We start from the raw sequence: 63255 nt of genomic DNA, 5'->3' as shown, positions 1-63255 counted from the left end.
TGTGTGTGTGTGTGTGTGTGTGTGTGTGTGTGTGTGTGTGTGTGTGTGTAAGTAAGTAGTGGTGTTGGAGTGCCCCCTGCTGGCACTCTCTCTGGACTGCCAGCTCCTTCATAATCCTCCAAACCCTGCACACTCCCTTACACACACACACACACACACACACACGGTTGGTAACTCTCCTGCAGATAGTCTGGCCTCAATTTCCCTCCCCACCCCCACCCCCCACACATTGCCACCATTACAGTCACTGCTGGATCAGTTATGCAAATGAGTCCATCATCCGGCCAACCGCGTCTCTGTGACCGCAGCAGAGCCAGTGAGTGAGCGTGATGGGAAATCCTTGGAGAAGGAAGGACATAAATAGTGATAAAGCTGTGTGTGTGTGTGTGTGTGTGTGTGTGTGTCTCCCTCCCGTACTGTTGCTGCAGAGACACAGCAGGGACTCCCAAGGACTATTTGGATCTGTTCCCAGTGCTCTCGGATGAAGGGTCCATCCCCTCCTCTTCCCTGCCCCCTCTAATCCAAGAATAAATAAAGCCAGAGAGGCTGCGCAGGGATGACACGAGGCCTCTCCCAGGAGCCTGGGCATAATTCCGATTTCAGGCTGAGTGGTGGTAGAGGGGAGAAGAAGGCCTTGCCACAGAGTATTATCCTGTCTTTATTGATGTCTCCAGGACTATGGAGGTGACATCCCCCAACTGAGCCCCCAGGACCCCTGAGCAGGCCCCAGACAATGCCAGCATGTGCATGCTTTGACTCGTCAGCACAGCATTTTCCTTGAAGCCCCTGAAAATGTTTCCCCTGCCTGTATTCCCCGACTCTTTAGCACCACAGAGTGGAAGGGGCTGGTGCACCAGCCAGGGAGATGAGACAGTAAAAGGTCTAATGGTTAGAGCATAGGATTGGGAGCCAGAATTCCTGCGTTCTAATCCTAGTTCTATTATTAAATACAAGGTCATGTTGGGCCAGAGCCTCAGATGATGTAAACTGATGTAGCTGCACTGAAGTCAGTGTGGATTTACACCAGCTGAGGAGCTGACCCTCAGTCTATTCGTGCCTCAGTTTCCCAATCTGAGGATAAAATCCTGACCTGACAGGGGCATTGTGAGGGTTAATTAGTATCATTTGGTCTCTTTGTGATCCTTGGAATTAAGGTGCTAGAGAAATACCAAATAACGGTATTAATTATTGTTGTGAACAAAAGTGCTACTGTGGGTAAATAGAAAGCAGGGATGGAGAATCTGTCTGTGTCCTGGCTCCTCACAATGGGGATTTCTTGGCCCCAGAGGAAAGCGTGGGGCTTAGAGAGACGCAGAGATGGTTCCTGCCAGATGCTGAGCATCCTTATCTCCTCATAATTCCAATGCCAACTGAAGGTGCTAAGTATCAGCTAGGATCAGCCCCTGAAGCAGCATTATCAGCTGGCATTTGAAAAGATGCAATCAGGTCAATTCAGTCTACAGTTTAGGTTTGGCAAAACCCTAAACATCAATGGAAATGTTTTCAGGGATTTTCTTTTGTCAGTAAACAAACCCAGGTTCAATGAACACAGTTTGCTTTCAAAAGAATACTGTTTTCCTGCAGTGTCTGCAAGCCAAACAGCAGAGGATCCTGTGAGCCTAGGAGAACTGGAGAGTGACACTGACCAGGCCTCCAATCCAGCAAAGTACTTAAGATGGCTCACAAGCAGTAGTTTAGTTTACTGGAGTGGGACTACTCACCTGTTTAGAGAATTCCACGTGTTAATTGCCTTGCAGGATGGGGGCAGGCACCTAGAATCAGAAGTGAAACTGACTGCTCTGTCTTCATCCTCCCAGCTAAAAGAAATGCAAAAAATAAACAAACAGCAGCAAGGGTGGAAAGTAAATGGGATTTTTTTTTTCATTTTTAACTAGAGATGGGCCCTAACCAAAACCTCCTGTATAGACACACCTGACAATGAGAAACTGTGGAGCGATTCCCAAACTTAGCTCACCTCTTGTTTTAGTAACCTAAGGTGTTAGGACTACCAAAGGTTTGGAAATCTGTATGGTAAAAATATTGGAATGCCAGCTTTACAGAGTTCCCTTAAAAAGCAGCCTCCCCTGGGGAAAGCCCCTCACTTTCACAAGTGACTTCTGGGCTGCTGTTGAGGAAGCAGTCTGTATTGCTGAGATACTGGTGTTGAATAGCCTGGCTGTGCTGTCTTGCCAGACCCAGCCACTCACCCCTCCTCCTCCTTGGTCCTGCTGCAGCATCCTAATGCTGACTACCCTGCGGCGCCAGGGGGCTGAGGAGGGACTTGTCATCTGCATCACAACACGGACAGGTCCATCTTTAAAGAAAGCAGAATATCAGGCCCCGAAACCATTCCAGGAGGAAGGGAAAGCCAGAGAAGAGCACCCCCTTCTGGATTTGTTAGGAAAAGGGACATGTAGTCTGGATCCCATGCTGATCTCAGCACTCATGCGCTACAGTCTGCTGAACATCAGGGAGAGGGTGACTGATGGAGGATGGGAGTTGTAGGGACTTTTGTAAATACCCCTGGTATGCTGACAAATGTCCAGAAACACAGGCAAAGTGATTTGTTAGCCCCGATTACAATTTTCTCCAGGAGTCCACATAAAGCCTCAGACCCAATTCTTCCCCTACAGGATACCAATAGCTACCACTGAAGTCAATAAAAGTGTAGACCAGGCCTAAGAGTTACAGGTATGAGTGATCTGGACCCACTCTGGGGTGTATCTGGATTTGTATAGCCTTGGAGGGAATGCCTGAACTGGATTCCTGAACAGCCTGGAATGGACTAAGAGAGGAGGCACTGGATAAGAATCTGAACTGGATCCCTGTGTCCCTCTGGGTGCAGAACCCTGGTGAGAGGAGACTCAGAAGGGGATTTCTGTGGCTCCTTGGCTGGAATGGACTTTGGGTACAAGTCCCTTGGGTGCTTTTTCACCCCTTCTGCTCCTGTAAGTGTCTGTGCAGTTTCCTACCCCATTCCCATGCTACTTGTGTGCAGGCACGTACTATAATGCTGTCCAGTGAGGATTAGAGCTGTTGTTAGAACCCTAGACCAGTGGTTCTCAAACTTTTTTTTTCACGGCCCACTTGAAAATTGCTGAGGGTCTCGGCAGACCACTTAATGATCTTTCCAAATGTTGTTTGTACTGTTAGCTAACTACCGTAAAGCGCTTTGGATAAAAGCACTATATAAAAAAAATAACATTTTTCATTCTACAAATAAAAGTACACAACTCGTATTTAAAAATATATATATATCAGTAGTCAATTCTTTCTAATGTGATGGATGAGCCCTCTCTCCCCCGCCACGGCAGCTCCCGAGCTGGGGCTGGGAAGGAGGGGGGTGGGTCTCTCCCCGGCAGCCCCCGAGCTGGGGCTGGGGAAAGTCGTCTCTTTCTCGGGCCGCTGCAGCCCTGCACGTCCCAAATTCCCCCCACCCCCTCTTCTCACCCCACTGCCCCCTCCCACCTACCCCCTATTCCCCCCAAGGCCACCACCTCACCTTACATGTGCATCTTCTCCAGGGTCCAGGCACCTAATTAATGGAGCCACACCTGCGGGGCTCCATTAATTAGGTGGGTGGCCCTTCATTCTTGTGTGCGGCTGCCCAGGTGCGCACCTTAGAGGGAACTATCAGCGGACTACCTGAATGGAGCTCGCAGACCACTAGTGGTTCACGGACCACAGTTTGAGAACCACTGCCCTAGATGAATGCAGTTGATCTAATCTAATCTGCCTATCTATGGATTTTCTATAGTGCCTACCACCAAAGTCTCTAGGTCCCTGTGTCTACTCCCTCCTTGATTCCTTCTTTGTGCTGCTATTGACCTGTATCATCCACGAGGTGTGACACTAGACTGACTGGGATGCAAGGGCTTGGCCTGCAAAATGGTTAATGCTTCTGCTAAGTATTCCAGGCTTCATCTGCTGTAGGAGGGCCATGCCAGATCGGCCACCACTGGGTGTTTGTGCCTGATGATCTCTGTGTGCAGGACTCCAGAGCAAAGAGGCAGCTCTTTGATAAATTCATAGCTCCTTGGAAATGAGCAGCTCAGAAAGGAGGGTGGGGAAAGGAGGAAAGAGGGAGGGGGAACAGATAAGAAGGAGATAAATATGGAAAAAGGAAAGAAGAGAGGCACTGCAAGAGTTAAAGAGAGAAGAGAAAACTGTATATGTGGAGAGATGGTGATAGGAAAATAGACAGGAATCAAAAATGAGGGGAGAAGGGAAGAGATGCAGAGAAAGAGAAGATAGGGGTGAGGGAAAGAAAAACGCAGAGGCTGACAGAGAGAATGAGATAGTGAAAGACACAGGGAGCGAGAAAGAGAGGGCATTGGAGGGATTGTCTGATGTCAAATCTGATAGAAAAGAGGATTTGTCTGCAAAAAATAACCCAAATCTAAGCCGCAGCTTCAGAGCAGCTGCATATTTAGCGCCATCGACTCTGCATATTGGTTCATAAAGAGGAGCCAAAGGGCTGCAAAATGAAAATCGTTGCTGTTTAGGAAACAAAACAAGCAGGGATGACTATGATGGTCCCTTCTGACCTTAAAGTCTATGAGCCCCAGTTAGGCTAAATGAACCTCCAGAATGATCTAATAATGACACAGGCTGGGAGGGGATTGGCCAGGTGAGCCGGACTTGGCTGTGCTGTCCATGGTGCTGAATGGAGTTGGCTCCTCAGTCTGGACTGGCCAAGAATGTAACTGACCACCCTCCCCCTGTACACCCCTCCACTCACACCCCCACACTCTTCGCGCAGAGTAAGAGGCACCAGTTAGAGGGTGCAATGCACTGAGAAGAGGCTCACACATCTGTGACGTTGCACTCCATACTGTTTATGGAAATATGCTTATGAGTGTGAATATACTGTAACTGGAATATGCTTCATGCAAAAGGTCTCTTGGAAGGTATCATTATAAAGCTTATGATCTACTGAGTGTGTTCATCCTATTTGTTTGCATGTATTATTTCTATGTCTGAAGTTAGGAAAATAAGATATAAACTTGTATTACTGATGTTAACCCATTAAATGGAAACCATTAAGGGTGCTTCAGAATCAATGATCTGTAAATGGCTCTGTTTACTTGCAAACCTTGCTGGGTATGTGTGGGTCAGCCCTGGAAGAACGGAGGCTGGGGTCTCACAGGACATGTGAACATGTCACTGGATACTGGAATCCATCTAAATCATTTATTGGGAGGGGTGGGGACCCAGAGAGACAAAAGATTCATGCCTTGTGCCAAAGCTATAAAAGGGGGCTGCCAGTCATGAGAACACCCCTGCTTTCCACCTAAGATGTCTGCTGGAACTAACAAGGACTGTACCAGGGGAAAGGATTGGGCCCAGACTAGGAAGGAGTCTAGTCTGTGAAAGAAGCTTATTGGAACATCTCTGAGGGTGAGATTTTACCTGTAAACAGTTTCTTAATGTATTAGACTTAGACTTGCGTGTTTTTGCTTTATTTTGCGTGGTGACTTACTTTGCTCTGTCTGTTATTACTTGAAACCACTTAAATCCTACTTTTTATAATTAATAAAATCACTTTTGTTTATTAATGAACTGAGAGTACGTGATTAATACCTGGGGGAACAAACAGCTGTGCATCTCTCTCTACCAGTATTACAGAGGGCGGACAATTTATGAGTTTACCCTGTATAAGCTTTATACAGAGTAAAACGGATTTATTTGGGGTTTGGAGCCCATTGGGAGCTGGGTGACTGGTTGCTGGAGAGGTAACCTGCTGAGCTGTTTTTGGTTAAAGTCTACAGCTTTGGGGGCGTGGACCAGACCTGGGTCTGGGTTGCAGCAGGCTAGCATGTCTGGATCAACAAGGCCGGGTTCTGGAGTCCCAAGCTGGCAGGGAAAATGGGCTCAGAGGCGACTTCAGCACGTCAGGTGACAGTCCCAAGGGGGTCTCTGTGACCAAACCCATCACACACATCATCTTGGATAGAGGCAAAGATTGCCCAGGAAGCAGGAGTGAGACCTGTGATGCTTCTAACAGCTTCTGTGTGAGGATCCATGGGTCTGGAACCCAGGTCTGCTGGCTCCTGGGTGGCTGCCATGTCCACACCACCCCCAACAGCTCTGGTGAAGTGGGGAACAGCAATCTAAGAGCCCTGTGGGTTCAAGCACCACTGGATGTCCTGCCCACAGAGGTCCTGACTGGCAGAGCCTACCACGGTCTCTGACTGCGCAGAGAAACAACATAGGATTCAAGGAGTAGGGGAGAAGACACCCAGGAATGAAAGGACATGAAGAATTAATTCCCTTCCCTTTTTAACACTGGAGCAGGATCTATCTAGAGGCACAGTTGGCGGTTCCAATTGGTGAACAGTGTGTCTACAACCTCCCATTGGAGAGGTGTGTATGTGTGTGCTCACACATACATGTGGGGAAGAGGCTTTCATGATGGAATGAATTTGAACACATGGCCCAGATCCTCAAACGTATTTAGGTTCCTAACTTCCATTGAAATCAATGGGCGTTAGATGCTTTAATACGCTAGAGATTCTTGGCCTTAGCTCCCCTCTTGCACTGGGTAATCAGTGTCGCACTAGGGAGATGTGTGTTTGTGCATTGTGCAGGCACACAGTGGGGCTAGGGCTCTCCAGATGGGAGGAGCATAGAATCACAGCAATAGATCTAGAAAAGACCTTTTAAGTGACCTTTTCTCTCACATTCGCACCTCACCAGCCAGTGCATGATTGTTCCTTAGAGTACCAGCTGGGGTTCTCATGAGAGGCTGCATCCTGCCAGGTGATGACAAATTGCCAGAGCTGTTGAACACTGAAGTCATTAGGAGATGAGGGCCCTCAGCACCTCCAAGAGTAGCTCCAAACCTTGCAGGATTGGGCCTCAAAGACAGCAGTGTCCATCTGCATCTGGGCACATATGGTATTGTTGCCCCTTCTTTCAATCCCAGTAACCCCATCGTTCCTCTGCTGAGCAGTTACAGATATCGGGGTCTTGCAGATCAGCTTCCCCATGTGGCATTTGATATACTCAAAGTGTAACTTGGTATATTTACACACATACACCAGTCCTGGAATAGAGGCAGAACAATCCCTTCTTTCAAGGATCTATCCGACACCAATGTCTGGTTCCCAGGGAGTAACTCAGCCTCAGGAATGAACTCTAATCAAAGAGCAGGGCAGAGCTCTGACTCACCTGCCAATCTCACAGCTCCCTCTACCCAGAACCTTGTGTAACCCCAACAACAACACAACACACCTGCATTTCTGCCAAGACTAAAAACTTGCTCACACACTAAGAGGAACAACAGCTTGGAAGATTGTGTGTAATTGTGCCACCTGGCAACTCTCACCATAACAGTATGTTTTCTAGCCATGATAAGGGAGGGCTGGTGATGCTCTGGCAGCCACAGGTTCTGTGCTCACCATATCACTATGAAAGCCTGAAAAGTGCCTTGCAACAAGAAAGGGAGGGTGGGGTGGGGAGCAGGGAAGAGACCCATAAAGACCTGATGGAGGTCATGACTGATAGAGCCCGTACGGGTGCCTCTGCCATTGGGTAGGTATCTGAGGCACACACGTAGTGAGGATTGGCTCAGTCTTTCCCTGTCATTGAATTTACACCCAGATGCTAACTGCCCCAGGGTTTAGTGGGGTTTGGGGCCTGGGTGTTTGGAGCAGCCCATTGCAGATCCGGGGCCAGGCTTGACCTCCGCTCTGACTCAGAACCAGCTCAACATTCAGAGAGGTTTGGATGCAGGGCTCTGGCTTGGCCCCATCTCCACAATGGATGGAATGGAGCCCAGCAGGGGAATGCAGGCTGGGTAGCAGGCAGTGCCTACAGCGTGCTCTCCATAGGGATGTGGTGGCCGTCCCATTGCGTGGGACAATTAAAACTAGTCCTGGGAAAGCCCCGGAGAACACACTGTCCAGAACAACCCTGTACTAGCAGGGCAGGGCAGACTAACTGCCCCACTAGGTCTTTCCCATCACTGCTCCCTCTGGTGCTATCTGCCCGGCTCCATCACAGTCGCTGCTGTTCCCCTCCAGCGGGCACGTGGCTGCGCTGGAACGTTATATTCCAATTGGATTAAGGGTCAGAGAATACCGGCTGTTATTTACCTTTGATTAAAACCAGCCCTCCTCCCTCCCGGGCTGGAGAGACCAATGTTGCTGCTATTTACTCTGCTGCCAAGCCTGGCGTTCCAGCTCTGCCCTGCGGCACTCACTACAAGCCAAGGCAGGGCGGGAGCTGTCCCGTTTGTTTCTTTTGCAAGCAGGATTTCATGCCAGCTTGGGTGCCGGGGCCAGAAATGCCGGAGCTGCCCGGCTCAGTGGGGCACGCTGGGTGAGCGAGCGAGAGAGACCTGGCAGGGCTGGGGGCTGGCCGGCAGAAGGGACAGAAACTCGCGGCCCTGGCTGCCCGAGTGTGGGGCATCGGGGGCTGTTCCTGGACCAGACTCTGCATGTTCCCACTTCGCTCCTCTCTCAATTCCCCACACCCCCTTCCAGCCTTCCCGCCTCTGCTCTTCCCAGCTTCCTTCAGCTGACTCTCATTCGCTCCTCTGCTCTCCCCTCAGACTCTTTCTTTCCTCTCCTCCTCTCTAGCTCACGTTCTCACTCTCCCTCTTTCTCTCTCTCTTATCCCATTTTTCTTCTCCCCCCCCCCCCCGGTTTACTTTCATTATCTCCTCCATTTTTCTCATTCCCTCCATTCCCGTGGCTTGGGCTCCCTCTCCCCCAGCCCCAGCTGCTATTCCAGGACAATAGAGCAGATGGCAGGCTGTTTGTTTTATAGGTCCCTTCGGAAACTCAGCTCGGCTCGCGAATCTGCCACTGTTTCTAAAAACAGACCCCGTATAATGCTGAACCGAGCACCGCGGGGATTGGGAGGGGAGCTCAACTCTCCCCCTACCAGCTGCACAGGGGCATCCTCCCTCTGGCTCCTCTGTCCCACACCAAGCCCCTGGGGAAATAAGTCTATTGCCGTTTCCCAAGCAGCTGCAGCAGAGCACAGTCACAAGTGAAATGAGTCTGGCCAGCCTCTGCTGCAGGGATTCCAGTGATAGGAGACTGACTTTAAGGCCCTCTCCCCGGACATCAGTGTTCCTGGGGAGTGTGCGCGCTCCTTCCAAAGGCGCCAAGAAACTGAGCTGCGTTTCACACAGCGACGGGTGGGCAGGACCCCGGCGTTCGATCCCGGGCTCTGCTGTGTGACCTTGGCACGGCGTTTCAGCTCTCCGTGCCGTTGTTCCCCACACCTTCCCATCTAGTCTATTTACCTGTAAGCTCTTGGGGGTAGGGACAGTCTCTGGCTTGGGCCAAGGCTATACTGCATACTGTTGCTGGCTTAGCTATGCTGGTCAGGAGTAATCCCTGACCAATGCAGTTGTGACAGCACAAGCCCCTAGTGTAGACACCGTTTCACCAGAAAAGCTCCATTTTTGCAGACCTAGCTTATTTTGCTGCTGGGAGAGGGGGCCTGAAATAAGGAGGCCTGGCCAGGGCCCTGAGGGGGCACTGAATGTTTTCTCTCTCTCAGGTGCTTGGCTGGCTGCTTCTTGCTCACGTGCTCAGGCTCTAGCCACACGTGTGGTCGAGGACTCCTCCCCGGCCCCAGGTCCCTTGCAGGTCTTTCACCTTCCTCTACAGTGGGTGGGTGTAGGTGTCTTATCTGGGTATCTCTCACCCATTTCACTGCCACTGCAGGGGCCTCGGGCATTGGTGCACCTCAGTTCCTCTGCTGCTCTGCCTGCAGCACATAGCAAGTCTCCTGTGGGCTGTAACACTTTGGTTGAAGTTCGGCTGTTCGGTTTCGTGTGTGGGTGCTGGGTGGTGCTGGGGGCCTGCGATACGCAGGAGGTCAGACTGGATAATCAGGTAATGTCTTCTAGCTTTAAACTCGATGACGCTAATAAGCTATATCACCAAAAGTGCAGTTTTGCCCACCCTGGGAGCCCTTTGCTGCTGTAGCCGACCAGCAAAGCACTCCTTGTGCAGGTCTGGCCCGTGGAGGTTTTTTGCCTTCCTCCGCAGCACAGGGCAGGGGTCGCAAGCTGGAGGATTCTCTGCGACTTGAAGTCTTTAAATCACGATCTGGAGACTTCAACAGCTGAGATAAGGGAAATTGGGTGGGTCAGCTTTTGTGGCCTGCATCATGCGGGAGGTCAGACTAGATGACCATAATGGTCCCTTCTGACCTTAAAGTCTATGAGTCTATGTGTGCTTGCAAAGTACTAGCACAATGGGGACTGTAGGCACAACTGCAGTACAAACAGTAAACGCACATCAACCCTGGCGTACAACCCAATTGCAAACGGAACAGCCAGCCCGCCTAGCGCTGGGAGCACGTCGGCTCTTCTGACTAATCACGGTTGAGCCAGGTCACTGCTTGACCGCCAAGGACCAGGCAGGTACGGCACAAACGCGGTGCGGGTGGCTATGAGGATGCTCTCCTGGGTGAGCCCTGTACAGTCCAGCATGGAATTATGACCCCCTGGGATGGGGAAAGTCCTGGCTTTTGGCTGAGATATAAGATCCTAACCCCTCTGTTGGCCATTAAAGAGCCCAGGCACTTTTTGTAAGAGTGTTCACCTCGTTCTCCCCATCAAATTCCAACTCAGCTAATTACATCGGCCCGGATCCTCAAAGGGATTTAGACACCTAACCACCATTACAATCAATTGGTGTTAGGTGCCTAAATACCTTTGTAGATCTGGGTCTCAGGGAATTGGGAACTATGGGCCAGGGAGCCTTTCAACGCTTGACACCAGCTCTAATAACCAGCAGTATGTCTCCCACTGGAGAAGCAGATCTCCAATAGCAAAAGTCTCCCCCCACCCTCCCACCAGTGGCAAGGGGAAGGAGAGGCAGTTCCTGGGTTTCAGCGTTACCCTTCTAGCTGCAGCAGGGCTGGGCTGGCATCGGAGCTGTGGTGATCTATCCCGGAGCGAGGTTGTTGTGACTCTCCAGCCTGCGCCGCCGGGTGCCAACAAAGCGAGAGGCATGTGTGCTTTGCAGAGCACAGCCGTCCCACCCCAGCTGCACAGCCGCTGCAGAGAACGAGTGTAAATAATGACAGCGCCGGCACAAGGAACGGCTCCCCAGAGCAAGAGAAGCACCTCATCACTCAAGCACCGCCCGACCTGAGTGAGTGATGGAGACTGTTCTTAACTGCAGGATTGGCCTGACTGTCGGGGGGAAACCAGCCTCTCACCCTTTTCCTTCACAGGCTGCATCTCCCTCCCCACACTCAGTCACGTGTCCTCGCTCCTTCCCAATGGGACAGATCCTCAGCTGGCATCAATCAGCAGCTACTAAAGTCAATGAGGCGACACTGATTTTCACAAGCAGAGGATCTGGCCTTATCTCGGTCCCTCATTCTGGTTGTCTCCTCTTCCCCTTCCTTACACTCCTACGCCAGCAGCCCCTTGCCCCTGTTTCTTTATCACCCCATCTTACCGGCCTGCCCCACAAATGAAGCTGACGTTGGGCAGGGGAAGGAGAAGGTTGCTCCTGCTGCTCTTCCCAGCACTATCCAATTTCCCCACTCTGGCTTTCACTCCCAGACCCTTTCTCAATCTCACCCTTACCTCTTTGCATAACCCCAAAGGACACTCTGCCCCAGGGGCCTTCAGCAGCAGATCCTCTTCTCCCTGCCAGCTCTGGTTGTGATTACATGGGGGTCACAGCAGTCTCTCCCTGCCCCACAGGCCCCTGATCAGTCCCGTTTGCAGCAGGTTGCTAACATTTCCAGCAGGAGACAGGGCAGATTCAGAGAATCCAAGCACAAAGCGTCCCATTTAATTTTCCTCAAAGCTCGCTGATAACAAATTCTGGCTCCAGGAACAGAAAGCAATGGATGCTGTAATGAGGTGCATTCAGACGAGATGTCTGAATAACTAACTTGGGCTCAGTAAATCCTGGGAAGCAATTTAAACATCAGACATAGGCAAATCACCCCATCTTGGGGTCCATAATTAATCACACACATTTTAAACAGTGGAAGAAATGAGTTTTTAGCTTTCTTGGAATTCAGGCTAGATCAAATTGCCCCAGGCAGAAAATTCAACTTGTCAAGGGACAGCAGTCAAGGGGCCCCATCAGCTTAGTCACCACAGGCCTCTCTGAGTTTATTTTACCTGCTATTGTCACAAGTGACACCCCGGGTGATAGTACCTGAAAAAATAAAGGGGGAACAAATAGTTGTCACAAGTTTTTCCATCTTGTTTCCTTTGTGTATTCGATGGTGCTCTGTGCATAGTTAGTTTCACCATTTCCCCTCTTGGAGTGAAATCTTGGTGCCTGTGAAATCAGAGGCAAAACTCCCATTGCTGTCAGTAGAACCAGGATTTCACCCTTTGTGGATAGTCAGTTAGGCCCTGATCATGTGAATTGTGCCACAAGGAGCCCCCACTCCAGTCAATGGGGTTCTGCTCAGTCAGTTGCAGGCCTGGGGCCTTAGTCAGTTTCACCTCTTTGGGTGAGTTTCTCACAGCAGCAGGGGAGAGACAAACATCTAATAGAGCTGGTCAAAACAGCTCAAGCCTCAAAATGTTGCCACAGAGAACAGTGAAAAAATTCCACAAAAACTTTCACATTAGATTGTTCCCAATAAAACGGGATTGTAAAACCCCGACTCAGGGATGGGATAGTTCTTTAACACTGATCAGATTTCAAGTTGCCAGTGTCCCCTTAAGCTGGCTTTTTTGTGCTTAAAAAAAATGCTCTTGGATCCCTTTGTCTGCTTTGAGGAGCCCTTTTCTTTCTAGTACAGCACTGGAGCAGTTACCACAGGCCCTTTTGAAGTTCACTTTAACACAACCCTGCTTTCCTCCACATCCTCCTCTTCTCATTAGTTTGCAGGCTCTTCATGAGAGCAGATGTTCTCCACAGGAGCGGAGCTTGCTGGTATGGCAAGAAAATGTTCCACTGGTTTAAGAAAGTTTGGACTCTCACACCTGCTGAAGGACTTGACCCTTTCAGGGCCCGATTCTCAGCTGGGGTAAATGGAGCTGGGCCAGTTTACACCAGATGAGGCCCTGACCCAGCATTTGCCTCCTATTTCTGCAGCTTGTCTTCCCACAAGACTCAGAGTTTGTTGTTTAGTCGCCCCCTCCTTCACCCCCCACGGTGTTGTGCTCTGACTGCCTCTGCACCTGCTGTCACTTCTTCAGATATGATTGGCTTTTTTAATCTAAGCACTGAATGCATATGAGGTGAGATCTCAAATGGGTGTGGGGGAGGGAATCCAGGCACTGTAGACTCCTCTCTTGGGCGCTAGGCTGGCTTAGGCCAGCCAGAAGCTTTTTCCTGTTCTGGTTAACTTGAAGCCCCAAAACATTCTCTTATCCCGGGAACTTCAAACTCATCCTTAATCTCAACAGATTGCCACACACGTACTCCTGCAGTGTGGGTGACTTCACTTTCAATGGCTTTGATTCCTATGGTCACTGGGCTCCCGTCACTGTGCAAGGAAACCATTATACACCCAGGGAGAGGTAATTGTTATCAGCAAGTCCTTGTTCCTGGTCATCAGAGAGGACTTTCCAGATGAAAGGGTGCATTTCTTGTGACAGAAAGCAGGACTTGAGAGCCGTCTGCTTCTTCAGAAGTTGATCACTGACTGGAAGAAATGGTTGGATTGGAAAGTGACAAGAGGCCACTGTATTCTTCTAAAAAAATCAAAGCATAATTTCAATTCTTGAACCCTCTCTGCCCAGGTGGAAACGCCTTTGAAACATGTGATTTTTAACCCTTCAATATCCTACACAAGGGTCTGCAGTGCAAGCCAGGACAATTGTAGTTCCTTTGCAGGGGGTTGGGCTGACCGGTTTGCAAAATGGTAAAGACACAGTGGTGCTCTCCGTAGGCCTCTACCACACTGACTGCAATAGATGCAGTTGTATTATCCCATGTTAAAGATTTCTCTTCCAACCTGTATGACTGTGTAGAGAGATCACAGCCGCACTTTCATCTGCATTCTCACAGAACGCCAGAGGTCCCCCTTGTACACCACTGGCTTTTGAAAAACATCTTCCCTTGAAAAGGCACCCACTTTACATTTCTTTTATTCAGAGCATCCGTTGCCATTGAAAGTGGTTTCTTTGCTTGTTAGCTTTCCCCCAGTCTGCTCTCTGTACATAAGCAAAGACAAAACTTAACTGCTATTCATTTCCCATCAATTAGGAGAGACCTTTGGGCAACACAACAAGCCCAGTCCAGGGCAAGAGACATTCCCCCCCCCCAGGATCTGGAAACACTCTGAACAGTCGGCAACCTTGCATGTCCCACATAAGGTGACCAGATGTCCCAATTTTATAGGGACAGTCCCAATTTTGGGGTCTTTTTCTTATATAGTCTCCTATTACCACCCACCCCCTGTCTCGATTTTTCACACTTGCTGTCTGGTCACCCTAGTCCCACCTCTCCCTCTCACTCCTTCTTCCCCTCTCTGCTGCACTGAGCAAGGAGTGAGGAGACGATGAAGCTGCCCCCTAGTGTCTGGAGGGCTGAAGAGCAGGGGTAATAAGCTATTTGCCCTTCCGCTTTCACTCCATAGTGAATTCGGGGGGTTTTGGCATGGCTCTTAAATCTACCATCTCCAATCTGCTCCTGTGTGCTCCTTCACTATCTCCTCCTCCCTCTTCTACCTCATTCTCCCTTTCTCCCACTTCAAATCCTTCTTTAAGTCTATCCTCTCACATCCCCTCCCGCCAGGTAGAGATTGGAGTCTAATCTCAGAGGACAGGCTGGTCATTAGAAAGAGGGATTATCCCGATCCCCAGTGGAGCAGAGAAAAGGGAGAGTGCTCAGGGAGAGACAGAGAGATATCCCCACCTGAATAATGCACAAACCCACACAAGCCTCCACCCCCCCATCACATGGGAGACTCCTGGAAGAACCCAGCACTCGGGCTCCTGGCCCCCGTCCCCTTCCCAGGACAGTCCCAGTGCGGCGCTTCTCTTGGGCTGATCTAGCACGAAGACGTGATCACACTGTCATTTTATTGAAACAAATTACCAAAGACTTGAGTTTCTGGTGTGAGAATGTAGCCAAACTATCTAAGCAGAGGCTTAGCAAGGGGGTTGGGGCCGGCGGAGCCCTGGCCAGCAGAGGCTCAACAAATGGGAGGACAGAAAAGGCTCTTGTCCAGCATAGGCTCAGTGAGGAAGGGTTTGGGGGCATAAAGGGAGGAGAGGCTCTGCCCAGCAGAGACTGAAGTGAAGGCCAGCCGTACACTCCATTCACATTCGGCCCCACACAGTCAGGGTGGCTCAGGATGCACACAGAGATATGCTCCATCCACCCAGCAGGGGGCACCAGGTCTCCATGTATTCCTGCACAGCCAGAAGTTGTGGCCAAAGTCTGGCTGTTAATAGAGGCATAAGGTTACCTCCCCCACCTTGTCTCTCTAATATCCTGGGACCGACAGGGCTACAACTACACTGCCTACATTACCAGAGGCACGTCGACTTCCCCTCCCGCCCATCCTCACCCCCCACGAGTGTCCCAGAGCCCATGGGAAATTGGGTTGCATTTGAAATGCCCCACCAACAGCGTCATTCCACATTTTCACCTGGGCGCCTTGCTGTGGATCCTACCGTCTCACCTGTGCCGTGCTCAGCAAGCACTGACCCACAAAGCTAACGCTAGCTGCAGCATGCGGCCCCAGGGCGGTCACTGCGAAGGAGAGAGGGAGCGCCCAGGGCTCCTTGAGTGCCCCCACACACAACACGAACTGAGGGTCGCTGGCCTGAGTGGGACCCTTTGGGTGTGGGAGCTCAGACAGGCCGCGGGCACCATGAAGTGTCCGGGTAGAGAAGGCAGTGAAGGGATTGGAACCTGCAGGAGAGAGGAGGAAGGTTAGGCGTGTGCTGTCAGAGCCGAATGAAGAGGCGTGGGAGGAGCGCGTCTCCCTGGTGCCCCATCCCACACCAGATGCTCTCGCTCTGCACTGCAGCTAGTGCTCTACATGTACGCCTCTAGACTCCTAAACTTCACAAGGACGTGAGGACGGTTAGAGGTGAGCCCTGGATCCAGAACCAACCAGCGGCAATGTGGGCCCAGCTCCCGCCAGGGCCAAAGCAAATGCCACAAACAACAACAGGGAAGGCAGGATTCCAGCTCCAGCTACACAGCTCTGCCAACGCACTTCACTCCTGAGCAGCAACCTGCACCTGCCCATGCCCTATTCCAACCCTGTTTTCATAGGAGACTCTGGGAGCAGGCCAAACGAGCCAGAGACTCAGGGACCCACCTGGAGGGGTCATCGTGCTGTGAGAAGGGGCCAGCCAGCTCAACAGTGTTGAGTTTCTTCTCAAAGACACCATAGCTGAGGGTGACCTGCAGGGAAAGACCATGAGAAAGGAAAGGGGGAAGTTAGGGAACAAGGGGGCAGCTTTGGCGGCTCTCAGCTTTTATGTGCCTGGGCTATAGACGCTCCCATCACCCCCCAGCCGGGAGCCACTCTACAAGCTTTGCGTCCCACACCCAACTCCCCACTGCTTCTCCCCTCTGCCCAGGCTGATTTACAGGGCCAGGCTGCAGGCTTTCACCCCCTCCTCACCTCCATTTCCTCCAGGTCTCCAGCCCCCATCTCACCTAAGCCTCTCCCCCTTCCTCCATGACATGCAGGGCTATATCGCATGGGCCCCATGGGTGGGCAATAGGCACTTCCTCTGGCTGTGCTGCAGCTCCAGAGGGGAGGGCCCTCCCCCTGCTCTTTGACTGGCAGCAGTTTTACTGGCTAGTTAATTGCCTTTTCATCCTTTGCCCATCATTGCAGAGAAGCGTCTAGGGATGCATTTGTCAGGAAAACTTCATTGAAATAATGTGCGGTTGATTCAATCAGGGTCACAATTACCGCCGGAGTGACGTGAGTCATCGCCTGCCTGCTCCGCTCCTCTCTCCTCGCCCCCTCCAAATCTCTTCTCCAACCTCTCCTTCTCCCTCCCCTTCCCCACTCACCTGCTGCAGGAGCTGAGGCCTGGGGATCAGCTGCAGGTTCTCCAGGTGAGAGTGGAAGAGCGTGTTGGGGAGCAGACGCCCGCCCAGTTTGCACTCCACGATGTAGCCCACGGTGCAGTCGTCCGGGAGGCGGATGAGCTCTGAGGTGCTCAGGAAGTTACTGCCACTGGAAAAGAATGGGCTGCATTGATCAGTGGGGAAATACAGACATCTAATGGGATCCCCATCTTGGAGCAGGATGAGAGATCAGGAGCCAGAATCATCCCTGGGTAAAGCCACTGACCTCAGAGATTCGCGTTGCCCTGGCTGTGAAGAGGCAGGTGGCTGCCCAATTCTGTCTGTTTGCACTGCAAGAACTTATAAACAGATACCCACTTACATGCCAACTCAGCTCAACGTGCATGCAGTGCCCAGCACAGGTGGGGCCTCTAAGAGCTACCACAACACAAATACATGCCCTTACCTACCTGTTCTTGCACACTCACAGCTGGGTAGGCCTGCACTGTGCCCTTTCTCGCACACTCTCTGTGTGCTCACATACATTCACACACACCCCAACTCGTGCATGATCTTCCATGACATTCCCCTGGGTTTCTGATGCTCACATATCTACTGGCTTCATGGCTCACCTGGCCCAAGGTGCCATCTTGACAGCTAGCCTGCGGCTGATGCAGAATCCCGCCCCTCCAGTAGCGAACCAAAAGCGCACGGACCTCTGGGGAGGGAAGAGCAGAGAAAGGGAAGGGGCTGAACAATGGGTGTCACAGCTCCTGTACCTGCAGGTCTCAACACCAAAGCACTGGCCATTAGATACACACACAGACCCAGCTATAACCCACCTTCTGCACCACAACATGGGGTGGCACAGAGGGGAGCCTGGCTTCACGGCATCAGCTGGTCGAAAATGCAGGACAACTGTGCTACTACCATAGGACCAGAATTCTTCCCTCAGCCCAGTAGCAAAGATATGGGAGACATGAGGAGTCCAGAGATGAGGGCCATAGAGGTGGAATTCTCCCCTCACTCAGAGAAGGGGTGGTCCCGCTGAAGCAAAGGCATCCTATTGGTAGAGCAGTATGGGATGAATCTCTTAGCAGATGGGGTTCCCATTGAGGAGCAGCATAGGTGTGACTGCCTCTCTCTCGCTCTCTGGGCTGTGCATTGCTCAGACTGAGCCTGCACATGCTGTTGTGGTTGTGTGACACAGGACCAGAAAGGGTTAAGCAACTTGCAGGCTAATTAACCCAGATTTAACCATATTAGTAGATAATGTTTCTGGCTTTGTGTGTTTACATAGATATTGCTAGAGGTGAACAATGTAACCAAACAGTTCCTGCTTATCACTGTATTCTGTTAATTCAGAGATCAAAAGGAGATATTAACAGTTAAAGGAGCTGTGACTGGAGTGATATCACTGTCTTGATTTCTCTTTGGAGAATATAGCAAATCACCTGCAAATGGTGAAAGATAGGCAATTGCCTTATGTTAATCCATGTAGCTAATTACCAGAGATGTTTAGGAAATAGGAGGTTACTTCAAAGACACTATTGTTCACCCAAGAACTGCATGCAGTCAAGAGGCTGCCCAGAAACTGTATAAAGGGCTCTTGGGATCTGATCCTTTTTATCTCAAATCTGCTTATGCTGCATCAGGGGAAGTTTGAGCCAAAAGATTGAGATCTCCAGTTCCATTCCGGGTCACCCTGATATTGAACATTGGATTGAACCTATGGACTAATTCTGAAAGAACTCTGCAATTCTAGAGCTCACCGTCTCTACTATGAACCTGACCTAGGGACTCTATTCATGTCTGTATGTATAATGATCTTTTAACCAATATTCTCTCTTTTCTTTTTTTAATACATTTTAGTTTAGTTAATAAGAATTGTCTGTAGTCGTGTATTTGGGTAAAATCTAAACTATTCATTAACTTGGTGGGCAATGTGTCCAATCCTTTGGGATTGGTAGAACTTTTTCATATGATGAACAAGATTTTCAATAATCCTCATCATATTTGACTTAGCTGTCTGGGTGGGAGCCCAAAGGCTGGGTTGCTTTAAGGGAACTGTGTTCTTGGCTTCTGGGTAACCAATAAGATATTATAGAAGCTGTTTTGTTGTGAGCTAAGTATTGGAATAACCACCAGTTTTGGGGATTGTCTGCTCCATTCTTTATAGTTTGCCCTAATTGAGCAATCTCAGCATGGCCTCCCTGGGACTCTGGTCACAGGTTGCATGGGACCAGATTGGGTCCAGTAGAGGCCAGGCCCAGAGCCCTCCTCTTTTGGGGGTTTGACAAGACATGTGGTCAAGAATCATCAGCTCCCTTCAGAATCCCCAATGAGCCAATCAGCTGCTTGTCCCCGTTGCTGTGGGGCAGGATTTACCGTCTGATTGTTGGGCATTGTTTCGGAGGCGTGGATGGGCCGGTTCAGGCTGGGCTTCCCAATGTAAACGTCCTGGGCTGGAGAGTAGGAAGACAAGAGCTTCAAGAGGGCCTGTGGGTTTAGGTAGTTATCATCATCCAAGTGGCAAAACCAGCTGACAACAGACAGGGAGACAGACCAGAGGAGGTTAGGTCAGGAGGCTGCTTCTGACTCAGCTTCATGTCACAGGCCTTATTGATAGCGGTCATGTGCAGCTACACGCTGATGGCCTTGAATCAGCACCTCTGCAAACTAGACCCTTCTTCATCCTTTCCCACTGGAACTCCACTCACAGCCCCCTCTGAGTCACACCAGCAGCCACCGGTTGGCAGTGACAGCTTCCCATCCCTACCAGCCTGTGGTGGGAAGTTCCCTCCCACGCCCCTGCGCGCAGGTGTGAAGGCCACCCCTGTGTGCTCACCTCAGGCCGCTGGCCAAGAACGCATCGAACTCGGCTGCCATCTTGCAGGAGAGGGCTGGGTGGCTATGCTCTGCGGAGCAGTTTGTGAATACCACATGGTCACCTGCGGGGAAAAGAGACAAAGCTCCTGGTCACTGCACTCTGACCCCACCCCACTAGCCTGGCCTGGAACAGGAAAACCCTCCGGCCAGAGAGAGCAGGAATCAATCACCGTATTAATTCAGTCCTGGCCTTCTCACATTCACACCCTGCTCGCCAATGGGGTCCCCACATCTCTCCGGCCTGTTCCCACCCCACCCTTCCCTCTGGGTTCTATCTTCCTATTCATGCAGTTCTTTGCTTCACAACCCACATGCTGCTCCCCTAATGGAACACCAGCCTTGCCTTGGAGGGGACCCCGTCCCTTCTGCTGGGCTGAAAGGGAAAATGCTTGTCTCTGTGGGTTTTCGATCCCAGATTTCTCCCCACACAAGCAAGACACCAGCAGGAATGAGCTCACTCATCACTGATGGTGCCACTTAGTCTGCGCCACGCAAATGATCTGTTGAGATGCTTGTGGGCACCTCACAAGCATTAATGACCTTCTCAGGAAATCAGGCTAGAGATGTGGCGTTCCCTTCTGGCTGTAGACTCTCTGACAACAGCACTGTGATACAAGGAAGTACCATCCTCCCCATCCTGCAGATGGGAAACTGGAGCAGCCAAAGGGGAAGTGGCTTGACACAGGAAGCCTGTTGCAGAGGCAGGAACTGAACTGAGCTCTTCCAAGTCCCAGCCCAAGGACCTTAACAACAGGACCCTCCTACCCACCGGTGTCTGGGATGGAAGACAGCGGTGCCCCACCCCCGTGTTACCACCCAGCTGTTCTTCAGGACAGCTGGAATGCCCGCAGCTTCTCCCGGCACATGCTGTGCCAGTTTCCTGTCTCCCTCCTTTCAAAAGGCAAGCCCATCCCCCCGACTTTTCAGAAGGGAACTAAGCTTAGCTGAGCCTCGTCCCCAGAGTGAATCAGCGTCACTCCTGCTGGGGGCTCTGCGGGGTTCATCCTATCATACAGATCCAGCAGGGCACCCAGTCGTGCGTGGGAGGAGGAGAACCAGCCCTCACTCAGGGCCTGATCCAAAGCTCACTGGAGAGTTGGGGCAGGGGAGCTGCGTGATAGGAAAGGCTGGGTTACCCATTCTCTTCTGCAGGGCTTCGTCTTCTTCGTCAGTAAAGACGTAGGTCTGAGAAAACAGGAGAGAGAGGAGAGAGCGAGGTTACTCCGAGGCCCGGTGCTGGCTCCATTTCTGGCCTCCCAAGCTGTCACGAAGCCTCCCGCCTCCCCATTCCAGCCTGTGTCTTTGACATCCTGCGGCTGCCTCCCGCTAGGCCGAGGGTGGTGGGAGACGCTGCCCCAGCTCCCTGCTCACCCACCTCTCCTGCTTCTCTTGCAGGGGTGGTGCCGTGGTGGGTGGATAAATAATCCTCTTAGAGCCCTGTGCCTTGCTCGCAAAAGGCAGGCACAGATCCTACAGCCCCCTCCTCCTCCAGCTGACACCAGCTGCAGGCCAGAGAGAGATTTCCCCTTGGTTCAGGGGACTGAAGGCTAGGGGCTCAAATCCTGGGCCCTCCTTTGCAAGAGGCAAGGGGAGCTGGGAAATCTAGAGGTTAGCTTCCCCCAGAGCTGGGACCCCCTCCTGTGTTCACACTGGGAAGGTTTCCTGACAGCCAGGGAACCCAGGAGTCCTGGGGTCAGAGTCCCAGCAGTTCTGAAGTCAATGGGGCTATGCTGACTGACACCAGCCGAGGACCTGGGCCCTGGAGTCTTGTTTTCTTTAGAAAGACCCCCAGTAGCTGGCCAGTGCAGAAGAGAAGCCTATTCTGAGGGCTTCATTACAATATGCACCTTTGTTACCTGCAGAGTCTGGGGACCTGTTCTTGAGCAAACTCCCCCCACCCCCCCATGGCCCTGCCACCTGGTGAACGGAGAACTCAGGCAGCAAGCCGGGGGAGGGGAGGCCCAGCTTTGGGGTTTGAACGATGTCAAGCGGCAGACGAAAGCAGCAGCTTTGTGGTCAAAGGAAACATGGGTTAAGAGGGGAACATCTGTTTGTGTGTATAGCAGTTATAGCCCCCTGCTGCTTCCCAGCCCCCACCCCTCGGGTCCATCCACCCCCCAGCCTCCAGCCGCCATTCTGTGACATATCCCCCCGCCCCACGGGCAGGGGGGATCACGGCCAGCTGAGAAAAGCTCCCCTCAAGCGGAAAATGTGCTTTCAAGGAACTAAAGGGCCTGAAAGAAAGAGACACAAGCCTTAAACAATCTCCCCACCAGCTGCCCGCAGGCTGGTTAAACACAGCGCCCGGGCTGGGGACTGGCGGGAGGAGGGGGAGAGTACAAGGGCATTCAGACGGGCACCAGTGCAAACGGCTCTGGCACTGGGCCATGGGAGCCCACACCACACGCCCTAGCTACCAGCCCGGGTGCCGCATCCCAGCTATTGGGCAAGGCGCAGGAGGACGAAGGGGCCAGAACGCCAAAGGGGGGAAGCCAGGTTATGAACATTGGAATGGCAAGCCTGGGGGAAGGGATGTGATGAGGTTGTGCTGACGGGCAGCTGGCACCAGCCGATCCACCGGAGCGACAGGCTCCGAAGCAAGAGGGTGCGGCGGGCGGTGCCGAAAGTACCGGAGGGGAGAGACGCCGGGGCAGGGGAGGGGGATCCCCCCATGGGCAGTGAGGAAAGCTGCCTCCAGCTCAGCACAGGTGAGGGGGTACTGTTTAACGAGGCAGTGGTAGATGGGGGCCACATATCTGTGGGGTGAGGGTAAGGGCGAGACCACTCTCCATCCCCACCCCCAACTCTGCTGTGCCTTTCCAGCAGGACCTGGAGAAGCCACTCCAGATTTGTCAGAGTTCTTCCTGCACTACCCCACCCACCCCCCTCACGCCCATTCATGCAGGTCTCTAGTTAGCAGGGACCCGTCTCCCTCAGCAGGGCTGCCCAGGAGGGCTGGGGCAGGACAGAGCGGGGAGGGCCCCCCGTTAGAAACCTGGCAGAGGGCATTTGCTCCAGCCCGAAGGTCCGTCTCTCCAGGAGATGCCAGCCTCCGTTATCCACATTGAAGGTGTCTGGAGGGGGTTTGCTGGAGCCTCAAACCACATCTCCCTCACCCCCCCCCCCTGCAGGGAACACCCTGCCACTTCCAGACTGGGCCAACTTGGTGCCACTTTTACCAGCTCAGCCAGAGGGAGGGATAAGGTTCCCTTTGGGTTCTCTGGCTAACTGCTGTGTCTGTCTAGGTTCGTACATCCTGCCCGTCACCACGGTATCCCAGCACCTACAGCCTGCCCAAGGGGCTTGGGGCCTGGTTTGGCAGACATCAGGGTAAGGTGCAACAGAACTGGAGTTCAAACACGCAGGGCAGCCCCCCACTCTCAGAGCCACTGTCTAACGCATGGAGCTTGCAGTGGCCTTTGCCACTCTTGCTACAGTGGAGTGGGCTCAGGAAGGCAGAGGGGCCTAGATGCGAGTCTGTCCTTCAGTTCTGAGGAGGAGCGGACGGGCGTGGGGGAGGGGAAACTCCAACTGGAACCCAAGTGCAAAGGAAAGGCTGGAGCCCTTGCTGCCAGACCACTGGCAAGCTCCCCCTGGAGCCAGGGCCGGCTCTAGGCACCAGCAAACCAAGCACGTGCTTGGGGCAGCACATTTTCAGGGGCGGCATTCCGGCTTTTTTTTTGTGTGTGTGCTTCCGGCGGCAAAAGCCTAGAGCCGGCCCTGGCAGCAGCAGCGCCTCATGCGCGGGGGTGCCCTGGGGCCACTGCAGTTTGCGCCGCAGGGGAGCAGCACCCGCACCTTGTGGCTGGGCCGAGCAGGCTCCGAGCGGGGGACACTCAGGCTGAGGACCGCCCCACGGGGCACACGGAGCCGCCTGCAGGTGCCGCAGGGCATAGGGTGACCAGACAGCAAGTGTGAAAAATCGGGATGGGGGTGGGGGGTAATAGGAGCCTATATAAGAAAAAGACCCAAAAATCAGGACTGTCCCTATAAAATCGGGACATCTGGTCACCCTAGCAGGGCAGCCGCCCCCCAGCGCCGCAGCCAGGGCTGGGCGAAGCGGCCCAAGCCACCCAGGGACTGTGGCAGGGCGGCCAGAAGCAGCAGCAGCAGTGGAGCCATAGAGGGCGGGGCGCTGCAGTGCGGGGCCCACGTCCGCTCTCCGGGGCTCCACTTCCTCTGGGACTACCCTGCCCCGGCTCCTCAGCCCCCTGCCGGGCAGTCCCCTGGCTCTGCCCTCCTGGGTCCCGGCCGGTCCTGGAGGCGGGAGCCCTGGCTGGAGGGACCTTGGGCTGAGGCGCGGCCCGGGAGCCCCGCTGCTTACCCCGACCCTGCCAGCGCCGGACCGGCTGGAGGCGAGGGGGGAGCGGGCGGAGTCAGCACTGGTGCAGGGGAGCCCAGGGCTGGGGCGGCACCGGGTGCGGGTGGGGTGGGGTGGGGGGAGAGCCCAGCGCTGGGGTGGCAGTGGGTGTGGGTGTGGGTGTGGGAGGGCACTGGTGGGGGGGGGTGAGAGCCCAGGACTGGGGTGGGGGGCAGCCAAAAATTTTTTTGCGTGGGGCGGCAAAAAACCTAGAACTGGCCCTGCCTGGACCATATATGCCCACGGCTGAAGAATAAGGACCAGGCTTTGGGCCTGCACAGCCCATGCTGCCAGTGTGTTCATTAGCAGCATTGCAGTAGTGTGTCAGGACTCCCACCTGGGCCCCATCATGCTGGGCACTGTACAGACAGACACAAGGACAGTCCCACCCGAGAGAGCTCGCGCTCCAGGGTTTAGACACCATGCAGCAGGTGAATAACCTGACAGACAGGAGTGAGGGAACAGGCCGGGATCCGGGGGAACTGGAAATGTCAGGGCCAGCATCAGTATCCACCCTCATGAGATTAAATGTAGTCCTTCTCCTGACAGAGCCAGCCCTGAAAATGCAAACCCAGCACCAGGGGTGAAAGCTTGTCACATATTAGCCCTCAAGACAGGCAGCAAAGTCCAGTGCACAGGGGTACCGGCCTGGGACTCAGGATACCTGGGCTCTATTCCCAGCTCTGCCACTGACCTCCTGAATGAGCTTGGGGAAAATCACTTCCCTGCTCCGTGCCTCAGTTTCCCCTCCCATCCTTTGTCTGGGTTGTCTATTTAGGCTATCAGCTCTTTGGGATAAGAAATGTGTGTGTGCAGCACCTAGCGCAATGCGGCCTGATCTTGGCTGGGGTCTCTAGGCTCTGCAGTTACTAATAATAAAGATCACAGGTTATCCCGACTCCTGCAAAGCCACCCAGATCTGGCCTTTGGGGCCCCATGGAACAAGGTTGGTCCATTTGGGAGGACCCCAAGCAGATTCTCAGCTCAACGCCAGTGCCACCTAACGTGGCACTGATAACACGGACAGCTGCTGCAAGCACCCGCCTGTACAGGAGGAGGCTCTGCGGCTTAGCAGCCAGCATGTCCCCAGGCCACAAGACGGGGAAGCTCAGTTAGCACGAGCAGCAGCTTGGTTTAGTGGAGTAACTGCAAGACTGAGAGCAAGTGATCCCTGCAGGTTAGTCCTAGTTCTGATACCAACTCCCTCTGTGCTGGTAGCCACGTCCCGGCCCTTTCTGCCTTCGTTTCCCCACCCACCGGGCTAACGATACTTGCCTCCCTCATCAGCGTGGGTGTCACGGCGATGAATGAAGGCTGCGGAGTGCTAGCTGGGGGCTCCAATTCCCCACAGTGCACACAAAAGCCTTTATAGGATGGGGCCTGGTGCACTAGGACACCTGGCCCTTGCAAATCGGACAGGCTAGTATTTATTGTGCAAAACTTTCCTGGGGGTAGAAAATTTCAAAAGCAAAGCAGGTTTGGTTTTGCAACATTTCTGTTTTGTTTCCAATGAAAACTGAAAGCTTTTCTGTTACAGTTTTTCCTTTCGCTTCCCTCTCCCCTCCACCACCACCTTTTTCACTGGCATGGTAAAAGGGGGGCGGGGGGGCAAAGGGAGGGGGAAAAGAGGAAAAACTAAAGGTTTTCAGTACAAAAAATCCAACAAACGGCTCTTTTTTAAAACATTTTTTGAAAATTCCTCCCCTTCACCCTGGCCCCTTTTTTTCCAGCCAACTCTACTCGCGAAGCTTTCCTACATGTTGGCAACCGTACCAGACCTCAGCACCAACAGTGGCGCTCCCCTTCTGCAGCAGGACCCACGGGGTTGGGCACATATTTCATAGAATCACAGAGTCACAGAAATGTAGGGCTGGAAGTGACCTCAAGAGGTCATCGAGTCCAGCCCCCTGCGCCGAGGCAGGACCAAGTAAACCTAAAGCGTCGCTAACAGGTGTTTGTCCAGTCTGTTCTTAACAACCTCCAGTGATGGGGATTCCACAACCTCCCTTGGAAGCCTGTTCCAGAGCTTAACTACCCTTATAGTCAGCAAGTTTTTCCTAATATCTAACCTAAATCTCCTTTGCTGCAGATTAAACCCATTAATTCTTGTCCTTCCTTCAGTGGACCTGGAGAACAATTTATCACCATCCACTTTATAACAGCCCTTAATATATGGGAAGACTATTATCTGGTCCCCCCTCAGTTTTCTTTTCTCTAAAGTTTTTTTAACTTTCCTCATAGGTCAGGTTTTCAAAACCTTTTAACATTTTTGTTGCTCTCCTCTGGACTCTCTCCAGTTTGTCCACATCTTTCCTAAAGTGTGACACCCAGAGGCCTCACCAGTGCTGAGCAGAAAAGGACAATTACCTCCTAAGTCTGACATACTGCATCTCTGTTAATACACCCCAGAATGACATTAGCCTTTTTTGCAACTGCATCATATTGTTGACTTATATTCAGTTGTGATCCACTGTAACCCCCAGATCCTTTTCTGCAGTACTACCGCCTAGCAAGTTATTACCCATTTTGTAGTTGTGCATTTGATTTTTCCTTCCTAAGTGAGGTACTTTATAGTTGTCTTTATTGAATTTCATCTTGTTGAATTCAGACCAATTCTTCAATTTGTCCAGATCCTTTTGAATTTGAATCCTGCCCTCCAAAGTGCTTGCAGCCCCTCCCACTTTGGTGGCATCTGCAAATTTTATAGATTTCTCAAGCACACACACACACACACACAGAGGTTCAGGTAATTTGGAGTGCTCCAGAGAATCTTCTCACTCCCCTTAATTCTTGGCGTGGCCAGAATGGACAGGCATCGGTTATGTTTGGGGTAGGAAAAATTGTTTTGCAAGCCCACTCAGAAACACCAAGGCCGGCTATAATCATGGTGCCCATGTGCCAGCGCTCAGCCCACATCATAGCACGTATATGCCAAGAAGTATGGTATCTGCTAAGAGCCATTAGAGGGTAGGAGATAGAGCACTCAGGGCTTGGAGAAGCACGTCTAGAAGGGGAAGTATGATATTTCAGATGCTAACGAACATAGAGGAAGTGGGTTCAAAATAGGACATGGCTTCCTCTGACAAACCGCCACTGACTAGGTAGTGGAAAGCACCAGACAGTTACAGCTCAGCGTGTGGAAGGGAAAACCGCCCTTACCCAGAATGCCCTGTTCTGTCTCAGGTGCTCTTTTCCTCTGTACCCCCACAACCTAGCCTCCTCATTTAGGCCCCAATTCTGCAATTGGCTGTGCATGGGCAGACCTGTGAGCCCCCACTGACTTCTGTGGGGTTCTGTGCAAAGCCACTTGCAGGATAGGCGCCTGCACTTGCAGCACCACAGGGGAAAACGGGACCCCAAAGCAGGAAAGCAGCAGTCAGAGAGCCCTCCCAGCACCCCTTCAATGATTGTGAGATTAGCAATGGGGCAGCCACTAGACACTGATTTAGCAGTGGAGTTGGTACCATGGCCTCTACCGACTGACCTGTTTAAACATAGCCCAATGCCTGGAGTCTACAATGAGCCCCGTGGGGGCTTTCCCCAGGCTTTCCCCATTACGGAGGGAGATCCCAGGTAGCAAATGGTGTTTCCCCCCAGCCATTATTAAGTCCGTTCTGGGTCACCAGTGTGCACTGACCTAATGCACCCCAAACCAACTCTCCCACCTGGATGTGAAACTCTCAAGACTCTGCTGGGTGAAGGGGGAAGAACAGTCCAGGCACCAGTACCAGCACACAGAAACAAGGGCTACACACACAGAGGGGGGCTGAGGAATTGTCACCAGAGCGTGTGTGAATGGATTTGGTGCTCCAGCAAGCAAGAGACTAACTGCACTGAGGCAGACATGGGGCGTGCAGGCACCGTGCATGCACCCACATGCAGCTCCACTGCACCCCTCCTGCTATTCCAGCCCTGGGCCCCACACTCTCAAACTCGGCTACATGGCACCTCTGTGTCCTTTACTGGGCTAACCCTCGGTTCTCCCCACCCCTCAGCCAGGGCACTGCATCTTGTTCTCAAGCACCCGTGGCCACTCCAGACCCAGGCAGTCCTTCCTGGGCAGACACCACCTAAACCTGATGTGGTTTTGTGAGGTGTACAAACAGTGTGAGACGGGAGGAGGCAGCTAGTCTGAAACCACACAAACTCATTCCACTTGTGAGCAAAGATCAGCAGTTTGAATCAGGCCTCTGAGGGTGAAAGAGCAGTGCACTCAACCCCGCCATGCCCCACACATGTTTTAACCCCAGCAGCTGTCATCTATGTGCAGCATTGCATCCCTAGTGTAGCTGGATTTAAAGGAGGGTGAACTGCCCTGCTGAGGCTATGCTTAGGTGAGGCTGACGGTTCCTGTCAAATATCACTCCTCTGCCCAACCCTGTGCGAACAGCCAGGATAAACCCCTGTCTCTCTCCAGGGCTTTCCCGAGCCTGAAGCTGGTTCAGTCCCAGTTAATAGAGCCCTCCGCCCAACCAGAGTGAGGTGTCCCTGTCTCTCTGCACAGTGGAATAGACATGATGTCGGAGACGCACTGAATGGGACAGTTGTTCTTAACCCCCTGCAGCATGACCTTTCTTCAGTATAATGAGTCCCTGGGTCCTTATTCCTCCCCACAGGCATTAGATTCCTCCTGTCCCCTACACGCCCACCAAGGAGGCCTGTTACTGTAATGAACCCCTCCATCCCCACCTCCATACACACCTGCTCTTTTGCCTTGGATATCCAAGTGTCCAGCAGCAGCTCCAGCCTGGCCTGGTGGAACATCTTGGTTGTCTTCACAGCAATGAAAACCTCTCCAAGCTCCAGGCCTCTCCGCACACTAGAGCCCACCTTGGAAGGGCCTGGTGGCTCTTTCAGCTCCTGTCTCCTGCTGCTGTCTCCCAGCACATCCGCTGGGGACATTTTAGCCTGGTGCTCCAGGATATCCGATGTCCCATCACCAACCCCTTGGTAGCGGACCAACTCCTGAGTGCCACGGTGCCTCATGGAGAGGAAAGCCATGGTGACAAGGAGCAGAGCAGCTCCAGAGAGACAGCGGAGGAGATGCCGATGCATCACTGCCAACTTCCAACGCCACGGCAAGAAGCCCAGCAGGCAGAGGGAGCTTCTTCCTCCACACCCCAGGGTCTGTGAGCCCCATGCTGGCCTCATGCCTCCCAAAGAGGAGGATAGACAAGCTGAGGCCCAACTAGGACATGGCCATGAAAAGTGATGGGAGGGGAGCAGAAAGTGGCCGTGAAATTCTTAGCCAAACACCAAGGCTGAGAGGGACAATTGTCCCTGGGAATGGGGGCAGCCTCCAGGAAAGAGACACAGGGACGAGGAAGACCTGATTTTCCAGCTGGCAGGACAGGTGACAGGCAGACACCTGAAGGCCAGCAAATTACACAGCCGGAGCTGAACTAACCCAGACCCCAGGCTCTTAGCTGCGAGGCTGAGGGTCCTGGGCGGGGGCCTGGTCAGGGTGAAAGGTCAAGGGTCCAGGAGGAGAGTCCATTCCACGCAAGGGGTTGAGGGTCCCAGGTTTCCAGGAGGTGTGATGGGGGAATATCCAGGGGAGTGACTCTGGTTTCCGGTTTGCTGGAGGCAAAGAGGCTGACCCAGCATCAAAGGATGCATCAGGACAGGTCCCAGGCTAGAGGCTGATGCAGGCAAGAGGCTGTGGATAGCCAGGTCCGGGGAACGAGCAAGCAAGCTGCCGTCCACCTGCTCTGTCTGTTCAGCTCTCACTGACTCCCTCTAGCTACAGGCACCAGGCTCCGCCCACCCCTTTCTTGGGCACAGGGTAGGCGGGGCCCTTCAGCCTGTGGGGAATCCTGGCTAGCTGTTGCCTCTGCTCACAGCTGCTGCCCTGTGGGCTGCTCCTTGTGTCAGGCCAGGGGAAAGAGCTCATCCTCATGCTAGCTGGGGGCTCACATTCCCCAGAGTGCACACAAAAGCCTTCATAGGATGGGGCCTGAAGGAGGAAGTATCCAGGGACCCGACTCTCATGTCATCAACCTGAGGGGAACATGCTTCTGCCCCCACCCCCAACTCTCAGGGAGCCTCTCAAAACTGAGCCAGGCTGTTGGGGGGAGGGGGAGATTCACCCCACACTGCGGCCGCTTCGCAGTGGCATTGGGGGCCCCAGCAGGCACAGAGCCAGCATAACACCCCTGCAAAAGGCGACGTGCTGGCAGGGCTGGGGGACGGCTGAGAAGGGGAGGCAGCATGGCCAGGAGTTCTAATGCCCTTGGAACTTAGACTGGCTCTTAGAATGACCCAGAGGAGCCATTGCAGATGGCGTGCCACTGGAGAATCAGGGGGCACATTGCCTCCCCGGTCAGTCTCTGTGCCAGGCTCAGCACCAATGCAGAGAGGAATTCCCCACTAAGGGGCTTTCCCAACCCCCCTTCCCAGCTGCCAGGGCAGCTCCAGGTCCAGTCTCAGGTTCTGTAGGGCCTTATGCAAAGTGACACAAAGTAGCTAGAACGCCAGCTTAACTGGCTCACTGCCACTCCTTGCCCTGTTGCAAGAGGGATGGATAAGGCATCCCTACACTCCAGTGATCCCCAGCTGTTGGACCTGCCCCTTGGGCCCATGGATAGTTGGGCATAATTTAGAGCAGCCCCAAGGATTACAGCCATTTGCGCTCTCCCGTTTCAAATATCTCAGCTGCAGCTGGGGATCTAGCCCTTAGCTTAGATATGTTGCTCACCATGCCATCTAACCCTGCTCAGAGCAGATCGCCTCCACACAGTGCTTAGGCCGATGGTCAGCCATGTACATTACAGCTGCTAATGTTAACTCCCGTGGCGCTGAGCCAGCGTGAGCAATGGCAGGGAAGTTTTGCAAACCGCCCCTAGGGAAGGCAATAGCTAGTGAAGGACTTGGAAATCCACCCCCAACCCGACTGCACGCGCACTCAGATGCACACTCCAGCAGATCCCCTCCCCTGAGGGCAGGTAGAACGGTTTTTCTAAATGACTCTTTACATTGGGATTGTACAAGGCTTTTACAGCTGGTAATTGGTGCCCACGGCTGCTAATGGGATGCCACCTGTTCCTTAACCCATGACTCATTCCTCTACAGCAGGCAGCATTACCTCCCGGGGCAGGGAATTCGGGCACCCCCCAGGAAGGAGTGATACAGTGCAGGGTGGAACTGAAGCCAGGGAACATTACTGGGTTAATGTTTACCTTGGATTCCTCTCTTCCCCTCCATCACATCTGAAACCAGCTGGAGCTGGGCTTGTGGAATGGATCAGCATAGGCCAATGTGACCTCTGAAACAAACCAGGAGGGAATGGAATGACTCCTGGAAGAAGCCTGGGAGAGAGGGGCAGTGCTGTCTAGTGGTTAGAGCAGTGTGGTGTGTGTGTGTGGGGGGGGGTGTCAGGATCTCCAGTGTGCTATTCCGAGCTCTGCCAGACTTGCTTTGTGACCTTATAGAAGTCATCCTTGCCTCCGTTTCCCTGTCTTTAAAATGGGGATAACGCCTACATCTATGGGGTCCTTTCTCATTCACAGCTGCTGCCATATGTCCAGGTGAGAGCAGTGGCCCCAATGACAGTTTATGTTCTGCACCTAACAAGAACATCTCCAAAGATCTAGTGTTTCCCTAGCTCTCGTAGAAGGCTCCCTGATGGCTGTATTTGTAGAACCCTTTGAACAGCAGCACATTCTGTCACGGATTGGTGGGGGCACAGCCATGGCATTCAGAGGTGCACCGTTCTAGTTAGCCAGCCTGGGGATTACTGCAGTGCACGCTCCATGGTGCCTTGCCTTGAGACTCCTCAGGAGCCTCAGCAGGGGCAGAAGATCCTGAATCAGTGTCAGGGATTTCCCTACATCCCGTACCCCCCACACTCCCCTATCTGCCCCCCAATGGTCAACTAGTTATAGGCAGTGTTGCCAATTTAGTCATTTTCCACCCCATCCCCCTGTAAATTCGAACACCTCCTCTAATTTCAATTCCTGGGGAAAACAGTGTGTGGCTCGCAGACAGCCCCATGGCGCCAATGCTCCAGGCAGGGCCGGCTCCAGGCACCAGCCCAGCAAGCAGGTGCTTGGGGCAGCCAACGGAGAGGGGCGGCACGTCCGGCTCTTCGGCAGCAATTCGGCAGTGGGTCCCTCACTCCCTCTTAGAGCGAAGGACCAGCCGCCGAATTGCCGCCAAAGCCTGAAGCGGCGGCGGTAGAGCTGCCACAGATTGCGATCGCGGCTTTTTCTTTTTTTCCTTTTTGCTGCTTGGGGCGGCAAAAATCCTAGAGCCGGCCTTGGCTCCAGGAGCTGCACTGGCTGCCTGTTAGCACCTGGGTGCAGTGGAAGGTGTCGGTTTTGACCACTAAAGCCCTCAGCGGGCTGGGTCCTGTGGTGCTGTCACAACTGCACTCAATGGCGGCACTGGAGCGACCGTCTCCCTTGCTTCAGTGGGAGGGGGTTGCTAGCAGGGCAGTCTCCAGGAGGAGTCACCCTTGGGCTGGTCCAACAGAGATCACTTTGCAAGAGGCACGCTGGTGGCAGCAGTGGCGTCCCTGGGATGGGTGGGGTGAGGGTTCTGAGGGGAGTAGAGGGGGCACGTGTCTGGACGAGGGTGAAGTCTCCGGCTAATGCTTGGGCTACATCCTGTACTGCTGTAGGGCCGCTCCGGGAGGTTGCTCTAGGTTTTTGTGGCTGTAGGTAAAGACGCAGGCACTGATGTAAGAACAAATTACCTCATCCCAGGGGAGCTGTGAAGATCAGCGGGTTCATCTTTGCCCAGAACTGGAAAACCACAAAGCACTAGCTCAGGGCTAAGCATCGTTATGGGGACACAAAGGGGACTTTGGCATTGTCTAGCCCATCCTCTGCCTGGGCCCATTTCCCACATCCTGCGAAAGCAACAAGCATTCAGCCTCTACCAATCTCTGCCCCTCCCAGCCCACACTGTCCCAGTCCTGGGGACATGTAGACCTGCATCCAGGGCTGTCCTCCCTTCATGCTGCTCCCCATCACCCCTAGCATGGGGCTGTGCAGGGGGGCCCCAAGACTGCCTGGCCCACACTTTTCTCCAGCCTTGTGTCTGCCTGCACATACCAGCTCCAGTGCTGTCCACCCTCCCTTTCAACCTCTGCAGGTCCCCTGGCACTCCCCAAGCATCCAGCTTCTCCCAAGTGCTGAAGGACTCCGCAGCTCGGCCAGCAATTGCTCTGCAAAGCAGCCTTGGCACCGATGGGGGGAGGGCTCTCCAAGCTAACCGCACGCCTGAGAGTGCTATCGCTCCCAGAGGGGTGCTTCTAACGCCAGGCACGCTCCCAGGAGTGTGCTGCACAGACACTGCCTCCTGACCCCCTCCACTCCACTCCTCTCCTTCCTTCCCTTCATGTCTGTCTCTTCCCCACTCTGCTTCTCTGTTCTCCCTTTTCCCTCAGCATGTGAGAGGAGGGGGCAGGATGCGGGGGAGGGGCTGGATTTCGGGCACAGCCGGTGCCAGCTCCAGAGTCAGAGCGGTGGGGTGAGCACAGCCTCTGTTCGAAGGGTGAGGCAAGCCCCAGCCTTCCAGCAGCCCCACTGGCTCTCCCCTCTCCTATTGTTCCCCTGGAGAAGGACCCAGATGGCGGAGGCCCCAGACTCCCGGAGGTAACCGGAGCTACAGGGACGAAGGCTCTGGGAGAATCGGGCAAGCGCCCTCAATGTTCCCCTGACTTTCCCAGAGAGGGACCAGCTGCCTGAGTCTGTGCAGGAGAGAGAGCAGGTTAGGAGACATATGAGGTAGGGATAGGAGAGAAATCCCCCAGCACTCCAGGCCAGCTGTTAATGCAAGCAGCAGCCCCTCCTCCGTTCCCATTATAAATGGTATTTAATTCTCTTTTATATACAGGTTTCCAATTAAAAGGGTCCATTAACAATTTATACACCATAAAGATTACAATTACCACCCACTGAGGATGCCTGACAAACCCCACGTAGTGTCACTCTGCCTGTGGCTGGGCATGTGTACCACCTCCGCTTCCATCGGGACATCAGCTGAGGTAGACAGGATGCCAGAGAGAGCCATGATGGGGAAGGGGAATGGAGCAATCAGAAGGCAGAGAGTCACACACACACACACACACACACACACACACACACACACACACCCCTCTGTTCCCCTCTTGTCTGATTCTCCAAATGACTGGGCCATACAGAGGGTCTGGGTGCCAAGAGCACTCCTGGAGGAGCAGCGGCTGCAAGCTGTGAGGGGATTCTTGGTGGGAAGGGGAAGGAAATCCCTCCACTAAACCTGGACATGAGGGGAAAGGAGTCCGAGTCTGCATGTTACCCTGGCCAGTCTCCAAGCAGCCTGAAGTGGGCCCAACTCCCTGACACATGAGGGGCCACCTTGTCCTTCCAGACCTCCACTGATGGCAAGACATCCCACTGCAGCCGATCAGGGAGAAGTGGCACGCTGTTTCGGAAACAGTTTGGGGATGAAGGAAAGAAGCCAAGTGTGCTCCAGGCACCACCCTTGGGAAAGGAAGCTAGCGCCCCACTCCCCCACATGGAGCCTCCCGACATGAAGACACGGCCCCAGCTCTGCCGGGTGTGGGATCACAGCTCGCCATCCTCAACCCACACAACCTTGTTCTGCTCCTGGAAGATGCAGCGCCGCACCACTTTCACCAGCTCTTCAGCATGGCACCAGGACTGGGCATCCACACAGGCCCACGAGCAGGGCAGGGCGTGGAGAGACTGCTCAGCGCTCTGGCAAAGCTTCACCACATCAGAGTCACGCTGGCCTGGCTTCCGCAGTAAGCTCCTGACAGAGAAAGGGAAACAGCCATAAACATCACCCACCCAGAGAGCTATGGTACCCCAGTGTATCACAGCCAGGGCTCCCGCCCCTTCCCTCCAGTGACTCGCCCCCACCCAGGCAGCACTCCCACCAGTGGCGGAATACTCTGGCCCCGCCCCCTGCTCCTCCTCTCTCTGCCCCTCCTCTCCCCTTGGGGCCCCCATCACTTGCTCCTCCTCTGCCCACTTCACCTCTTCCCCCAAGGCCCCCCAACCACCCGCCACTCACCCCTCTCCACCCCCGCGTCCGGGGCGCCCCCGCCCACCATTGGAGGAGCAAGCAGCAGGCAAGGGATGCCTTGAGGGAGGGGGCAGAGAGGCGTGAACGGCGGACAGAGGGATGTCAGGGGAGGAGGCTGACTGACCGAGAAGGAGTGGGGCCTGAGATGGAGTGGGAGTGGAGCATGGGCAGGGCCTCAGGGGGAGAAGGTCCAGTTGGCAGCGGGAGCTTCAGGGCAGAGCCACGGTCTGGGCACTGGGGGCCTAGGGTTGCCAATTCTCCCAGTTTTGCCGGGAGTCTCCCAGAATCAGGCTCTATCTCCCGGAGACTACTGGAAGATTTTAGGCTGCTAAAAGTCCGGTGGCGCAGCGGGGCTAAGGCAGGCTCCCTACCTGCCCTGACCCCACTCCACTCCCAGAAGCAGCCGTCATGTCCCTGCGGCCCCTGGGCGGGGGGCAAGAGGTCTCTGTGCACTGCCCCCACCCCCAACACTGACTCCACAGCTCCCATTGGCTGGGAACTGCAGCCAATGGGAGCTGCGGGGCAGTGCATGGAGACCCCCAAAGGCGCTGACTTCCCCTCTGCCCTGTGGGTGCCCCGCCCCCTGCTTCTCCTCTTCCCCCTGAGGCCTGCCCCCTGGCCAGAAGCCAAATCCCAGTGAGCATATTGCCCCAGCGGGCTGAGTCACTGGCCTGAGCCCCTCTCCTCCCCTCCCCATGCACAGAGCTGGCCCGAGCCCTGCCACTCCCCCTCCCCCTCCCCCTGAGCCCCTTTTTGGCAAAATTGGGCATTTGTCCCATTTGCAGTTGACAAGAGCAAACGGGACAAATGCCCAGTTTTGCCAAAAAGTCAGGATGTTTGGGGCAGGGCTTAAAAAGAGGACTGTCCTGGCCAAAATGGGATGTATGGTTACCCAAGGCTGTAGTAAGAGCCACCCAGGGAGCCAGGCAGCTGTGTGGAGCCCCAGACCCCCCACCCACCCTGGGCGGGATGCCCGAGAGCAGCCCCCAGCCCGTGTCCCTGCCCTCCTGGGCATGCTGCCCAGGGCAGGTGGAGGATCCAGGGCTCCCCAAAATGGCTCAGCTTCTGGCCAGGCAAGGGGGTGGGACTTGGAGAAAGGGGAGGAGCAGGGGGCGGGGCCCCATGGCGGGCGGGGCGGGGGGGAAAGGTTCTTTGTGCCCAGGGCCCCAATAAATCTTAATCTGCCTCTGGCTCCTGCCCCCCTCCCCTCCAGAGACTCCCCCGCCCCCCAGGCAGCACGCCCACCCCCTTCCCTTTGCTCTCTCTTTGAGCATGGGCCAGAGTCACTCTTTTTCCATGGTATGACCTCTGCTAGTCCTCTGAAGGACTTTCCGTACCTGAGTCCCCTGACGTTCTTCTCGGTGACCTCCACGTGGATAATGATGGGGTATATTTCACTTTTAATTAGATCCCTCACCCTCTGGAGGCCCAGCTCCAGTAGGCAGTGTTTATTCTGCAAGGAAATTGCATAGATTTACTGATTTAAATGGAAAAGAAATAACCCAAAGTCCCTGACAGTTACATTAAATCAAGCCCCACACTGTGAGATATCATTGCTTTTCCAGTAGTAATTCCATTATATGTGGATTTACAGTTAGACCCAAGAGGGAATCAGAGAATTAAAGAGCAGGGTCATTTGATACATAAGAGGCTGTGTGTCCAGCCTGGCCAGGGGCCCTCCTAGCCCCTCCCTCCCCTCACGGATGTGCAGCGTGCATCTCCGGGCCTTCCAGGGCTTCCTCCACAGAGCCCAGGTCTTCCTCATTCTGCCCCCTCTTGGAGAAGGTGAGGAAGGTGCTGGGATGGAGCAAACCCCACTGATTAATTAGTGCTTAGCATAATTAGCATTAACACCTGTTGCTCCCCCTTTGAACGGGGCTTGATGTGGACTCCATAAAGGGACCAGACCCGACGCTTGATGGAGCCCCGGAGTCTGATGGAGGAAGCTAGTGGCTGGAGAACTCCTTTGAAGGTTCCCAGCATCCAAGTCATTGACTCCTTTCCTTCCTCCTACTCTCCTCCCCATTCAGTGGTCTCTTCCCTTCCTCCTTCTCCCCCATTCAATAATCCCATCCTCTTCCTAGTGTCCAGTAGGACCTCCCGTCCCTGCCCCATCCCCACTACCACCCAGCAGGCAGTGTCCAGAACCTGCTGCTCTCCGCTCAGCACCTTGCCGATGCACTCCCGGATGGTGCGGATCCTCCTGCTCTCCCTCTGGTCCTGGAGGGAACCTGGAGCCACGCAGTTCTCCCGGGAAGGGGTAGCAGCTGGCTCGTCATTAGCCAGGGTCTCTGCAGAGGGAGGCAGAGCGGGTTGGCTGTGACAGATTTGGCAATTTTGTGCAGTATCCTAGACAAGCCTTACTGAAATACGGTAAACCTCATTGAATTAGGTTTCAGTATCCTAGGAGTTCATTGTGTTAAAAATGCAGCTGTTTACCAGTTATTGTGGGGTTGTATTTAATGCCTTTAGGACACATGACTCATGTAAGCCCTGGGAAGTGTTATGAGCATCACAAGACTCCTTGAAACAATATGCCAGACAAACCAAGTGGGATCCCTGGAAAATACTTGGGAGGAGGGGAGGGCAACTTCTCACCTCCAAATCCAGCCTTTTAAAGCTGGGTCCTGAGAAGAAAGCCACTGTGGGCTGATCACCTGTTACGCGAGGACAAGATCAGAGGCCCAAACTGGGTATGAGAGTGACTCACAGATCCATGGTGGGGAGGGGGAAATGCTTGTTCTGAACTAACAGCTGTTATGAACTTGTGAACACAGGGGAAAAACCCTTTGTGGGATCTGAAAGGCTGCTCACCAGCCAGAGCCCTTGTCAGCTTATTAGCAGGCATGTCGGTTCTTTTCTTGTTTTTAATGTTTTCTCTGTAATGCTCTTACTTTAAGAATAAGTGTGCTTGCTTAGACAGAGCGGTGTGGCAACTTAACTGTGGGTAATCACACTGTGTATAGCCTCGGAGGAAGGAAGGCAAAGCTGGCTTGCTGAGGCACTCTGCCTTGCTGGGGATATCACAGTGTAGGCAGGGAGCTGTGCAGCCTGGAAAAACCCTGGTCAGAAGGGAGAGAGCTGCGGGTCTCTGCCCAAGAGAGGTGACAGCAGAGGAGGCAGGAGCCTGGGAGTGGGTGGACCACAAGGGGGAATACAGGCGCAGTTGCCTGAATTGTGGCATTGGCTATGTGGAGGGACGATGCCCATTAGACCCACCTTCACCCTGGGCAGGGCTTTCATAGGCGCCCCAACGCCACAGTGTGGTGTGAGAGTGGGGTCAAAGGGGTGCAGGACAGGGCACTCGCAGGATGGCACACAAGCTGCACAAGTCACACGGCTCGTGAGTGGAGCTTGGCAGAACGTTTTCTTTCAAAAGGTTCCTTTGCGATGGAAAATGGAGATTTTAACCCTCCCCCCCCCCAATTTTTTTTTTTTTTTAATTTTCCAGTTTGGACATTTCTGAAGGGAAACACCAACAAAAAGGGGTGGCGGTGATGGGGGATTAGTTCCCATAGAAATTTCTTGCGGGAAAAGAAATCGCTTCCCAACCAGCCGTCTAATCAGTAAAACAACAAAAACAAGAGGGAGAGACGTCCTTACGGGAACAAGAGTGAGCGCGCGGCGCTGCGGCTGGTTACAATGGTCACCTGGAGGCAAGCGAGGAAGAGACAGAGCTAGCAGAGCTCACAGAGCTACAGTCCTTCAGGCCAAAGGCAGGGGGCTCCCTGGGAAGAAGGCTATGGACAATCTGCAGGAACCTGCTAGAGCGACCACCATCCAACCAAAGGAAGATGCTCCAGCCAGACCAAGAGACTGGCTGGGTCCCTGGTGGCACGGAAAAGCTCGGGGGGGAAGCTGGCCCTCCAGCAGGATGAAGGCAATTGCAGACAAGATTATGACGGGAGGCATCAGGTGTTTCAGAGAGGCCCAAGCAAAATGGGACACTAGCTGGTTAGAAATGGCTGAAAGATGGGGCAGATGGAGCAGCTGCCGGGTGGGAAGAGCCAGAGACCATTGCATTGGCTGATGAGGAGGATATTGAGGCATCTTTCCCCATCCCTGAAAGACCTGTAAGTGCACATCTCAGATCTCCTGGGTTCTTAGACAGCTCCCACACCTGACTGGAGAGGGCCTCCCATGGGCATGGATATCACCAACTCTAGAGATAGGAACGACCTATCATAGGTGCTGGAACTAGGGGTGAGGGGTGCTGCCGCATCCCCAGGCTTGAAATGGTTTCCATCATATCCAGGGTTTACAGTTTGGTTCAATGGCTCTCAGCATCCCCACTATACAAACGACCTATCTTCAACATCATCAAGACCCTCTCCCTGGTAAGTGGCTGCAGATTAGCAGGAGGAAAAAGGCAATCTTCCCCCAAAGAAGGGTGATGTGATTAGCGCAGGGACCGGAACTCAGCAGAGCTGGGGTCTGTTCCAGGGGGAGGGGTGACTCCACCACACACTCCCTGTGGGATTCTGGGTAAGTCACCTGACTGCTCCTGCTCACCAGCTGGGCACAGGTGAAAGTCCAGGCGCGAGGTAGGCAGGTCAAGCAGGTTCCTGATGAGCCTGGGTGCTATGCAGTCAGGGGAGAGCACCACCGGGCGAGGGGCCTGCACCACCAGGGGACGCACGAGGCTGTAGGGCTTTGGGCTCCTGTCTGGGTCTGGAAGACATGTAGGTGAGTGAACAAGAGCTAAGAGCTGTCAGCAGCACAGAGATTGTTCCTTTCTCCCCAGGTCATGCCCATTCCTGCCACATGCACCCCCGCCCCAGTACATACAGCCACCCAACCCCCTACTACACCCACTGTCAGACCCACCTGTCACCCAAAAGCCACCACCCTGCCACTGCCCCCGACCCACCACACCCACCTATCACCCCCACCGCTGCACCCACTGCCAGACCCACACCCATCCGCCTGTCACCCCAACCCCACTGCTTCCCCCAAACCCCTCCCAATCTCAGCCTGGTAGGCCACAAAGCTGCCCAGCCCCACTTCCTGATCACTGTGCAGGGTCAGGGCAGTGAGACACACAGGGCACTCCTCTCCCTCGGGGGGATGCATCAACCCACTGCCCCCTGCAGCCCTCCGAGTCCCACAAGGAACCTGCTGGCCAGGCTGTCTGCCCTCGACCTATGATAGTGAAGATGGAGCTGTGGGGAGTGTTTCCAGCTCTCCCAAGCAGGGCCGCCCAGAGGGGGGGCAAGTGGGGCAATTTGCCTCAGGCACCGGGCCCCACAGGGGCCCCGCGAGCCCTGGCCCAGCGGCGGTCTGGGTCTTCGGCGGCATTTCGGCGGCGGGTCCTTCAGAGCTGCCGAAGACACGGAGCAACTGAAGGGCCCCCCGCCGCCGAAATGCCGCCGAAGACCCGGACCGCCGCCGGGTGAGTACAAACGCCGCAGCTCCCCCGCTTTGCCCCAGACCCCCTGAATCCTCTGGGCGGCCCTGCTCCCAGGCAAACAGCCACAGAGGGGTCACATCAGGGACCCCCCAGGTATTATTCACAGGGATTGACTTTGTCCCCAAGGGAGCCCCTTCCCCTAGGGGGCTATACCAAAGAAGGGCACAGACAGAGCAGCAGCTCACCTGGGCAGGGGTCCAGCAGCAGCTGCCGAGGAGGCTCCCCGGGCGGTTTGGATTTCACCAGCCGCAGCTGGCCCAGGGTCCGTTTCTTCAGCTGAGGAGAATGGAGGAGAGACCAGGGACACAACTCTTCGCTCCGCTGCTCTCCACCGGCACAGGAAGGGCTCGCATTGGAAGGGAGACAGGCGGGGGAGGCACGGAGGCCCAGACCGCAGGAGGTTCAGGGGCTCCGTTTAGAGGAGTATGCAAAGCTCAGAGCAGCATTTCAGGCCTCTCCGTCCCAACCACCTTTCCATGCCCACTCCCTGACATGAGGCACTCCCCTCACCCCCACACAGCAGAGCGCTGCCTGCAGAGCATTCCCCCAGGCAGGCCGAGACCTGGCCTGGCACACGCAGCCCCACAGAGCACCCAGACCCCAGGGAAGCGAGAGACTGAGACTCCAGCTCTTCCAGACCCAGCACTGCAGACCTGCTCTTCACGCCCAGCCTGGGGAGCTAACACTGGTATTTCCATGCTCCAGTAGACGGCATGGTCCTGACTGCTCCTCCCATTCCCACAGCAAGTAGGGGGCTCGGACAGCCTCCAGCAAGGTGTTCTCCTCTCCCCTTCATTCACCCCACAGCATGTTTCAGTGGAGGTGAGAATCCAGGCACAGGGCATACTTGGTCAAATAAGCATGTAATGCCATGCTGGGATTGACCCTAGGCCCTCTGGAGCTCAAAGCATCAGCCACTACTACTAGAGCCAACAGCCCCAGCTCTGCCAGCCAAGCCTGCAGCAGGCTCATCCACCCCTATATGTCCCCATCTAGCGGTGGACAGGACACAGAGTGCCACACTGAGTGAGTGCAGATTACAGGCACTGCAATCCCCCCCACCCACACACACACTTTCTCCTCCAGCTTACGTTACTCCTGCAGCCCCTCTGCCGGCCTGGCACTTGGCCTTTCTCCTGTACCTTCAAAAGCTGGTGAGCCCTGGGAGGAGAGAGATTACCATCAGGTAGCTACAGAATCTGAACGGGGCATACCCCACTGAACCCACAAAGCTCTGTTAGAACATCAATGGGAAGGGATATACTCTATCACCCCTTCTCTTGGGGGTGCCTACATGCCATGGTGAGGGGCCCTGTGATATGACCTTGAGAAGCTAGACAGCCTGTACTCCTACAGAGCTGCTGGGAACCCAAAGGCAAAAGGGGGGAAGACAAACTCTCCTTCCCCACACTCAAGACCCCAAAGAGAGGGCTTTCCCCGCCAAGGACTGCAGCTCCCTATGCCCGCATTACCTGCTGTAATTAGGCACTGTTCCCTTGTCCAGGTCCCGCAGTGTCAGGGGGTCAACGCGGGCACAGTACCACTCCAGCCGCCCCTTGTGCATGGTGTCAGTGACGTGCAGGATCTCCCGACACTTGACGCACAGGGAGTAGGGGTCAGACTGCTCCAGGAGGGTCAGATTGGTACGCATATAGAAGGAGTCTCCAGTCACTTTCTTCCCTTCTTCTAAGGCCTCCTTGAGAGGCTGGTACCCTGGCACAAGAGAGACAGAATGAGATTCACCACAGCCCAGGCCCTTCTCCAAGGGACACAGGTAGGAGCGATGTTGGCAGCCATCGCTGGAACTTCTGGGCCTCTCGTACAGCTGTGCTACATGAACTGGTATTCACAGCCACATGGGCCTTGGTGTGAAGACAAAGCCTGGAACTGAACGAACATGGCGATTCTCCTCTGAGGCAGGGTGGGGGGGGTCTTATGGTAGGGAGGGACAGAGCCCAGGACTTGGGTTGCTCTGGGCTGAATGGACAAGGAGGTTGAATTCCCCATCTCACCCTGGAAGGGCAGGGGAGCTTTTACCCCATTGACGACCATCATTACGCCCAAGACAAGCGGCAGCCACAGGAATTTACCGTGCACATCAGGCAAAAAGATGAGACCAGCTGGGTCATCCCAGTGCAGCAGGCTCAGGTAAGCTACCTCCCGTGTGCAGTTTTCCAGGGACAGCACCTGCCCATTCGGCAAAGTCCCCCTCAGCTGCCAAGGAAAGAAGGATAGGAGGGAGAGGTGGTGACTACAACAGGACACACAGACCAGCTTGCGCCATTAGATGATAGGCCTTCCTTCTCCACTTCCCAGCTCCCTCCGCCCAGCGCCCCAGTAGGGCTAAAGAACAATTGAGAGCTTTGGAAGGGACTGAAATCATCATGATGCAGGGCTTAGCCCAGCCTCTAGCCAGGGGGAAACCATCCCTGACAGCAGGATACCCTACAGCTGCCTACTACAGAATTTCTTGCACCTTCCTCTAAAGCCTCTGCTGCTGGCCTAGATGGCTCACACCGTTCCCCAATGCTCTTCATACTGTGGCTCCCCTCTGACTGTCAAACCTTATAACCCCATGCAGCCCATGGTGCTTTGGGCTCTGATGTTCATACAGCCATAGAGTTTAAGGCCAGAAGGGACCACCAGAGCATCCTGTCTGACCTCCTGTGTATCACAGGCCACCAGCACCACCCACCCTGTTCTCCAACTAAGCAGCATCAGGTGCTGTTAATACTCAGATGGGAGACCACTCAGGTACTGGACATTCAAGAGGAGATGTTCTTCCCTCCTAGTCAGTATCCCAGCATGGAGCCATGTTGCTGGAGGTGCATGTCAAAGGTTGTAAAAGAGAGTGTTTTTTCGAAGAGCAGGGCTGTTCATTCAAGTGGCCTGGCCAAACTGCAAGTCAGGTAATTATATTCTGCCAACATAAATACCCCAAGGCACTTCCACTGGAGCAGTTCTTCTCCACATAACTTCCTACAAAACATGGGAGTTGTCACTGAGGCAGAATGGCTGCAGTGGGGAGTGAGCCAGCCTTGGAAGTGCTTTGGGACCTGCAGGATGGCAGGCACTAAGGAAATATATGGTGGTATTATGGTCCCAGTATTGCCACTGCCCCGACTGGAAGATACCCTACAGCCACTCATTCCAGAAAGATTCAGTATCTAAACAGACCTGTATTGATATGCTCACTACCATTATATTATTCAACCACTTGTTTCTGTGTGCCACATAGGCAGAGATTGGCTCCCGGTGAACAAGGGAGACAAAGCAGGGACTCAAGCGGTGCAGAGACCCGGTTGTTTATGTTGTAGTTGTAGCCGACTTGTTTAATAAATGTCTGCTGTTTAAGATGGACTGTGGTTCAATATAGCGTGACAATCTCCAGACTCACCTCTAGGAGCCGGCAGCCCTCGCGCAGTCCTGTACTCTCAGCTTCTGAACCTGGCTTCACCCACTGGACATAAATCCCTGTTCTGTTCCCCCCCAGGATGGAGATGTCCCCTCCAAGCCCCCTGTGCTGGGGCACTGGGTTGGTCAGGTGATCCATGCTAGACAGCTGCACCACCAGGGATCTGGTGAGGGAGAAAACAACAATGGGAAATTCAAGCCTATTGTCTTTGCAAGGAACCGTGTCCCTCCTCTCATCCCATCAGAAAACGGCCCTTCCAGATAGGGCCATGGTCCCATCTGGGAAAGCCCAGAAATGACAGAATGGGGAGACCACCCCAAGACAGGGAGTGGGATCCTCCATTGCCTCAGTGTTCAGGAGATGAAATCCTTCACCTTCCCCAGCACCAAGCCTAACCCAAGGATGAGTCAATGAAAGGAAAGCAACACCTGATGAGCTCCTTCTGGTCAGAGATGGCGGACAAGCAGATCTCCGACTTCACCCTGGTGCATGCACTGCTGGAAAGGGAGGAGAGACCGGCCGATGAAACAGTAGTGGTCACACTCCCTAGAAAAGAGAGAGGGAGAGTAGAGAGCAAGTCACCACTGACGACTGCATAGACACAGAATCCTGCAGGAGCCCAGCTCAGGGTCTGTCCTACCTACAGGGTGTTTGGAGTGAGACAGGTAAATTGTGGATGGAAGGAGGGCTAGAACCTGCACTGGGCTCCTGGGCCAGGACTCTGAGTACAGGCAACTCCCCCACACAAGCCAGGGGTTGACAGCAGAACCCAGGTAGCCTGTAACCACCCAGCTGGAGAGCCAGAACACTAGACCGTGCCACAAATCCAGCCAGGCCCGAGATATACAGTGGGACATGCTCTTGAGAGTTACAGCCCGTCACCAAGAACCGATAACAACTCGAAGCTGAAGCATTTATCTCTTCCCATTCCTACCCCTCTGACTCTGAATCGAATCTCCATCAATAAAACCCTCTATAAATTACATATACCAGACCAGAATATCCTAAAAGCTCCGCAGGAGACAGGCGGGCCCTCCAGAGACTGCTACTGTGGCTGACGGGGGAAGCATGGGGCAATGGTGCCCCCCAGTGGGTGCACAGCCTTGCAGCTTGCTTCATTGATGGAAGGCACTGGCGCCGGCTCCCTGTCCCCTCTCTCCCTTGTCTCTCCCCTCACGTAGTTCCCAGGAAAGTCCTTCTGGAAAAGTCATGATTGCGGATACCTGTGATGTCCTCCATGCTGCCAAAAGACCCGCAGGACAGGCTGGAATGGACAGAGAAACACAAACGGGAATCACCAGGCAACAGTGTTTCTAATACCAGTGTCATGATATGCACCTGCTATGCCTGCATGGCTCCCCACAGCAGCTCCCCTACAGCCTGTGCTCTGCACCATTTCCCCAGCAGCTCCCGCCCAGAGCCAGCACTCCCTCACCCTTCCAAACGGGCACCCTCCCACGCTGCAGCCAGGGCTGCAACCCCATTTCTCCCAGCAGCTTGGGCTTCCTTAGTGGTACCTTCCCACCCCAGTCAGCGCGGCCCGCTCTCCCTGTAGCCAGCATGGCTTGCCCCTCCACTCCCTACCCCCACGCAGCCAGCATGGTCCGCCCCTCCGCTCTCCCCCCCGCCCCACACAGCCAGCACAGCCCGCCCCTCTGCTCTCCCCCCACCCCACACAGCCAGCACAGCCCGCCCCTCTGCTCTCCCCCCACCCCACACAGCCAGCGCGGCCCGCCCGTCCACCCTCTACCCCCACGTGGCCAGCATGGCCCGCCCCACACAGCCAGCGCTGCGCAACCCTCTGCTCTCCCCCGACCTCACACAGCCAGCGTGGCCCGCCCGTCCACCCTTTACCCCCACGTGGCCAGCATGGCCCACCCCACACAGCTAGCGCTGCGCAACCCTCTGCTCTCCCCCAACCCCACACAGCCAGCGCTGCACAACCCTCCACCCCACACAGCCAGCGCAGCCCGCCCCTCTGCTCTCCCCCGACCCCACACAGCCAGAGTGGCCCACCCCTCCGCTCTTCCCCTGCCCCACACAGCCAGCGCTGCACAACCCTCCACCCCACACAGCCAACCCAGCCCACCCCTCTGCTCTCTCCCGACCCCACACAGCCATTGCCTGCCCCTCTGCCCTCTACCCCCACGTAGCCAGTATGGCCCACCCCCCACCCCCGCCCCACACAGCCAGCGCTGCACGGCCCTCCGCCCCACACAGCCAGTACAGCCTCTTCACTCCGCTCTTCCCCACACACATCCCACGCTGCCAACACCCTTCCTCTCAGAGACACCCTCTCCATGAGCAGTCACTGCTCTAGCACCCTTGAATGTTGGTGCTCCTCTCCCCAGTAGCTGCGCTCCTGCATCCTTCCCTCCCTCCCAGCCAGCACTCCTGCACCCTGCAATGATTCTCAAATTTTCGGCAGCCAAGGGCATGTTTTCCTAGTCTGTGAAGTGTGTGCTCCGGCACATACTTTCCCAGTTCATAGTTTACAGGACAGCAGTACCTTGGCGCTCCCCTCAGCCATCACTTCTGCCCCTGCCTGTACAGCATCCCTTGCTGCCAGAAGCTGGGGCTGAAGTAGCTGCTATGTCCCCTCAACCGGGGCCCCTGCCTGTGGTGGCGCCTGCTGGGGACGCTGGAACCGAAGCGACCTGTAAGGGATTTCAGTGAGGTACGGAAGGGCCAGGACTCCATGTGTTACCTTTTGAAGGGCACGGATCCATCTTCCCGCTGCCGTCGGATGATGGAGCCAGCACAGGGCGGGAAGGGGAAGGTGGAAAGGCGGTTAATGTCCTTCTCGCTCTCTGGAGTCACCTCCTGAACAGAGCAAGAGACACCATCTTGCACCACACCCACCATTCAGAGTCGCCCTCAGCCCAGTGCCAGGGGCACCCCCATCCCGCTCCTCTTCGGGTGGGTCGCCTTCAGATCCCAGCCAGAGCTGCTGGCACCACATTCCTGTTTAGGGTAACCAGATGTCCCAATTTTATAGGGACATTCCCAATTTGGGGGTCTTTTTCTTATATAGGCTCCCACTACCCCCCACCCCCTGTCCCAATTTTTCACATTTGCTGTCTGGTCACCCTATCCCTGTTCAGTGCCCATTTGTTCTCCACCCCTGCTCTGTTCCTGGGGGCTCTGCCAGGGCTTGCCACCCCAGGAGATGGGGGAAGGGTCTCTGCAGACATGAGACAAGATGCTGCACCTCACTAAGTCCCCATCCCTTTGCAATCTGTCCGACAAGTGGTGTGGTCTCAGCCGAGGCCATGGGTAGGTCTGATGGAGGGGCGGGGGGATGTAAAAGAAATACCCATCAGGTCCTCATATTCATCCTCCACTGTAACACAGAAGGGATGAGCTGTAAAGGCAACGGGCACAAGCAGAGCAAGGACTCTGTGTAATTAACCCATGGAACTTGTCACTGCAGGATATTGCCAAGGAGTAGGCGTTTCTAAGGATCGGGGTGAAATCCTAGCCCCATTAAAGTCAATGGGAGTTTTACCATTGCGTTCAATGGAGCCTGGATTGCTCCCGTAGCTTTTTGTGTGTGACTGAAAATCACATCCACAGTGATACTAACTAGGGAACCAGGTACAAGAGCTACTGATCGCTGTGCCCAAGAGTAGTGAGCACTTAGGGGCACGGGTGGGTTTTGGGGAGCTGGTCTGCTCCCCAGGAATGAGCCCCCTCTGAACACTACACTGGGAGCTCCTGGGCTCTGCTCCTAGCTTTGATACTGACCCACTGGGTGACCTCGGGCAAGCCCCCGCCCCTCTGTGCCTTGTGAAACGGGGTCACGCCAACACGGACCCGCTCTGCAGAGGGGCTGCAGGGTTTAGGCTAAGGCCCCCTGCTCTTACCATGCTGTGGTGTGTGGAGTCCCCTGGAAAGGTGATGGCGGGGACACCCAGCGTGTCCATGACTCCATTCCCTAGGGGGGAGGGGTTATCGCTCAGGCTCCAGGTGCTACTTAAGTTGGAGCAGAGGGAGTAGGAGGAGGTGCCCACCTGAGAGAGAAGGAAGGGACCCAGTGAGAAGGTCATTGGTCCCCTCTATGCCCAGGCCCTTTAGAGACCCCTCAGCTCCTCCCTTCTTCTCTTCCCATTCCCTTTCCACTCAGGGTCTCCTCCCCAGCCTCCCCTCCCTCAGGGTCTTTTCCTTCTACGTCCCCACCCGCTCCTTGTCACTCACCGTCATGCCCACATCCCGGTTGCCTTGGCATTGCTGCAGCTGTGCCTCCAGAGTGCTCTCCACACCCTCCGCCTGGCTGAATTTGCTCCGAAGCTCATCTCGCTCCTCCTCCAGGGCCCGAACCCGTTTGCGGTACTGGTCCTTCTCGACCAGGCTCTGGGAGTACTGCAGCTGCACCCTATCTCGGCTCTGGATAGCCTGCAGGGAGAGAGTCAGATCCCCAGGCCAGAAAGGATCATTGTGATGCTCTAGTCTGCCCTCCTGCATAACACAGACCACAGAACCTTCCCCGGAATAATTCCCGGAGCAGATCTTTTAGAAAAGCAGCCAATCCTGATTGAAAACTTGCCAGCAATGGAGAGAGCACTAAGGGTGAGAGGGGAAGAGGTGACTATAGGCCTCAGGCACGCAGAGTTAGCCTCCTCCCGGTGGAGGCTAGAGAGGACTCTGGGGAATCAGGAGTGGAGATTCGGCCCCTCTCCTACTGGGGAAGGGGACTCTGGATGGGAGGACAATTCACCTGATCCCTCTCCTTCTCGATCTCTTCCAGCTGAGACAGCACCGTGTTCATCCGGTGTTTGTACAGATCACAATCTTTCTGCAGAGTCCGGTGCTTCAGCTGCAGGTTCTCCACCTCCTGCAGGTACTGGGGACAGGAATCAGAGTGTCACTCCTACCCGGGGGCAAATATCCCTGCTCCAGAAGGCCCCGCTCTTCAGCTGTACCGGGGGAGGGGGGATACCTTATCCCTTAGTTCCTCAGCCCACTGCAGCTCGTTCTGCACGGAGTGGAGCTTCTGGCACAGCTCCTGCCGTTCATCCTGTGCTTCCTTCCAGTCATGCTCCAGAATGTCCAGGAGGATCCGCTGGGAGCCCGGCGCCTGGGCCTCACTCGCTGCCTAGGAGACGAGAGAGCGGAGTAGCCTAAACACAGGCACCAAGGGATGCTCCCAGCTAGGGGCAGCCTCAGGCTCATCTGCTAAAGGGGCTGACAATTGAGTGTTGTTATGGTCACCTTTATTACGGCAGCACCCAGCTGAGATCAGGGCCCTCTTGTGCTAAGCGCCGCCCTGAAGAGTTCACGCTCCAAACAGACAAGGGAAGGGTTATTGTGGAAAACTGAGGCACAGAGAGATCAGGTGACTTGCCCACAGTCACACACAGAATCTGTGGCAAAGCCAGGAAATGAACCCAGGTCTCCTGAGTCCCAGTCCAGTGCCTTAACAAGCCTGTCCCCTGAGTACTTAGTGAAGGAGCAGAAGAAGGTCCCTAAAAGTGTGGGGGGGCCACCGGCATCTGAACTGTGGCCCCGCCCCTTCCCCCTGAGACCTCACCTCAGGTGTAAATCTGCAAACCTGGACTGCTAAGGATCCTCCGAGCACCAAACCAGAGACAGGGACCAAGAGAGTCTGAGGGTTCGATCTTAGACAGGGACCTTGTTGCTGTTCAGAATTCAGCATGGGTTTAGTTTGCTATTCCAGTATGCCCTTGGGTGTTGGTCCTTCTATCCCATTGTCCTGGGGGCTGTTATGCTGTCATGCTTGGTGCCAGGTTCCCTTTCTAGTCTGGTGTCTCTGGCTATAGCCTCTGCTTATTGTTAGACTCTGTAAATAAATCTGAGCTTTGTATCGGTTTTCCCCACCGTGGAAACAGCTGTATTGAAAACACTGCCAAATGGAGGAGAGCAGAGTCTAGGCTGACTGCCTTCAGCACTGCTCAGTCCCAGAGAGGGACACAAGGAGACAGCTTCAGTGGGCCGAACACCAAAACGAAGGGCAAAACTGGTGACGGGCAGAACCTAATGCCCACCTCCATACTGCAGAGATCCACCCTGCTGCATGGTGGGGCCGGCTGGTCAGAGGACGCCACAGGGAGCACCCACGCCGAGATCAGCCTTGGAATGGGAGCTGAGTGACTCTGAGGAAGGATTTCAAGGAGGGGATGGGAGCTATCATGGAGGAGAGAGGCTGCTCCAGGCATACGGGGTGGTAATGGTGAAGCAGCAGAGGAGGGAAGGGAGATGTAGAGACACGGAGCAGAGCTGGCAGATCTGCAAGAGGGATCAAACTATCTCTCACTCCACACTCCTTCCATCCAGTCTCTACCCAGTAACCCTATTCATCCCTCACCATCTTCCCTCCTTCCACTCCACTCCCTCAGCCCCTCTCCACATGCATCACCCGGAGCTCCTCCAGCTCCTCCTTAACAACATGACCCACCAGGGAGCTCAGCACTACCCCTAGTTTCTTCCATCCCTACCTGATACATGGGGGTGGGCCTCAGCCCCAGCCCTCTCTCACTCCAGAGCCCTTCCCTATTAGGGTGAGACCGTGTCCATGCAGGACATAGCTCTCAGCCCCCCTGGCAGTCCAGCCATGGAGGAGTCAGGGTCACCCAGCCTTCTCTCAATGGCGGATTAGGGGGTTGTGGGGCCCTGGGCCAGAGCAAGTGGCAGCCCCTCCCTACCCCTTCTGCCTGCAGTCCCCCCGTCCATCTTCTCTCCCTCCTGCCCCCCGGTGCCCCCACTCCCTGGCAGGAGCGCAGGGCGGAGTGTGGCGGGGCACAGGGGCACCCATTTTTCCAGGGGCCCCGTTGGCCCAGTGGCTAATCCACCAATGCTTCTCTCCCTTTGCCCACGCTGGTACCTGCAGCATGCTCTGCAGCTCCTGGAGTGAGGCCGTCAGCCTCTGGTTCTCGGCCTGCAGCTCAGGCACTGTGTCAGGTGGACCCCGTTCCTCTGCCTCTCGCTGGGGCCCAGCGGACGCGTGTTTCCTCAGCAGCCTGCACTCTTCCTCCAGGCTGCTAACTTTACATTTCAGCTGGTCCACCTGGGGCAGGGAGAACAAAGACAGCCTCACGCCCACCGCCTCTGCCTTAGGTGTCATGGGGCGAAGCGGGGAGGCTGGCACACAGGGAGAGGGCTTGGGAGTAATGAGAGTAAGGGCTGAGACAGCACGGTGGGGAAAGCCTTGTACAACTACAGGGTCTGGGGGGATCTCTTCTGACTTAGCTCTCAAGTGAAAGGGGTTTGGTGGGCGAGACAGAGTAGGCTAGGTCTGTACCAAACTGTGAGCCCCAGTTTAAGTGACTGCCACTTTTGTATTGTAACAGTCATATTGTATTGCAACCTCTATTCTGCATTAGAGCATCCATTTGGTAGTAGGTGCTTGGCACCTAGTGGAATGACTCTGTGAAGCTAAAACAGAGCAATCTAGCCCCATCAGCTTTCATTGTCTCTCAATGACCGGCCAGCCCCTGGAGCAATGACCTCTCCGCACAGCGGTCGGACTGGCGAGGAGGAGCTGGAATTTCCCAGCTAGAGCACATGGCTGGGAGAGCTGCAGTTTCTCCTGCTGGCCACCTGACCAAAGAGAATAGAGGCTATATTTCAGAAAGGGGGTTCTCTGAGCAAGGCCCCATCCATCATCAGAAGACCAGGTTAAGGAGGCAGGAAGGGCTGACTAGTTGAAGGATGCTGACCAAACCCAGGACTCACAGACAGGGTGAGATCAGAGTTGCATGGCTGAGTTCTGAACTATTTGTTATTTTCCAAAAATCTGTGACTCTTGAGCGTGCTTTGTTAAGAGTAAAGTCTCTGTGGCTAAGAAATTCCCATGCTAAACCTGTGTTCCTTGTTTTCCTGCCTTTCTTTTGTCGTCTCTGAAGGGGTTAATCAAGAAACCAGCTTTCATAGTCTGGTGGGCTCTGGGGAAATGTATCTAAGCAAGTGGGGGGGGGGGATTCAGGAGGGTGGAGCACTGGTTCTGGGGTCTAGGCAGGATCCTACTGCCCAGGAAAGGTGTCAGACATGGGGTCTGCACCTAGGAGCATGACCGAGGGTATGTCTACACTACAGTAGACGACCCCTGCCTGGCCCAAGTCAGCTGACTCAGGCTTGCTGGATTGGGGCTGTGGAGCTATAAAACTGCACTGTTCACATTTTGGGCTTGGGCTGGAACCTGGGCTTGGAGATCTCACGAGGTGGGGAGGATCCCAGAGCCCAGGCTTCAGCCTAAACCTGAATATCTACTGCAATTTTAGAGCCTTGCAGCCCAGCCTGGCCAGCCATGGTTGTTTTATTGCAGTGTAGACATACCCTGAGAGACCCAGAGACTGTGACCAGTCACTACCCAGGCCCAGGGAGGTTAGCAGCACATGGGATCCAGCGGTTGGGTCCACTCATCACATCCTGGTGTCCATCCAGAGAGGGGGACTGGGCCAGACTGTGACCGTGGGTCTCACCCTACTCTCTGATGGGTATTTGTCCATATTACCAAACCCACAAACAATCCAGCTGCCTGTGCTCAGAAGAGGCCTAGGATTGCTATAGCAGAGGGATGCTAGTCAAGAGTGAGGGACATGGGCAAGAGCTGTGTGGGGATCCCAGGGCTGAAAGAGCAGAGTATGAGCAGGGCTGGAGTGAGGTGAGGGACATGGGCAGGGCTGTGTATGGGGGCCCAGCCCTAGAATAGCAGGGGGGCGGGCAGCACCACAGGGAGGAGCATTGGCAGGGCTGTGTGGGAGCCTGGCACTAGAACAACCCAAGGAACAGGTGTTACCAAGGACAGGGTTGTAAATAGGTGAACTCAAGGTGCAGCCGTCCTATCTGAGACAGAGGAAGTGGGTGTGTAATTGCTGGAGGTGAAAGCATGGTAACCAGGGCACGTGTCATGAATTCCTTCCCCCTGGCGTCATCTGAGGGGAGAGGAGGTGTAGGGTGGGCTCTGTGCCCGGCACCTCAGTAACCACACCCAATGCCAGGCAGTCCAGAGCACCTCGCACAGATACACCCAGAGCCTAGTGCACACACACAGCTAGACACCCACGCTCCCTCCTACAGAGAAATGGATATGGACATTATGTAAGTGGAGAGAATAAATATAACACCAACCCACACAGAGCAACACCCAGAGAACACCCAGTACACACACAGCAACATGCAGTACACCACAACAAGCATACACAGCACAGATTACACGTACAGACACGCTGACAGAGCAATGTCTGATACACATACATACTAAAACTCACCATCACATACTAATATGCAACTGAACACACACATTTTCAATGAAACACTAATATCCACAACACATTAAATACACAACCTCAGCCACTAGCACACATACACTCATTCATTCCCCCCCCCCCCCGACACTCATCCTGCCTGCAGTACCAACACAGAACATACACACTCACCCTTCCACACACCCCCGAAGGGCAGGGCCGGCTCCAGGCACCAGCCCAGCAAGCAGGTGCTTGGGGCGGCCAAGGGGAAGGGGCGGCACGTCGGGCTATTCCGCGGCAATTCGGCAGCGGGTCCCTCTAGGAGGGAAGCACCTGCTGCCGAATTCCCGCCGAAGAAGAAAGCGGCACGGTGGAGCTGCCGCTGGAGTGCCGCCGATCGCGATTGCGACTTTTTTTATTTATTTTTTTCAGCCGCTTGGGGCGGCAAAAACCCTGGAGCCGGTCCTGCCGAGGGGAACACCCATCACACCCTAGTCTGCAGCCTAACCCATGCCCATGCCCAGTAATAAGCACTCCTCTCACCCACTAACCGCCAAGCGCCCGCTCTCCCACCCTGCCATACCACCAGCTGCAGGTCCCGGCTCCGCAGCACGGCCAGGTTCTTCTCCTCACACAGCTGTGCATAGCGCATGGCCAGCATGTAGTTCTCATCCTTCAGCCGCAGCAGCTCCATGCTGTTGGAGTCCCACTCCTCCCGCAGCCTCTGGCATCGCTCCTGCACTTTCAGCAGCTCCTGCAGCCGCTGCCCCAGCCGGGTCTGCTCCTCCTCCAGGGCCTGGTTCTTCACCTTTAACTGGTGCTCTCTCACCAGGTGCTCTTTCCTTTGCGCCCTCACCTTCTTCACCTCCAACATGAGGAACTGGGTCAGACCCTCGGGGCCCTCCTCATCTGGAAGAGAGAAAGGCAAAAAGTTCCTGGGTGCTGAGAAAGGGACAACTACCACCCTGTCTTAGATCTGGGACACAGACTTCTCAGTCACTCTGTACCCCCAAACCAGGGTTCAGGGTGCCGCAGTTCCTGGTACACACAGGACTCTTCCCAAGCCAGGGTACAGCATTCCTGGTTCCTCACATACCCTGGGCTCTCTCCGACCCGGGATTCAGGGTCCTGGGATCCTCACACACACAGGGTTCTCCCTGACCGGGGGCTCAGGGTGCCCGGGATTCTCACACACACAGGGTTCTCCCTGACCGGGGGCTCAGTGTGCCTGGGATCCTCACACACGCAGGACTCTCCCTGACCCGGGGTTCAGGGTGCCTGGGTTCCTCACACAGGTTTCTCTAAGCCACTGCACAGCTGGGGAGGGAGAAGGGGGCTGCGTCTCTACCTAGGATCATAGAGCAGCGCTGCGCTGGCTCCCTTCCTGTCAGCCGGGTAAAGTGCTCTGGGTAATAAAACTCCAGGGATTCTAGGAAGGCTTCGTAGCCTCGCTTTCCTCGACATCGAAGGATATCCATCAAGTGTCCTAAAAGAGACAGAGCAACACAGGAGCAAGGCACTGCTAAACCCATGAGCAACCAGGTGTAATGACATCACTGTACCAAGGAGTAAATTCACCAGTTTCCCCCATTTTTAAGATCAGGGCAGTAGGGAAGAGGGTGGGACCACTGGCTATGGGGGGGTGTCACTGGAGGGAGCGAGGCAGGACCGCTGGTTGTGAGGGGGTCGCTTTAGGGAAAGAGGCGGGAGCGCTGACTGGGGCGGGGGGTCGCTGGAGATAATGGGGTGGGAATGCTGGCTATGTGAGCGGGGTGGTCGCTGGAGGGAATGGGGCAGGAGTGCTGGCTGTGAGGGGGAGAGTCACTATAGGGAACCGGGTGGGAGAGCTGGTTGTGGGGGGAGTCGCTGTAGGCATCGGAACAAGAGTGCTGGCTGTGGGGGGGTCGCTGTAGGAAACAGGGTGGGAGCACTTGCTGTGGGGGGGAGTCACTGGAGGGAACGGGACGGGAGCACTGGCTGTGGGGAGAGGTCGCTCGAGGGAACAGGGCGGGAGTGCTGGCTGTGGGGTGGGATAGTCACTGTAGGGAATAAGGATGAGGGAGCAGTGATGGTAGGTCTCTCCACTGAGTGGCAGAGGTGTCTTGGGCAAAGAAGGGCTCCACACACCCACTGTGACAGATTGCTTTCTCCTACCTGTGCGATTGCTCTTGTATGGGAACCTGCATGAGCTCAGCACCTCCTCCTCGTCCTGCTCGTCTATCACACGGCACTGGCGCAGGTAGGGCGTCAGCTTTGCTGGGTTCAAGGACCGGGTCAGCTGATGCCGCACACTCTCAATCTTCTCCCACAACACCTCCTCCTCCTCCTCCTCCTCTGCGGGGCTGTCAGCCTGTCCTGGTGCATCCTCAGGGCCTGGAAAGGGGAAGGAGAACTTGTGTTGTGACAGTGGGGAGTCATGGACATGGAGCGGCGCTAGGGGTCAGCTCTCCAGGCCCAAATGGCAGGTCAATCATCTTAAATATCAGAACTGTCCAGAAGGATCAAAAGGTGATCACCCACCTGGGGCATCAGAAATGGAGGGTGAAAGAGAGGCCACCCAAGACAATCTGCCACCTTAGGCAAAGCTCACCACCTCCTCTGCAGCTCCCAAGGTGAGAATGGAATCGCCCTTTGCTAAACTGGGGGCTAAACGATACCAAACAGCACAGCAAGGGTGTCAATTTGAGAATTCAGTAGGAGTTAATCCAGCAAGAACAAGGCTCATTATCTCTAGCCTGTTGCACTTGGGGTAATTAGAACACGAAGCGCCTGCAGTCTTCCTATCAGCTAGAAGGCCCTGGGGGAAAACGTTGTTGCAACTAATGTTCTATTCTGCATCTGTGATTAATTTATTTATTTGGAGACAGAATTGTGCAGAAGAGGAATTTAACAGCAGCCCCTGAAGTGTGTGCCAGCTCCTAAACTGGTCTGCGGAGCTGGAGCTGGGCATAAGTAGACTAAGCAATTGTTTATGGCCCGAGCAGCTCAAGGGGGCCTCCTATTCCCTTTTTATTATGAGAACTTGCCTGCTTTTGTATTGGGGGGGGGGACTCGAAAATATTCCTGCTTAGGGCCCCCAATGGGCAAGCATTGGCACTGCTGGTTTGGCTGCTGGGTTGAACTCTGCTTCCTGGAAATTGATTTGAGAGTTTGAATTACCCACTCATTAAGGAAATCCAAGCGGGGGCCCTGCGACTGTTCAATACGCAACCAGTTTCCTGACAGGCAGTCACAGCAGTAAGACTAAGGCCTGGTCTACACTACGACTTTAATTCGGATTTAGCTGCGTTAATCCGAATTAACCCTTCACCCGTCCACACTACAGAGCCAGTTAATTCGAATTAAAGGGCACTTAAAATCGATTTCTGTACTCCACCTCGACGAGCGGAGTAGCGCCTAAATCGATTTTGTTAATTCGAATTAGGGTTAGTGTGGCCGCACACCACCGAATTACTGTGTTTAAATTAATGGGGTAGTGTGGCCACACACTACCGAATTAATGTGGTTAAAAACCGAATTAAGGTGCTTAGTGTGGCTGCGCACAATCGAATTTATACAACCTGTTTCCCAAATTCGAATTATCTAAATTCGGATTAATCCCGTAGTGTAGACATACCCTAAGGCTAGTTCTGGAGGCTGAATTCCCTTTCCCCGCCTCCCCCATGACCTCCTCCAGGTAGGGCTGAGCTGAACTGCTCCAGGTGCCAGGGGAGGGCAGCGTGGTGTCTATAAAAGCATTGTCTAGTCTGAGTGAACAGGGAGACTGAATTTCCTTCTCCCGTCCCCCATCTCCTCCCCTCCACACACACACAGCAGACCTGGGGGAGGAGGGTCTTCCCCACTGCACAAATAGCAAAGTGCAGCTCCATAGGCGGGGGCGAGGTGCCTCCAGGGCAGGGCTGTGATGATGCCCTAAGTAAACTCCGTGAATCACAGAAAGCAGCCAGCCAACAGAGCCATTAAATCATCTAGCACCCCCACACACACACCCCTGCCAATGCATGTTTGTCCTGGCACAGGTCCATTTGCTAGTGGTTTGTACAGTCTGCCTTTAAAAGTCCTAAATGATGAAGATTTCACACACACCCTCCCCCTCCCTCTGCACACACACGCGCACACACAATTGTACTAGTACAAGAACACCACACACTAACATCTCCCTTCGCCTGACACTTGCCCACGGCTGTCAGGGCTCTTTTACCTATCATGCCAAAAGGACACTGCCAGAGCCAACCACTGGATCAAACTTCTGTTCCCGCAAATTCCCCTCTGCCTTTCCAATCTGAGCAGCAGGAGTCCCTGTGTCTCAGTAGTCTCCTTTCCAAGTGCCTAATCTTGCCTGGGAATGGAGTATGGGTGGGAGCTGGGACTCATACTCCTGCTCTGGTTGGCTGACCCTAATTTCTGTCACACAGCAAGAATCTAGTCTGGATTGTATTCCCCCGGGGCAGGTTTCTGATTGTATCACAATCCCAGCAGGTGTGTCCCAGGCCCTTCCCTGCCCTGTCTCTTTCGCAGTCTCTTATTCCCCTGATCGCATAGTGTGCAGAGCAACAAACTCTAAGCTTGTGAACAGTGTCTAGTCACAGCCTATCCCCCCGCCCAACTTTACAAACTGATACAATGTTAATATAAGACAAACTCACCCCTCATCCCGGTAAAAGGGACCTCGGCCCCCTACCAGACAGCTGCTTGTGCCCAGCCCTGGTAGGAAGACAGCGTGCCCTGGAGGTCGACAACCGTGGGCCTGTGAGGGGAGTTGCAGAGTCCAGAGCCCCAGCACTAAAAACTGAAGGCCCCTTCCTGTTTGAGCCAGGGGGGGCTGTTAGCGCCAGTCCCTCAGCTGATGGCCGATGCCACAGTGCCAGCTAAGGAGAGCAATCGCTCAGGTAGCAGGGTCCCAAACCACTGGAGCCAGCTGCTTCTCACCTCTCTCTCTGCTTCCTGCCTTTCTCTCTCTCTCACCACTCCCAATACACACCTGGCATGACCAGGCAACAGTGGCGAGGCAGATTTCTTTTTCAGGAATGCAAGAAGGCCTGAGCAAAAACAAGTGCTGACACCCCTGCTTCCTGCCCAGGAATGCGAGCTGTGAATTCCCTTCTGAGAGACGAATCCGGCCAGGTGGGTGGGGAGGGGGGTGTAAACCTGACCTCTGGGCTGGAGAGAGAGCGCTTCCAGCTCAGGGCTCCCTTTCCTCCAGAGCCAGGCAGCTGCACGGTCGCTGACCTGCCCTCCCTCCACAAAGCCTCTCCGTGCTCTTTACCTGGCCAGCCGCCCCAGCGACTCTCTGGCAGGATGTGGGTTGCTTTGTTGCATGCCCATATCTCCTGTCCCGGCACTTATGTCACTTGACATTCCTGTCGAGTCTGGGTGCTCAAGCTTTACGGTGGCAAAGGCCGTGCTGGCAGCTTCCCAGGAGCCTGTGGGCTGCACCTGATCTGCACATCCAGTAGCATTCCCTTGGCAGAGAGAGATTGAGGCAGCGTTCGGTGTCAGGGTGCAGCAGCAGCAGCTATCAGCTCTGTCCAGACCCTGGGGTCACTAGGAGATGGAGAGGGGCTGTATTTTAGAACTCAGTAGGTTGCATGCTGCGCATCCAAGGCGTGGAGCTAGAAAGCCCCCTGCCACTGCCAGAGCTGAAGGGGCCTCAGAAGCCTGGCCTACCAAGGGAGTGGTTGAATCCAGGCATCTCTCTCATGCTTCCTAAGGTCAATGAGTTACAGGCACTCGGTGGGTGGTGAGCAAACTGCGTTCTCAGAATCTTTAACCACATCCGGGCAAACACCCATGGTCTCTAAGAGGTGCTGGCCAAAGGGTGCCTGGGGCCAGTCACTGAAGATGTTGCTGTCATATCTGAACAAAAGCAGCCTTTTTCTTGTCCTGGGGAATCTCTAAAAAACGAGGAGTACTTGTGGCACCTCAGAGACTAACAAATTTATTTGGGCATAAGCTTTTGTGGGCTAAAACCCACTTCATCGGATGCATGCAGTGGAAAATACAGTAGGAAGATATATATACACAGAGAACATAAAAAAATGGGTATTGCCATACTAACTACAGGCGAGTCTCATCTTACGTGCATTTAACATGCGCGAATTCAGCTTTGCGCGGTCGGCAAAAACAAAAAGAGAAAAATAACAATTTAAATACTGTTCCTGTAGTGCGGGCGATTCCACCCACCATTCCACTCAATGTAATTTTGACTATATGTGATTTTCGCTTTACGCGCTGACCGCGGAACGTAACCCCAGCATAAGATGAGACTTGCCTGTATAACGAGACTAATCGAGCATCCATAGAGCCGTGGGTGGGGTAATGCCCTGCACTGCTATATAAGGGCTTGTCACCGCCTTGAAATTAGGTGCAGGTTGACCTCCCAGTGATTCCTAGTCCTGGTCTCTGGTACCACGCAGCCTGGCAGGGGAGGACAATAGGGTAAGGGCTTGTCGCCCTAGGGTTGCTATGTAGGAAGAGGGCTGGGTTCAATCCCTCCTGGTGCCTCCCTTCTAGGACTGATGCTTTTTTGCATCTGTCTGGCAGCCCCACTGGTCATTGGTTTCTTCCCCCTTGTCTTCTCTCCTTCTCTTTTCATTCAAACCCAAGGGTCAGAGCCTTGAATCTGGCCAAGCTGCAGGCAGCTCAGGACCCAAAGGGGGATGGCAAAGGTGACTTAAAGCCACCATTATGCTCCCCTGATCCCTGAGCTATCTAGGGACCAGTTCAGCCAACCGTATAACTTGGAGCAGCCTCAGGGCTGCTTTACGTCCTTCCAGCTGCAATGGCCCCAGGGGCTGTTGTGCCAAGTGGGGCTCTGCGGAGCACAAAGTGTTCCTGCTATTCAAAGGTGGAGATTAGTAGGGCAAAAAAAACTGTATACATTGATAGTGGCGGGGCACAACTTAAAGGTTCAGCTGCCCCCCAAACAGCACGTCACACACTCCCCCGGGGCAGACCCCTCCCTGACCCTCCATCTCCTCCCGGAAAGCAGCAGCCCCTCCCCGCAGCACCCAGCTGTTGCTCCTGTCTCTCCCCACGGGGCGCAGCTCACACAGCCAGCTCGCAGCTTGGGGCCGGCTCTGAGTCAACAGGAAACTCAAATAAATGTGTTAAGTATTCCTGTTCTTTTTGAGGAAACCCACGCACAGGAGTGGAGCAGCCCCAGCCCCACCCGGAGCCGCTTGAGGCTGGGTGGTTTCCAGCTGAGGATTCCAAGATGCCCTTCCCCCGGCTGGTGTCTCCCCCTGCGCATTAGCCACCCCATGGCCCTGGTTAAATGCCCCCTGCCCTGCCCCCCCCCAATATAGAAGTCAAACTATGCCTATTCTGCCATTCCCCCTATCACCACCAACACCAGGGCCGGCTCCAGACACCAGCAAACCAAGCAGGTACTTGGGGCAGCACATTTTCAGGGGCGGCATTCCAGCCAGCCTCTTTTTTTTTTTTTTTTTTTTTGGCTCTTTGGCGGCAAAAGCCTAGAGTCGGCCCTGGCAGCAGCAGCGCGTCCTGCACCAGGGGCGCCCTGGGGCCGCTGCGGTTTGCGTTGGGGAGCAGCGCCTGCACCTTATGGCCGGGCGGGCTCCAAGCGGGGGACACTTGGGCTGGGGGCCACCCCTCAGGGCACACGGAGCCGCCTACAGGTGCCGCAGGGCGGCTGCCCCCCAGCGCCGCAGCCGGGGCTGGGCGAAGCGGCCAGAGCCGCCCAGGGACTGCGGCAGGGCGGCCAGAAGCAGCAGTGGGGCCATAGAGGGTGGGGCGCTGCTGTGCGGGGCCCGCGTCCCGCTCTCTGGGGCTCTGCTCCCTCTGGGGCTGCCCTGTCCCAGCTCTTCAGCCCCCTGCCGGGGCAGTCCCCCGGCTCTGCCCTCCCCGGTCCCAGCCGGTCCTGGGGGCGGGAGCCCCGGCTGGTGGGACCCTGGGCTGAGGCGCGGCCCGGGAGCCCCGCTGCTTACCCCGACCCTGCCAGCGCTGGACTGGCTGGAGGCAAGGGGGGAGTGGGCAGAGTCAGCGCTGGTGGGGGGGAGCCCAGGGTTGGGGCAGCAGGGGGTGGGGGGGAGAGCCCAGGGTTGGGGTGGGGGGCAGCCAAAATTTTTTTGCTTGGGGCGGCAAAAAACCTAGAGCCGGCCCTGACCAACACACCCCTGCACCAGGAGGAGCCCCAGAAGCAAGTGGCACAGAGGGTGGAGTCCCCCAACTGGTGCAAAGGGAATCCCTAACTGCCCTGCTACCACAGCTTCCTGCCCCCCTTGCTCTGCTGGAGCAGGGCAAAGGAATGGATTGAGGACCAGTGAGCTGGCCCATAATGGGGAGGAAATACGCTATTTTTCCACAGAGGCACAAAATAGGAGAAAAGGTGCGAGGGAACCTTGGCCCCTCTTTCATGAGATCAGAAGGCCCCATAGGCCGTTCCCGTGGATGGAGTGGCAAAGGAGGGGGTGCACCCTCTATGCAGTGCCCTGCAAGGAGTGGGTGGGAGCAAGGCCAGAGAAGCTGCAACTACCTGGATCCTCTCCCAAGGAAGAGGGTGTGAGGCCTCCCCCAGCATTTAGGCTGGAGCAGCAGCTGTTGGGTTTGACTCTGGTTCTCTGTCTTGGCGAGGGAAGCATTCCTCTGTTTGTCCCCATGCAGCTCCCCAGCTCGGCTATGCAGGCTGGTCTTGGGAAGCGAGGGCTTAGCCGCTAGCAAACAAGCCCTTTGCCTTTGGTACTGCATTATTTTCAAGGTCAAGCGCATCGCAGACCCAAGGATGAGATAAAACAATTGAGTCGAATGCTCCATTTGTAAGACTTGATTTATCGCCCATGTTCTTAAATATTCCTCTGCTCACCAGACTTGGCAGCGATGCCTGGCCTCTGCGCTGCTGGAAATGCTGAGAGAGTCCTGATTTATTTCTCATGCTGTGCAAGCAACACCATATTTGCACTGCAGCCACCAAGCTCTGGTTAATGCAGGAAGAGTTAACTTGTCTCTGACTCATTCTCACTCAGTGGGGCCAAACGCCAGTCTTCCCAGAGACAGTCACCGCCTGGCTACTGCACTGTGAGGTGGGAGAACTTAACCCGTAGTCTCCAGTCAGCATTCAATGCCGGTGTCACTCCACTGCCTCCAGTCAGAGGGATCAATTCGCCAGTTGCACATGAACAATCAGAAGCAAGTACCAGCAGTGCTGGCTGCTCTGAACTGAGACTGACTCATGCCGAGACAGTTCTTGCTGCTAGTTACTCTGCTGGAGCTAACCAGAGTCAGCCTCTCTCTCTCTCTCTCTTTAATGAAAAGATTTTCTGAGGGGGATGTCGTGGACCTCAGGCAGCCATTTACATGGCACAATGTGGATGTCAGACACTACCATTCCAAACTGGTTAGGGCAGGGGTAGGCAACCTATGGCACACGTGCCAAAGGCAGCACGCGAGCTGATTTTCAGTGGCACTCACACTGCCCGGGTCCTGGCCACCGGTCCGGGGGGCTCTGCATTTTAATTTCATTTTGAATGAAGCTTCTTAAACATTTTAAAAACCTTATTTACTTTACATACAACAATAGTTTAGTTATATACTATAGACTTATAGAAAGAGACCTTCTAAAAACGTTAAAATGTATTAGTGGCACACGAAACCTTAAATTAGAGTGAATAAATGAAGACTCGGCACACCACTTCTGAAAGGTTGCCGACCTCTGTGTTAGGGTGACCAGATGTCCCGATAAAATTGGGACTGTCCCAATATTTAACCCTTTGTCCCGCATCCCGATCAATGTATGATCGGGACACCATTTGTCCCGATATTCAGGTAAGGAGGCGAGAGGGAGGGAAGCGCTGACCCGTGGGTGCTCCAGGGCTGGAGCACCCACGGGGAAAAATTGCAGCCAAGCTCCCCCCTCCTCGCCTCCTTCTCCCCCCCTCCCTCCAGCTCATCGCATCCCTGCTCCTCCCCCCCTCCAGTGCTTCCCGCCGCCTAACAGCTGTTTGGCGGCACTTAGTGCTTTCCAGGAGGGAGGGGGGAGGAGC

General features: G+C 54.6%; 2 protein-coding genes across 4 annotated transcripts; both read right to left on the bottom strand.

The window, feature by feature from the left end:
- Positions 1-15503: 15503 nt before the first annotated feature.
- Positions 15504-29343, bottom strand: MFNG (MFNG O-fucosylpeptide 3-beta-N-acetylglucosaminyltransferase). Of its 2 annotated transcripts, none has more exons than XM_026657554.1 (8): positions 28894-29343; positions 20969-21017; positions 19792-19894; positions 19332-19485; positions 17576-17661; positions 16947-17112; positions 16237-16322; positions 15504-15821 (listed from the first exon to the last, which is right to left on the bottom strand). In XM_026657554.1, exons 1-8 carry the CDS (start codon positions 29341-29343, stop codon positions 15761-15763), a joined length of 1155 nt encoding a protein of 384 aa, XP_026513339.1. In that variant the 3' UTR covers positions 15504-15760. The 2 variants fall into 2 exon arrangements, with proteins under 2 accessions (XP_026513339.1, XP_029768683.1); XM_029912823.1 differs by lacking the exon at positions 20969-21017 and adding an exon at positions 23467-23469 and having other exon boundaries at positions 28890-29156.
- A 4925-nt stretch (positions 29344-34268) lies between these two features.
- On the bottom strand, positions 34269-58105 carry CARD10 (caspase recruitment domain family member 10). Of its 2 annotated transcripts, XM_024200093.3 has the most exons (21): positions 57901-58105; positions 55409-55627; positions 54603-54740; positions 53838-54163; positions 50893-51075; positions 48991-49146; positions 48769-48894; positions 48249-48446; positions 47918-48064; positions 46759-46874; positions 45275-45315; positions 44480-44597; positions 44034-44214; positions 42727-42850; positions 42109-42349; positions 41728-41797; positions 40822-40912; positions 39721-39897; positions 37396-37517; positions 36564-36679; positions 34269-34950 (listed from the first exon to the last, which is right to left on the bottom strand). In XM_024200093.3, exons 1-21 carry the CDS (start codon positions 57905-57907, stop codon positions 34743-34745), a joined length of 3105 nt encoding a protein of 1034 aa, XP_024055861.2. In that variant the 5' UTR covers positions 57908-58105; the 3' UTR covers positions 34269-34742. The 2 variants fall into 2 exon arrangements, with proteins under 2 accessions (XP_024055861.2, XP_029768674.1); XM_029912814.1 differs by lacking the exon at positions 57901-58105 and having other exon boundaries at positions 39739-39897; positions 55409-55465.
- Positions 58106-63255: the final 5150 nt, after the last annotated feature.

The sequence above is a fragment of the Terrapene carolina genome, unplaced genomic scaffold, assembly GCF_002925995.2.
Source record: "Terrapene carolina triunguis isolate 2854851 unplaced genomic scaffold, T_m_triunguis-2.0 Scaffold247, whole genome shotgun sequence".
Classification (NCBI taxonomy): Eukaryota; Metazoa; Chordata; order Testudines; family Emydidae; genus Terrapene; species Terrapene triunguis.
This window is presented reverse-complemented; position numbering and strand designations above follow the sequence as displayed.

Excerpts from the sequence above, each read along its gene's own strand:
- MFNG (XM_026657554.1), bottom strand. The coding sequence starts at position 29,343 with ATGAGGCCAGCATGGGGCTCACAGACCCTGGGGTGTGGAGGAAGAAGC. Across the intron at positions 19,486-19,791 it reads TTCTTGGCCAGCGGCCTGAG|CTGGTTTTGCCACTTGGATG; the intron begins GTGAGCACACAG and ends GTCTGTTGTCAG. Across the intron at positions 16,323-16,946 it reads GGCCTCAGCTCCTGCAGCAG|GTCACCCTCAGCTATGGTGT; the intron begins GTGAGTGGGGAA and ends CTTTCCCTGCAG.
- CARD10 (XM_024200093.3), bottom strand. Across the intron at positions 54,164-54,602 it reads GCGCTGCTCTATGATCCTAG|ATGAGGAGGGCCCCGAGGGT; the intron begins GTAGAGACGCAG and ends TCTCTCTTCCAG. Across the intron at positions 51,076-53,837 it reads GCCGGGACCTGCAGCTGGTG|GTGGACCAGCTGAAATGTAA; the intron begins GTATGGCAGGGT and ends TCCCTGCCCCAG.